Here is a 72,089-nt window from a genome sequence, read left to right on the forward strand (position 1 = left end):
TATATTTTTCTATCCATTTATCATTTTACTAGGGAATGTGGTCGCGCTTTGTGCGAGTGTTAAATATGTGTTAGAATTAAAAAATAATTGATTGATTATATATTCATTAGATTATCCAAGCATATCATTATATTCGGAGTTAATTGTATTATAAAAATTATTGTGAAATGATGATACATAATAATGCTTATCAAATTTAGCACTTTTTAATGATGCATAAATGAAAAAGTCGAAATATATTCTCTAATAAAGAATTATTTCATTTTTATTACATTGAATGGATATTTGATAGTATGATTTAATGGTCCTGCATACTTTTTGTTGTGATACCAATGAGATTAAAATTAAAATTTAGTTTCTCCATTTTAGCTTTATATATATATATATATATATCTAAAGTTAAAAATTATGAAAATTGAAGGTGAAAAAATATCTAAACACACACACACACACACACACACACATATATATATATATATATATATTATTTTTTTAAAATAATTAAAAATTATGAAGATTGGAGGTGAAAGAATATCTAAATGTACATTATATCTAATATAGTCTATCATATTATATTAGATATAATGTATATTTAGATATTCTTTCACCTCCAATCTTCATAATTTTTAATGAAGATTGGAAACAACCTCTAGCAGAAATGCAAGGTAAGGCTGCGTACAATAGACCCTTGTGGTCGGGCCCTTCCCCGGACCCTGCACATAGCGGGAGCTTTAGTACACCGGGCTGCCCTTTTATAGTCTATCATATTATAGTTGGAGGTAAAAAGTTGAGTAATTGAATGTAAAACCTTTTTGAGTTACTAAAAATAAAATAAATAATTAAATGATGAAAAAGTCTTCTTATCTCCCAATTTTTAGCACATTATTACTACACATTAATATAATTGATTAAGAATTATGAAGGTGGAAGAATAAATGAATGCACATTAAGATATCTAATAAAAATATCTCATTATAGTGGGAGGTGAAAAGTTGATGAATTGATAAGTAATTTTTGAGCTATTAAAAATAAAATAAATAGAAAAATGAAGGGGGAAATGGTCAAAAAAGGGATAAAAAAGAAAATAATATATATATATATATATATATATATATATATATATACATATATATATATAAAAAAATTATGGAGATTGGAACTGAAAGAATATCTAAATGTACATTATTTTTAATAAAGAAGATATATTATAGTGGGGGTTAAAGTTGAGTAATTGAATGTAAAGACTTTTTGTGATATTAAAAATAAAACAAATAATTAAATGAAGGGAAAAAATGGTCAAAAAAAGAGAAAAAAACAAATATGTACGGAGGTCATAGAGAGGTATCACATCACTTTGTCTATGTTCCTCTTTTATAATATGATAGACCATATCATATATTTTTAGGGGCAATAATATCCAATAGATATGAAAATGTACCATAGGTAATATATCTTTCGACTGTGGCAAAATTTTAAAATACTAATTAGAATTTGGCAAACAGATATACACATAAAAAAACGTGCATCTTTTCATCTTAATTTCTCTTCATAGGGTACTGTAGTTGTACAACCATAGTATCAAAGGGATGGTGAGATTCATGAGAGCCATTCACATGATAATAAGATGAAGAAGAGCAAAGTTACTTGAGTAAAATTTGCTAATTGAGCTTTCTAATATGTTGATTTGTAGAGTTTCATAATTTATTTTTTGCTGAAATAAAGGGAATCATATATTTGATTAAATATGTTTGTTCAAAATAAAGTAATAAAATAAAAAAGAAATAGAATAATATTAATCGAAATCAAAACAATACACTAATGAATCTTCAAAATATTTGAAAATCATTCAAACTTTTATACTACTATGACCATCTCTCATGATAAATCTTCCAAAATAATCAAACTTTCTTCTTCTTCATTTTGATGAACTTGTACCAAATAAATGCGAACATCTCTCAATGGCAAATCTTTGAAAAATGTATCTATGATCTTCATCAAAGTGAAGGCCATATCGCGACATTATCTTTTTTTATGTCTTCTATTTTGATTATTAAGCACACAATTGATGAAAAGAGATGAAGAAAACAACTTTTAAAAGGAAAAAAAAACTATACTACTAAAAAAATGAGAAAATTGAAATGAACGTTCAATATCTCCATAGATGATTCTTATTTATAGATTGGGTAATTCATAAGAATAGTGTTAGAAATAAATTGAAGAGACATGTTATTTAAGTAGAGAATGTAAATAGATGGACATTTTTTTTTGTAACTCATTAGATATAATTAGAATAGTAAATTTGATTTGATTTGTTTAATTAATAAACAAATTGTTTCACGAAAAGAATGAAAGGAAAAAGGCAAAAAAAAGGAGAAAAAAGATAAATAGGATTGGATGCCATAAAGAGGTACCACATCACTTTGTCTTTATTCTCCTTTTATATATATATATATAGAGAGAGATAGATAGGTAGATATATAGATTTTTAATTGTAATTTATCGTAATTTCTGGTATATACACCAACTTTGCCTTCCAAGTTTGTTTTTCCTTTACATTTATTAACTAAATTTTACTCTCAAGAATGCATATACGTTACCTTTGATTTTGGAACTCTTAACAACTCAAAGCTGAATTAACAACATTTGAATCCAACTGTTCCATTCATTTATTTCACTAGATTATTGCCCTTTATAAGCTCACTTGATACCATGATTATTTATTTAAACTCTAAATTACAAGTTAAATTCATTTCCAGACAAACAGTACCATTTTACCAATTTCTGCACCTTTAAAGAGAGAGAAAAATAGGTATAAAAAAGACAAAAAAAAAACACCTAAAAGAAGAAAACAAGTTAGTAGTAGTGAATAGTGATTACTAGCACGATAAAGAGGATTCTCTCGACTTCCTTAGTGAGAAAGAAAAGTTTTTAGGTACCACAAAAGTTGATGATTTTGTCCATGTCTTTCGTCATGCTAATCTTGCAGGCAGTAGGCGTTTTCTTTTTCAATTTCTACCTCCTCTTTTCTTTTACCCCAGAGATCATCTATAAGTATAGTTGTACACCCTAAGTATAGAAACAGTGACCTCTTTCCTTTACTATTTGACTAAATGGGTCATCCATGTCACTCTCTTCAAGCTGCTCTGTTTCTCACTTGTTCTTTCTTCTTAACACTCATTGTTGCTGGAGATAAACAATCCTATATTATTAGAGTACAAAATGACTTGAAACCTTCTGTGTTTTCTGATGTTGAACAATGGTATAATTCCTCCCTCAGAAGCCTAAGGAATAATAATCTTCTTAAAACTGATGATGATCAGGATGAGGAGTTCCTTCATGTGTATAAAACTGTTTTCCATGGCTTCTCCGCAAGACTCACTGCAAAAGAGGCCCAAGATCTGGCTAGTTTTCATGGTGTTCTCTCAGTTTTACCTGACCGGCTTCGCCAACTTCACACCACTCGTTCACATCACTTTCTGGGATTGGATTCTGCTTCTCCGATGTCGTCTAATCTTGTAACTGAATTTGATTCCGGTTCTAATGTTGTTATCGGTGTGCTCGATACGGGTATATGGCCAGAACGACCAAGTTTTCATGATCAAGGCATGGGACCCATTCCATCCTTTTGGAAAGGGGAGTGTACAGTGGGTGAAAATTTTACAAAGGCTAATTGCAATAAAAAGATTATTGGAGCCAGATACTTTACATCTGGCTATGTGGCAAAAATGGGGAGAATGAATTCCTCTACTGATATAAAGTCAGCAAGAGACACCGAGGGGCATGGAACACACACAGCATCTACTGCAGCTGGCAGAGCCGTCGGGGATGCTTCTTTCATGGGATTCGCTAAAGGAGTTGCAGTCGGTGTAGCACCCAAGGCACGGATTGCTGCCTATAAGGTTTGTTGGAAAAGGGGTTGCATGGATTCTGACATCTTAGCGGGATTTGATAAAGCTGTGGATGATGGTGTCAACATTATTTCAATCTCCATAGGTGGTAGTGCCGTTCCTTACAATCTCGATCCTATAGCAATAGGATCCTTTGGAGCAATGGATAAAGGCATTTTTATCTCCGCTTCAGCAGGCAACGAAGGTCCAAGATCAATGACTGTAACGAATGTAGCTCCATGGATTACAACTGTGGGAGCTAGCACAATTGATAGAAAATTTCCTGCTCATCTTGTTCTAGGAAATGGAAAGAGAATCACTGGCGCATCAGTATATAGAGGTGATCCTTTACATGACAATAATTTTCATCATTTACCCTTAATATATGGTGGTAATGCTTCAGTGGATTTAAGAAATGGTGCTAGGCATTCTAGTAGCTTCTCTGCAGCAACATGCATGCCTGATTCTCTAGATAAAGAACGTGTACGTGGGAAGATTGTGGTCTGCGATCGGGGTGGCACTCCAAGGGTGTCAAAAGGAGAGATTGTTAAGGAAGCCGGTGGTGTTGGAGTCGTTGTAACAAATGTAGCCCCCATGGGAGAAGGCCTAATTGCAGATGCACACTTGATCCCTGGTCTTGGGGTCACTGAGTCAGCCGGTAACCTCATTCGTGATTACATTAACTCCAATGACAATCCAAAAGCCGCAATGACTTTCTATGAAACTCAAGTTGGAGTAAAACCGGCACCTGTAGTTGCATCTTTCTCTTCAAGAGGACCAAGCGCCGAGTCTAATTTTGTTCTCAAGCCAGATGTGATTGCGCCTGGAGTTGATATCTTAGCGGCTTGGCCGGATGGTGTGGCACCTACTGAGCTATCATCTGACCCACGTCGCACCCAATTCAATATTGCTTCGGGAACATCTATGTCGTGTCCACATGTATCCGGTTTAGCAGCTTTACTCAAAGGATCTCACCCATACTGGTCACCAGCAATGATTCGTTCAGCTCTCATGACAACTGCATACACACAAGATCAACAAGGCAATCCATTACTAGATGAAAAATCCTATAACATTTCAACGACATTGGACATGGGTGCAGGCCATGTGGATCCCAAGAAGGCTGTTGATCCTGGATTGGTTTATGACATAACAGTAGATGACTATTTGAACTTTTTATGTGCGTCTAATTATAGTGGGAGGGATATTAAACAGATTGCTAAGATACCAGGGAGGTGCGTAGGGAAGCATGATCATAAGCCTTGGAATTTAAATTATCCGGCAATCTCAGTAGTTATTGATTCGATGCAATTGCAGGATGCACCAATAGTACAAGTGACAAGGACTGTGACATATGTTGGTGAGGCACAATCGACCTACACCGTATCAGTGACGAATCCTAGAAGTGCGACTGTGACGGTAACTCCAACGATTATGAATTTTAGCGTGAAGGGTCAGAAACAAAGTTATGTTGTTCGAATTAAAGCTGAGAAATTGGTTGTGACAAGTTTAAACTCATTGGTGGAAGTGGGAAAGTTAACTTGGTCAAACGGGAAACACCATGTGGTTTCCCCTCTTCTTGTTGTTAGGAAATAAGGGTTACGAAATCATGATATAAATGGCTTCCATTATCGATAAAAATACATATTATACTAAGTTGTCTACAATCGCAATTACCCGAGTTCCTTTTTAGTGTTTTCGCCAAAGTTGTGAACCTCTTGATTTATTCTTCAACTGAATGGATAAAATTATTTTTAAATCTCAACCTTTCTTTCTCAAATTAAAATGGAACATAATTATGACAATTAACTAGAACCCACCATTAATTGACCAAATTCAAAGAAAGATTAGACTACAACAAATATCAGTTGCACTTGATAGAGCTATGCATCAAATAAATGCTTAAACAATATTATGATTTAAAGGGTCATATAAAGAAGGTTATTGTCACATTAAGATTTTGTTGGTTTTTTTTCGGGGCAACAAAAAGAGATTGAAAATGTCTCTTAATGAATTGAAATAATTTTTAAATTGCTTTCAATAATTTTATTAAGGATTTGTTTGGAAAGTCATCTAATAATTGAAATTGCTGTAATTACTAGCCTAGTAATTACACAGTCTAATAATTATGATGACCTATTTGTTTGCCACAGTGTAATTACACTGTAACTATCATTGTACTGTTTGGTTGCACACGTGTAATTATAAGATTATATTAAATTTTAGAAAGAAAAGTTAATTATCTAAAATTAAAAAAAATTATATTAGACAAATAAGGACCTTTATAAATGATATTAAATTAAATGTTAATTAATAAACATATGATCTTAACTAATATTCTAAAAATAATTTATTTATATTTTTTAAATTAGTATATTTTAATTAATTTAATCAAAAAAATTAAAGGTATAAGATTTTTATGAAAATCATAAAATGTATGTTTGACAAAACTGTTAATATCATAAATATATTGTCATAAAATTATTAAAATATTTGACAAAAAATTAATCTATCAAGTTTAACTAAAAAATAAATGATTTGCAATGTGAAATATCAAGTCAATACTACTAAACCAAATGAAATAAAAAATATCACATAAATTCTAAATTCAAAACAAAAAATTTAACATAATACACTTATGTTAAATTTCAACACAATGTACATAAATATGATTTTAAAAATTAAAATACTAACAAAATTATGCAAATAAAAAAATTGAATAATAAATAAATAAATAATATGAAATATTGCATGAAATTACATGAAAAAGTAAAGGTTGATAATGAGATATAAATAATAAAAAATATATTTTTAGAAACTATTAGAATAATAAAAATATTTTTTAAAAAATAAATTAAAATGAAAAAATACAAATATAAATAAAAGAAGAATTTTAAAAAGTTTCATGTAATTACATGTGTAATTACACCAATTCCTTACTCTCCCTTGAAAATTAAAGAATGTAATTACTCTCCTTCAATTATACCAATTCCTCTCTTACCAAGTAATTACTTTGTCTACCAAACATATCAAAGAGTGTAATTACACCAAATTACATCAAATCTCAATTACATTGTGGCTTTTCAAACATGCTCTAAGTGTTGGGTGACTTTAAATAGCCAAAATAAAACATATATCTGCATAATCTGAAATTTAAAACAACTTAAAATATCTCAACAACTCAAACAACCTAACAAAAATTTAAAATTCAAATTGATCTTAAACTAAACAACTTATTTTGCCAAAAAGAACCACAGTAACTAAAAATAAATTTCAACACTTATCCTTTGCTTTAATTGCTGCAATTTTAAAAACTGATCCTCCACAATTTTACTCTAGCAATTGATGCTGAATTTTTTCTTGGTTATTTTTGAACTTGCACATTTTTGGATATTGATCATTCTTGTTTTCTTTCTTTTTCTTCTTTTGGTTTTGTGCTTCAAAAATACCTTTCATGACTTTGTCTTATGTAGAGGTTCATTCAAAAGTGCTTCTATTTGGATAATTGTAGGATTTGTAAAGTGTTGTTATAGATATTTTTCTTTCATCACAACATCACATATGACATAGGTTATAAAAAATAATTACTTTTCACTGACTAAATCTGATAGTTTTTGTTAGTGAAACTTGTTTTGGCAATCAAGGAGAACTGTTGCTTGACATCGATATTTGTTGAAAATAGCCCTATACTTTGAAAATAAGTAAGGATTGAAAATGGTAGCCCTGGAGGGTTAAAATAGGTAGCCTTATGGGTTAAAAATGGTATAGTAGTTCTTTGGAAGAACTCACAGATCCCGTAAGATCAATGAAGCTCTTGGTACTATTGTTGGTTTTTTAAAAGATGGGGCAGCAAAATGGGGGGTTGAAAATGTCTCTCAATAGATTGAAATGACATTTAATTGCTTTCAATAATTTTATTAAACAATGACGGACTTTAAATAGCCAAAATAAAATGTATAATCTGGATAGTTTGAAATTTAAACCAACCTAAAATATCTCAACAACTCAAACAACTTAACTAATTTCAAAATTCAAAATCATCTTAAACTAAATAATTTATTTTGTTAAATATAATTGCCGTAACTACAAGCAATTTTCATAACTCTTCCTTTGCTTTAGTTACTGCAATTTTAAAAACTGCTCCTCCTCAATTTTGCTCTAGCTACTGATACTGAATTTTTTTTGGTTATTTTTGAACTTGCACATTTTTTATATTGACCTTTCCTTTTTCCTTTCTTTTTCTTCTTTTGATTTTGTGCTGTAAAACACCTTCCGTGACTTTGTCTTGTGTAGAGTTTCTTTGGAAAGTGCTTTTATTTGGATAATTGTAAGATTTGCAAAGTATTGTTGTAAGCATTTTTCTTCCATCACAACAGTACATATGACATAGGTTATATAATATGATTTCATTTTCACTGACTAAATCTGATAGTTTTTGTGAGTGAAGCTTTTTGGTATTCAAAGAGAGACTCATGCATAACATCGATATTTGTTAAAAATAACCTATACTTTGAAAATAAGCAAGGATTGAAAATGATAGCCCTAACGGGTTAAAATGAATAGCCCCGACAGGTTAAAAGAGTAGCCTTATGGGTTAAAAATGGTAAGGTAGTTCTTCGGAAGAACTCACAGATCTCGTAAGATCAATGAAGCGCTTGATACCACTATTGGTTATTTAAAAGATGGGACAGTAAAAAGAGGGTTGAAAATGTCTCTCGATAGATTGAAATGACTTTTACTTGGTTTCAATAGTTTTACTAAACATTAAGGGGCTTTAAATAACAACAATAAAATATATAATCTGCATAATTTTAAAATTTAAAACAACCTAAAATATCTCAACAATTCAAACAACCTAACTAAAATTCAAAATTCAAAATCATCTTAAACTAAACAACTTATTTTGCTAAAAATGAATAGCAGTAACTAAAAACAAATTTCAACACTCCTCCATTTCTTTAGTTACTGCAATTTCAAAAACTGATCCCCTCAATTTTGCTCGAGCAGTTTATATTTATTTTATTTTTTGGTTATTTTTGAACTTGCACATTTTTTGGATATTGATCTTTCTTCTTTCCTTTGTTTTTCTTATTTTGATTTTGTGATTCAAAAACACCTTTCAAAATTTTGTCTTGTGTAGATGTTCTATTGAAAGTGCTTTATTTGGATGATTGTTGGATTTACAAAGTGTTATCGTAAATATTTTTTTTCATCTCAACAACACATATGGCATAGGCTATACAATATGATTTCATTTTCACTGACTAAATTTGATAGTTTTTTGAGTGAAACTTTTTTTAGCATTCAAAGAGAGATTGTTGTTTGACATCGATATTTGTTGAAAATAGCCCTATGTTTTAAAAATAAGCAAGGGTTGAAAATGGTAGTCCAATGGGTAGCCTTAACGGGGTTAAAAAGGTAGCCTTACGAGTTAAAAATGATATGGTAGTTCTTTGAAAAAACTCACAAATTCCGTAAGATCAATAAAGCTCTTGATACCATTGTTGGTATTTTTAATGATGGGGTAGCATAAAGGGGGTTGAAAATGCCCCTCAATGGATTAAAATGACTTTTAATTGCTTTCAATAATTTTACTAAAACACTGAGGGAATTTAAATAGCCAAAATAAAACATAAAATTTAAATAATTTGAAATTTTAAAAAAACTAAAATATCTCAACAACTCAAAAATTCTAACTAAAATTCAAAATTCAAATTTATCTTAAACTAAAACACTTTTTTTTTCTAAAAACAACTACACTAAGTAAAAAGACATTTCAATACTCCCCCTTTGCTTAAATTACTGTGATTTTAAAAATTGCTCCTCCTAAATTTTGCTCTTGCAGTTGATGCTGAATTTTTATTTTTTTATTTTTGAACTTGCACATTTTTGGATATTTTCCTTTCTTTTTTCTTCTTTTGATTTTGTGCTTCAAAAACCCCTTCCACGACTTTGTATTTTTCTTCAAGAACGCATCCCTAGCTCTTTCTTCCTTCCATTTATCGAACCAAATTTGGGTCACCCCCTTCAATTGATAAGCGGCCAAATCCGCCTTTTCAACTGGACTAACTACCATGATTCAACGATCTTGTGAATCCCTTCAATGAACTTTTGTGGATCCTCATCCAACTGGGACCCATGGAACTCCGAAGGGTTCATCCTTGTGAAATCATGAACTATAGTAGCTGTCGTACTCACATTTGGGTTCACAGGAGCTACCACCTCAAGATTGGCTTGGGCTGCCATAGCTTGGGCAAACACTTGAAAATCCGCCCTAAATTTGTCATGGGTCACTTGTTCGGCCAAAGGGTTAACCGGAGCTTGTTGCTCCTCATGCACATTCGCATTCGCATTCCTTTTCACGTAGGCTCTTCTTGGAAGCACGATTTTGTAATGCAAAGAACAATAGTTAGAATAAAAACCTTATGAAGTTCAACTCTATCGTACGAATTAAGAATAATGAAAGAAGTAAAATTTCATAAACTCCTCATAGCCTCTTATTTATATAGCACTTCACACCCATATACAAGACTCTACTCTATGTGGCATATCAAATACCCTAGGATACTTTAACCTTACATATTAATATCAAGTTTGTCACGTCCCGAGCTAGGCCTTAGATGTGACACTGCAATTAGAATCCTGAGGGGCCTTAATCGAGTCTTTTAGAGCAGCATAGCATGAAAATTAATAGTAAAACTTAAGTGTGGGAAGTAAGTCATGAACATAGAAATCTCGATAAAGTGGAGTTCAAACATAACATCCAAAAAGGGAAATACATGCTAAGTCTGAAAAGCCTCTACTACATAGATGGGGGCATAGGACAAACTCTAGCTCACCCAAAACATATAAAATAACATGAATTTGAAATGAAAGACAACATAAGCGGCCGTTCCCTCTAAACATGACAACTCGCCAAAGCAAGGTAGCGTCAATAGCAATCCATACTATCCACGAAGGTGATTAGAAGCATCGTATCCTACAAGACAATGTAGGCACAAGTATGCATTAGTACATGAAATGTACTAAGTATGTGAGAAATATAAATAACATAAAAGGTGATATCATGATATGTGTAAACATGAAATGCATGACCAAGAATCCTCTATATGCTTGAAAACAAGTCATAACTTATATGATAAGTCTAATGCATTACTTGAAAGATATAGTGAAAAGCTTTAAGGAAAAGCATAATCATTTTGTGGGATATTAACCATAATCAACAATAAGACCATGTGAGCTATATTACATGGAATCAGGTATAACTCCTAAACCAAAAAAGAAGAGGCTACTTGCTAAGTTAGACTTCATATTATGAATGTTTTTAGTGGATCCACTTTCTAAGTCATTTAAGACAACCTACAGGGGCACATAGTTTGGGGCTAGAGCTTACTACTAGAGACTCCCTTACCAAGCCTTTGCCTCCACCTCTCGGTGCTTGATACGCCCAAACATACACTCCAATTAAGAAGTATAAAGCAGTCACTGTCAAGTATAGAACTCAACTAGGTTGGGGTTGAACCCACAGGGAATGTAGAATAAATAAGTCTAGTAGAACTTATGTTCAATTGTAGTCACTATTTCCCGAGAGTAAAAATTGTATAAAGTAAATTGGGTTTTGCTTGTTTAGTTCAGGAACGAGTAACAATGATCTCAATAACAAAGTAAAATAAACTTAAATGTTAAACAATATGAGAAGGTAGCTAGGATTGTGTTCCTCATGACATGTAACTCAGTAGATGTCTCGTATTGGTGATACCATTTCAATGTGTCGCATGCAAAATCTAGCAATTTATGGACATATAAATGCCTTCTCTCTATTAGATGAATTTCATTCTTTACCTTCTGGTCTTCAAATGTATATCTATCTAACCCTTGTTTTTTTACCTCAAAAAAACTATCTCTTCCTGGGCTCAAGTTCTTAGATGAAGGTTTATAGCTTCGAATATCTGTTGTAGTTATCTTTTCCTAATCACTACTCCTCTTCCAAACAAGTAATAAATACAAATGAGTTTTAACATGTGCACTCATTAAAAGGAAAACAAGATGAATATAATGATAAACTGTAACACTTCGGGGACCATCCCTAGCTAGCTATATTAGTGCCCTAAAGGTCTGACCCTGCCGAGTTTGTCACATGTGATGCGTGACTGCAGGACACTCACTAGCCAGATGCCCCAAATCACAGCACATTTAGCACTTCCCACCAAAAGCAACCCACTGAGATAAACTAGTTGAAGTATTATGAGCTCCAAAACCTGAAAGCCTAAATAGCAAACCCTGAGATGTCTTTCATGAGCTCTGTACATGGTGGGTACCATAACCTTCCAAGAACTGTCTAGAACCTGAAGTACTCCCTTCATGGGTCTAGTAGGTCAAGAATGAGGCTGACCCTCACTAAGATAATGCCTACCTCAAGGTGAGATACTATCACTATTGTATTGGCGGCGGGGCCTCTTACTGTTACCTCCGTAAGTCTTAATACATGCATGCTCCATGGCCCTCACAAAACTTACCACCTGGGGAAAATAGATGTAAGTACTATCACGTGCTCCAATGCTAAATGGAGGGGTAACATCAATCTACTAATAAACCTCTAAATTAACTCTAGTTAGGTAGAAAACAAGGTGGGAGTCTGCCTGGCCCACTCAAGAAACCCAACCACATACTCAAAAACCGACGAAGAACCCTCCTGAAGAGCTACATATCCAACTATAGGCAGAGAACCACAAGATGAATCCAAAACCACACTTTTCTGCAGTGTATCCTTGAATAGACTTAGAGTCCCCAACACAGGAATCTTAAGGAGTCGCAGTGACCACTAACTCTGTTGGAGCCTGGGCTACCCCCAGATCCTTATGCTGTAACTGAATGTCATTGATGTCCTGACTAAGCATCGAAGCCATGGTGATCTAAGTAGGCGTCCCATCTATGTCTATCAAAAACTTTGTGTTATGCATTTAAGCGAAAGTGGGTACAAAGAAGCATTTTAGAGGTTATATGAAACAAAGGCACATGATAAGGAGTCAACAATGGAATTTTCTAAGAATGCCCTATAGCCTCTTGAAGATAGAATATGGACTTCTTTGCACCGATCCGTAGGACTCTACTAGGCATTAGCTCCCGTACCAACGATACCTGGTGAACCTAGAGCTCTAAACCAATCTGTCAAGATCTGATTTCTCAAATCATAATGACGCCTACTATACCCTACCAGTAGGTAAGCCTAATCCATAATCTAGAGCCAGAGACAATGGGCTATCATAGAAGAAAAGAATGCAAAAGATAACAATAACAATAAATTTTAGAAAGAGAGAGAATCAAATCAATACAGAAATAAATCTCCAAGATCTGGTATCAGTCGGTAGTCGAGCTTCTAGTCAAAATAAGAGTACAAACTTATACAACACAAGATATAAGTACAGACTATCTTTTAAAAAAAAATAAAGACTAGTCCTATCTAGTATAGAAGGAGGTAGGAAAATCCAAACGCCAGGAGCTCACCCCAGCCTCCAAATTCCAAGAACTGCTCCACACGAGATCCAAATCAGCAATGAGAACCTGTACTATGATCTGCATGGGGCAAATGTGTATTATGAGTACCAACAAGTGGCACAAAATAGGCATGCCGAGTGAGCTTCAAAGATAACATAAGCATAAAAGGCATGTAATACAGGAGCATATATCATAAGTAACAAATAAACCACAGGAAACCCATAATAAGGACCAAGGTAGGAGAACCGAAAGAGAGTAAATGAAGAAAGCAAAGGAAGTAAAGAACAAACCTGGATGTGCTAGACCATCAACCTATACATGACAAGCTCTACTATGGGAGACAACCACCAAGAAACATACCACTAGAAATAGTCACAACAGCAAGTAAATGCTAATAAGGCCACTCTAAAACATACCCTACATAAAAGAGTTAAATAGGAGAAAACAAGGGCAGTACCTGCCTTCAAACAAAAGAACCATCCTTCGCATTACCACAAGTATACAAATAGCCATCCAAAACCTTATCGAGCCCCATATACCCACCAGGTACATAATCACAAACTAAAATCTGTACGACCTCCATAAGACCAACAAGTCCACATCTAATTATACTAGTGATAGGAAATGCATATGAATGAGTGTAATGCAATTAAAATCAATAGTACCATAGTACCAAGATATATGTAGCTCTCTCTTCCTATTTAGTGGGTCACAAGGACAGAAAAATCCACGGGGAACTCGGAAGTGTCTATATATACCTGCCTAGTCCCAATTGAGGACTTTCCACTCCGTCAGTGTGACTGGAGATCATCAATATGAACCATTATCAATATAAATAAATAATATGGAAAAGGTCGGCTTTCTCATCGATTGGTCAAGTAAAAAAGAGAGTGCATCACAAATGTCTCTAATAGTTCCAAGTAAAAAAGGAGCAGTTCTCGATGCCTCATAAATATCCATAATTAATTTATCAAAAAGATCCAAGCGGTACGACTCCCGTTAAAAGATAAGTTAGTAGTAAAAAGGCGACAACCCTGTTTCCTCAAAAAGATGATCAAACCAATGCATGCCCGGGATCATACCACAAAATACGTGTAAATGAGAAACTAATGCAATGGATACCATCACCAACATCCACACAATTCAAGAAATAGCAATACAATATACACAACAAGTATCTCGCTCCTACAGTATATAAACTAACCTGGAATCTAGCTAATCCTCAATTAAGGTCTTGGGCCCAAAATACTCCAACCATCTTACAAAAATAGCATAAAAACGTACATCTCTATTCAGGAAATGAAAGGAATTGTAATGAGACAACAGACGAACGAGTAACATAAGAACCTCAACATCTACCTAAAGATAACATTCAAGGGACCAAACTACCACTAACTCTATCCAACAACAATAATATGCATCAAAGGACCCCAGTTCTAATCATAATATACAATTTTCATCTTAATTATTGGCCTAAGCAGGGACGAACCTCACAACCTCACGGTCCCCTCTCTAGCTAAGGGCACCAAATCCAAAAAGGTACTCATGGAAACAACTATACTAAATAGAATCACCAAAACTCGCCCGAAGGAGCTAACCATACCGGATGCTATAAAGCATCAACTATCAACCCAAGAGAGCATAACAACCCTAGACTAAGGCAAAAGCTAGGAATTTTCAACTAAAACAAGACCCTCACAATACTAAACCACTACTAAAAAATTATTGCATTTAGCTACGAACGTCGTCGTTTATCTGTTGCTATTTTTCTCGTAGCTAAAAAAATCTGTCGTTAATTCATCTCTAAGTAATATTAGCAACGGATTTTTCTGTTTAGCTACAAAATCAGTCCATTGCTAAATCTAATTTTTTTTAGTAGTGAACTAACCTAAGACTCAAGCGAGAATCAAAAAATAAGAATAAGAAAAGAAAATCCTAAACCCGCCACATACAATCCTAACTCACATGAAAAATATGCTACATAATATCTTATGAAGCATAATATAGAACAAATAGACCGTAGCCTACCTCGAAGCCGAGCAAGCGCTCTCCAAAATCCACGAATTCAAAGCTTTTCTTCCTGAACCACCTCTAATTTGCCTCCACGCTATTAAAATATTGGTCACCTCATCAATACGAATATTTTGACACTAAAATTGCATTTTTTGAAGACGATCCCAAAATTGGATCTAAAATGGGATTGTGGAACCCGCATCAGAAATCCCAAAATCGACTCCTTAAAAAGGTTTTGAATAACTTATTGAGCTTGTATCTCAAAATGGGATACGATTTGATGCTCAAAAAATAAGGGAAAATAGCTTATGCAATAAAATGGAAAGCTTTAAAAGGAATAAAGTACAACAGCTAAACTCACAAAATTACCTCAAACGTAGAGAATCCAGCAGTCCCCAAGTACTCTAATATGTAGCCATGGACTTTTCGAACAAGCTATACTTTGAATCACCTAAAATGACGGTCTAGAGCTCAAGATATGAGATTTTAAAGTTGGATAAGAAGGCCAAACACGGGTTTGGTCTATTTAAAGACCCACCCAGACTGCTCATCACGATCATAAAGCACTAGGCTCGCAATCGCGAGCCACAGGGAGAATACACATTGTGATCAAAATAGTGACCTCGCGATCATGAAGTCCTATTAGGGAAAGGATCGCGATCGCGACCAGGAGGCATCATGATCGCGAAGGCCATTGGTGGCCTGAACCATCAAGGTGCTGCAACACATGTTTGGCGAAGTCCAAAATCTCTAATGGGTACTCAGGATTCGTTTGGAATTCCATGCGCGTAAATGAACTATGCTACCCCATTAAATTTAATGTTCTAGACTCAATGACGCAGTCGAAATTCCTATCCAAGGTCTTCTCAACAAAAATTAGATCTCATACTCAAGCGCCATTTTCGCCAATTCTACAAAGAGGCTTGAAATAAAATTGAAAGCCTCAAAAACTGTATAAAAAGTCATTCTAGACCAAACTCAATAATACTGAGCTTACCACACTGACAAAATGTCAATTCGATCATATTTTCCAAGAATATTGATCAAAGTCAAACTTAGGCTAAAGCTTAAAGGCTAAAATTCCAAATGGTTCAAACTCGCATTGAAAGGCTTAAAACTAAAACCGAACATGCTACTGGCCTAATTTGGCCATTTTGGAACTGTTGAAACCGTTAGAATTCCATTCTGAGGTTATTTTGCTAGAGTCTTGACCAAAGTCAACTGTTCGAACCCTAAAATCTCTAAAATAGAAAAACGAGCATAAAACCCAAACGAATGATAAGGCGATTGAACTATCAGTGAAACAAGTCATAAATGACTTGGGGTTACTACAAAAATCTCTAAATATTGAAAAGATAAAAAATAACAAAAATAACCTGGAAGATCATTACAATGAAAATTGTGTTGAAAGTAATAAATGGCTGATGAAGAAGAAGAAGAGAAAATATTATAAGTGGAAGCTAATCCGTCTTCATGGCCGTGGTATTTTTTTTCTATTTTTAATCCTTACCAAGAATTTGAAGGATGGAAGATGTAGTTGTTACAATCAAAATAGCCATATTTGTTCTACTCTACATCTTTAGTTTGGTTCTTATTTTTTTTTCTTTATGTTTGTCAGAATAGTTATGATTTTAACAAGTTGCAAGTGTATTTGGTTGTGTATGGCTTTATAAAATAAAATTTGTATCACTTCCAAATAGGTCAATCCTTCTACGTTTTTTATCTATCTTACTAGGGTATCGATTTGAGAAAATTTAAAAATATGTTCATAGAACTAAATGTAACAAAACTATTATACCAATTAGACAAAATGAAGAATTCATTCCAACAAAAGCAATGTTTCAATTCGAACTACACCCAATAACTTCATCTTGTTTTTTTGGTACCTTACAAAAACAGAGTTTGATACCTAAAGGTATCTAACAAAGCAGTTTGATTGGTACCTAACAAAAATATATTCAAACAAAACAACAACATCAAAATATACACAATTAAAATTTGTTTGTCAATATCAACAACACAACATCAAAATGCTCTACTTCCATGGAACATAGGTCTTTCTACTTGAACTAGTTTGGCTTTGATTAGTAGTAGCAATTGCAAACCTAGTTTGGATAACTTTTTCAACCATCGTTCTTTCAAGATTGCTACTGGTAATAGTTGTCTTCTCCTTCCATTTGAATCCACGTCTTGGTGTGTAGCCAATATCATCAATAACAAGATAAACTATCTTTGTCATCATGTACCAGTATTGATTACTCTTTTACTTGGCACACCAGGCCGCATAGTCAAATAAGAAATATTTAAATCAAATGACATGAAAACTACATATAAAATCTAAATTATGCATATATAAAGTCACTACTTGCATTAAGATTTGTAAAGCCATCTTCAGCTTGGTATATTCCAACCCCTACCATCCTTGGTCTTTTAAAAGGTCTTGTTTTTCCTCCACTGGTGTCCTCATGTTCTACTGGTCTCTTCCCCCTCTCTAGGCCTCTTCCATTGCCTATTGCTTCAAAACTATTTTAACTATGTTGAGGCATTTCTCTTCCTCTACCTATGTGTTCATTCACATTTCATTCTTGACCTATTCCTCTTCCTCTACCTATTACTCTTTCTCTGCCACTTACACGCTATTTATTGAAATTCGAATATTAGAGTATGTGAGTGTATGTGTATATATATATATATATGTGTGTGTGTGTGTGTGTGTGTATATATGATAGAATAATTCTATGGAATATCTTTGTGTGTATAGCAGTTCCATGTGATTGAGTTCAAACACCTAAAGGACTTGAAACACTGCCTCTTCCTCCACAACTTTCATTGTTTGTGGTGGCTTGATTTTACATATATAAATGCATTTAATTATAACTATTTCTTTTAAAAATCAATACATATACCTGTGAAGAAGCTCGAGGTGGCTTAGGTGAAACAACCTCCTGCTCTACCTCTTGCTCTACCAGTAGCCTATATATATAGGAGTAGATATGCATATAGCTTAGATTTGAAAGTAACAAATAGAGACAAATAAAAATATTTGTGCCTAAGAAGATGTTTCAGCTAGTTGGCTTGGACCACTGCCTTTTGATCTGTCTCTTGCTCTTCTAGTAGCATGTATATTCATATATTAATGAGATACATGTACATATTATAGCTTACATTTGAACCACTCAAATAAAAGTACTTATGCATAAGAAGATGTTTCAGCTGATTGACTTGGACCATGTTGGTCTCTTGTAGGACAACTTATTTTATTGTGTCTTTGTGTATCACATTTGGTACAAGTCATAACATCACCATAGTTGCTATGCTTTCCAGTTTCTCTGCTTTTATTTGCCTCATTTCTTCTAACTTACTTGATCTTCGAGGCAGCTTCTTGGTCTTTGGTGGCTTTACACTTGAATTATTTGATGTTGGCCACATTTTCATATTATTCATTGGCTGAATAAAATCGGCACATGTGTTGAGGTAGGTCTCCTTTCTATAACAACAATCCATATAATTGATTGGTTTCGACTCCTTGTAACGAGGAAGCAACACCATGAGGACAAGGAATTCCCCTAAGTTTCCAAGATCTGCAACTACAACGCTTACTAACAATATCCACAGTATGTGTAAAGCCAAAATGCTTAATCTCAAAACCTCTTTCTCCATTCCAAGAAAGGTTGCATTGCATAGATTTGTCAATATTGTTTTTGCAAAATCTTCAGAGGCATAGGAGATATATCAGTGATTCAAGTATTTTAGAACTATCTTAAGTCACCAATTCTTTTTATCATCTTCACTCTAATCTCCTCAAGCATTGTGATGATTATTTTATATCTTGCAGACAGTATCCATGCATTAAAACTTTCTTCCATATTGTTGTCCACAACATCATATTTACTATGGTCTTGAAAATATCGCTTGCACCATGTATCTAGTAATACCATAAAAGATAATCCAGACATAACTTTCCCAACTTCTTCATTCTCTATATATTAATCTTCAACTTAGCTTCAAATGTAGATTTAACAATCCTCCAAAACACTCTTTTTCTTTCTACTCCTTTTCAGACTTTACACCAATTTGCAAGAACATGTCTTGCATATTTTTTGTGTTCAACCATTGGCAATACCTCTTGAACAAAAAATTTTAGTTCCTAACATAACAACATAACAGACAAATAATAACTAAAATACTAAACTAAAAAAATAAAAAAGACAATAAAATAGTAAAAGATCAAATAGTAAATAAGGTAATAACTTTTGCATATCAGTAATGATGGTAAGTGGATGCCATTCTCTAAGAACAAGATCATTCCTCACTATTTCAAGAAAATAATGTCCGAGTATACTGATTCTCAACCTCAAAAGTTGCCCAAGCAATAGGCAACATTTGGTTATTTCCATCTCTGCAAACTACAACTAACAACTCGCCTTTGCACACACCTTTGAGGAAACACGCATCCAAACAAATCAACCTCCAAGCACCTCCAAAGAATGCTTTTTTAAAGCATGAAACCAAACATAAAATTATTAAAAGATTTTCTGTCCAGTTTCATCTCTTCTCCAACCTTCACAATATAAGTGCTACCTCGATTACTACTCAAAATCTCATCTCTATTATAAAAAAATTACCATACTCCACAATGTGATCACCCATGATTTCTTGTGAGACTATGGCCCTAGATCTTCTCATTGTTGTCCTACAAACATGGATATCCAACTCCTTTCTAATAATATCTTGCAACATCACAATGCTAATGTTTGGCTATTGAGTTATTCTCTTTATGTATTTAGTGGTAACAAATTTTGAGTTGCAAAGATAGTTAAAAGTTGATGTTAAACATCTATAGATAGGGTTGTATCTTTTAATTATGAAATCTCCACTAGTTTTATCCCTATTTGCACACAACAACCAAGGACAAGTCACCCTACTAAAAAGAGTCCAAAAAGCGACAGGTAGTGTCGCAAATAAACTGTGACGGATAAAACGACGTTGTCCGTTATTATTTTTTTTACTAAGAGCGATGGACAGGGACGCCTAGTCCATCGCTTATTTTGGCAGTTTTTTGTGCTAAAAATAAATATTATTTTTATATAAATATTTTATATATTTTATTAAAAAATAATTATTTATAAATTACATATTACGACGCCTTCCGTTGCAAGTATTTATTTTTTATTTAGTAATATTTTTTTTAACATAGTGATGGACAGGGTCGCTAAGTCCATCGCTATTGGTCAAAAGATTTGGTCAATAAATTTAAAATAGCAACAGATTGGGTCACTTTTTGGTCAAAATGGTGGTCGAATATTTTTTAAAAAGCGATGGACTTAGAGACGTTGTCCGTCATTTTTATTAAAATATGTGGGAGACAGAACACATTTTTTCTATTTTGTCTCTCTCTAAACTCCCTCTCTTCTCTCTCCCTTCTCTCTACAAATCCACCACCTCCGTCGCCGCCCCGCCTCCCACCGATGTCCCCCCACCCCCGTCGTTGTCCCTCGTCAATCCCCCGTCGTCGTCCTGTGGTGCTTTAGGAGTATTATTCATCTTTAAGAGGTTAGGGCTTAAACCTTATAAAAAATTTCAATTTTTTTATTTATAATTTGTTAGTTAGTTAATTAGTTGATTACATTTAGTTTGTTGTAGTTCATTTGTATATTGGATTGTGAAATTAGTTAATGTAGTTATAATTATGAATTTAGGGCTTAAGTTAGATTTGGGTTGTTAAATTAGATTGTAAATTTTTTAGTAATTTGTGATGTTAGTTAGTTAATTAGTTTATGTCATTTAGTTTGTTGAAGTTTATTTGTATATTGGATTGTAAAATTAGTGAATCTAGTTATAGTTTTGATTTTAAGCTTTAAGTTAGATTTGAAATTTTTGAATTCGATTGTAAATTGGATAGTAACTTGTGATTTAGTAGTTACTTAATTAGTTTATTCCATTTAGTTTGTTGTAGTTTGTTTGTATATTGGATTGTAACTTAAGTTTGAAACTTAGAGAAAAATATTGGTACTTAATTAGAGGCTTGAGTTTTAGGACTTATGAACTTATAATTAGAATAATTTAGATACTTGAATTTTAGGATACTTAAATTTAAAAGTTGAACTTAATTAGAACTTTGAAGTTGAATTTTTTGTTAACTTTAGAAATCTTGTTGAAGTTAAGCTTCCTTTTGAACTAATTAACCTAATGTTGAACTTTAGAATAACTTAGATACTTGAATATAGGAAATTTTAAAGTTTGAAACTTAGAAAAATATTGGAAATTGGATACTTGAATTATAGGACTTTAATTTAGAACTTATAATTAGAATAACTTAGATACTAATTTTGAACTTTAGGTTTGTATAATTTTTGAAATTTTTAGACTTTAGAACTAATTAATCTAAGTAGAGTGAGATATTTAAAGTCATGAAGTTGAACTTTAAGACTTTTGAAGTTAAACTTAAAATTTTTTTAGGTTTGTATAAATTTTGAACTCTTTAGACTTTATAACTAATTTGAATAACTTAGATACTTGAATTTTAGGATATTTTCGTTTAGAACTTCAGCTTGAATGTCATGAGCTTTGAACTTAATTTTTACTTGAATTAATTAGAATATGAAATTAATTATAAGTTGAATTAATTAGAAATTGAAATTAATTATAACTTGAATTAATTAGAACATGAAATTAATTATAACTTGAATTAATTAGAATATGAACCTAATTATAACTTGAATTAATTAGAACTTGAACTTAATTATAACTTGAATTAATTAAGACTTGAACTTAATTATAACTTGAATTAATTAGAACTTAAACTTAATTATAACTTAAATTAATTATTATATGAATTAATTAATTATAACTTGAATTAATTATAACTTGAATTAATTATAATTTGAATTAAGTAAAACTTGAACTTAATTATTATATGAATTAGTTAATTATAACTTAAATTAATTATAACTTAAACTTAATTATTATATGAATTAATTAATTCTAACTTGAATTAATTACAGTTGTAGTCTCGATGAATTGTAGTTTTTATGACCTAATTAAGCTTAAATATATATAATTTTGTAGATGGATCATCGTTTGTGGATGTATAACATACATTATGAAGTTGGTGGTGGTTTGAAACCTGAATTTATTGACGGTGTAAGAAGTTTTATCGATCATGCAATGACACTTGATATTTTTAAGAGAAATAGATTGGTTAGGTGTCCTTGTCGTGAATGTAGGTGCTTGAAATTTTTTAATCCAGATATAGTTATGTTTCATTTGTATGATAATGGATTTAAGCCTAGATATTTTGTATGGGTTGATCATGGAAAAATAGATGGATTGAATAATATATTTTATAATTTATTGCCCGTAGATGAATATAATATGCTAGCACCAGATGGTCAAATTAGGGTTGAACATGATAGGGTTCTATATGATAGAGTTCAACATGATACATTTCAATATGATAGAGTTCATAAAATGGTCAATGATGCTTTCAGGGTTCAAGGTGGGATGGAACCGGAATAATATTTTGATAAAACTCCTAATGAAGAAGCAAGACGCTTCTATCAACAATTAGAAGAGACTAGTCGTCCACTGTGTGAAGGCAGTCCGCATTCTGCTTTGTCAGTTGCAGTTAGGTTAATGAATATTAAATCAGATTGGAGTGTTCCTCATGCGGCTATGGACACAATGGTTGATCTTTTGGGTGAACTGGATAATCCTGAGTTTAACATACCTAAGAAATTCTATTAGGCAAAGAGATTGATTTCCAAGTTAGGATTGTCGTATGATAGAATTCATTATTGTGTTAATGGCTGCATGTTATTCTACAAGACTAATAGTGAATTAGAAAATTGTAAGTTTTGTGAACAAGCTCATTATAAGAGGACTCCTACTGGAAAGATGGTCCCAATTAAGGAGATACATTTTTACCTCTTATTCCTAGATTAAAGAGATTGTATACATCTATGAGGCCTGCGCCACATATGAGATGGAATCGTGAATATAGAAGGTCGTCGGGTGTCTTGTCTCGTACTTTTGATGGAGAAGCATGGAAACATTTGAAAGAAAAGCAAGCGCCAGACTGTCTAGCTAGCTAAAGAAATCTAGGGATGATCGGACACCTTCGAATTGGATGTTGCCTCATATATTTGAAAAATTATTGTCTGTATTGGGATACTAAGAATTCAAGGCTTTGTCCGATCAAGGAAAAAAAACTAGATCCAGCCTAAAGGGTGGCTCGTTGCACATCGGAGGTGCAAAGAGTGTTGGTACTATTTAGAGGGAGATGGTAAGGTTTCTAAATTTTAAGTTTAAATTTATTTTCTTAAATAAATTATTTGACAAAATATTATTTCATCAGTTATATTTTTATTTATAGAAAAAAGAACTAGGACGCACTCTCTATCTTAATGAAGTCTTTAAAAAGACTCATGCAAAGAAAAAACTAATATGTCGAATTCGGATGAGTGAGTGGAGGAAAGGGCCGAATGAGTCTATGTAAGCTATTTAACATAATATATAATATATTTTGATTCTAAATTTTATTTTTAATACATATATATATATATATATATATATTGATTATAACTTTTATTTTTTAATAAGCAGCAAGATTATGAGCGGCACATACGTGATATGAGAGATTCGATCCAACTAACGCCTGAACAATCCACTCAAATTTAGAGAGAAAAAGTGGTTGGAGGCAGCCACAAGGGCCGAATATATGGAATGGGCTCTAGGAATGATATATGACGACTCCAATCAGGTTTAGAAGGTATTGGATCATCGCGTTAAGCCGAGGCCATTGACGAGGTTCAGATAACTGCTATATTTCAGGAAATTGCAGAACTTACATGCACATTGACAGAATTTGAGGCAAGAAGGGTTGAGGAACAAAAAAGTATGAATAAATAAGTTGAACAAATTAAAGAACAAGTGTTCAACCTCGCTGTTAGCCTCCGCCCCTTTATTTAAGATAGTCTACTCCGGATGAATCCGACGATAGAGATGAATACATAGCAAATAGTCCTTAGGTTTCTATGTTAATTTATGAACATTTTGAATTTTTTTGTTAACTTTGAAACACTTTAAATCATTCTAAATAATGACTTTATCCATTTTAAGTGTTTAATTATGTTTGTTATTATGTATTTTGCATATTTTATTTATTGTTAGTTGTGTTTGAACGGGCTGAATTATTATGAAGTGAATTAAATTTTGATTACAGGTGGGCAGCAGAAACTGCATGTTTGTACTGTCAAAAATATTGAAAAAAAGCGACGGACAGTGTCCTTTAGTCCGTCGCTTTTCTGGAATTTTATTAAAATTTTTTTCCAGAAAAGGGACGGACAGGGACTCTACGTCCGTCGCTTTTATGGAAATTTTTAAGAACACCAAGATCATAAAGCGATGGACGGAGACCAATATTCCATCGCTTTTCTGAAAATAAAATTAAAATGAAAACAACATAGTCTGTCTCTCTATGTTAAATAATTAATTTTTTTAAAAATAAAACGACGGAGTCCTTCATTTTTTAATATTTTTTTAATTAAAAAAATTAAGGGACGACGCAGTCCGTTGCTTTTTGTGACCCTGTCCGTCGCTTTTTGCGTCGTTTTTTCACATTTATTTAGTAGTGTCACTTTGCAACATCTCACTCTAACTCTCCTAGACTCATTCATATATTTTTTAATTTGAATCTTTTCTTGGACTGCATATCTTGTCACTATTAGTCTAATTCCCAAACAATCTTTTCACAAGTTTCATCAAACACAACTCTATTTGGGGTTTTCTTTCTTCTAATAGGTTTATTCACTACTTGATCTACTTGTTCACCATCTCCCCAATAAGTTTTCTCATCTATTTCAAAGCAAGAAATTTCATCACTTAGATAGTAAGGTTCATCACCTCCTAGTTTACCAACTAAGCTTTTCCTAAAACCAATATTTGTCTCATCATACTCTATATCTAGATCCTTTTCGCTAACACGAATCTGTTCTGAAGCAGTAACTCTACTTCTCCTTTATGACCTTTGAAAATGCTTCTTGCTTGCCCTTATATCAATATACTCTTGATGGACATCACTGTCAACCTCACTATCTTCATAAGTATCCCCTTCAGATCCTGAATCATCTTCCAATTCATCATCTATTGGTTCATGATCTATTATAGAATCAGATGAAAGAGGCACAGTAGAAGGAAGAGGCATAGTAGAAAGATGAGATTTAGTAGAAGGAGGAGCTTTAGAAAAAAATATTGAAAGTTTCAGAAGGACCAAATGAGGTCTCAATAGTAGGGTTGAAAGTAAATGTAGAAGAATGATGTTGCTTATTAGAGTTACAAGCCTCAACCTCTTTTAAATATTCCTCGCCTACCTCACTGTCCCTCACATTGTGGACAAACTCCAATTCAAGTGGGGCCTTATAAGGTTCATTCACCCATGAGAAACATACACCTCAACTTCATCTCCATTTTTTATCTTGTTGAAAATGTCAAATATAACCTTATCACAATTAATAAGATCGAGTAACCCATCCCACTTAATGAAAAAGTCACATTCTGTTGTATATCCTAGATCCTTTATGTAGTCCTTCACTTCAAAGTAAGACATTCTATCAACATATACTTCTAGAAATTCTTTCACATTTCCCCCAATATATTCAGGTGGGGGACCAAATTCAATTTTTTCCCCATGATACCATCTAAAGTTATCAAAACAAAAGACATTTCCTAAAAAAACATGTAAACAAGAGAAGCACAATTCAACCACACACTCAGAAACAAACACTAACAAACTAACATATTCTAATATAACACAGTCCTAACATATGTAAATTACAAACTAATATTACACTACAAATGTACAAATGTATAGTCTATTACCCTACAAAATAGAATCACTAACAGTAGCACTAAGTTGATAACACAAAATCCTAACAGTAGCAATAAGTCGATAAGACAAAATCACTAACAGTAGCACTAAATCGATAACACAAAACTCTAACAATAGCAACTATAATAAGTCAATTCTAACACTTTTTACACTAAAATAATTCATAAACATGTGTTTTCCCCCAATTATAATAGTAAAAATACGATCTTTATCAATACGAGTCTCAGTAAGAAAATTCAACCTTTTATGCTTGTTTGCTTAGCTAGAACTTCAATAATTTTGACCATGAAACGTTGTAATTGTAGCAGATGATCTTCAACAAACTAAGAAATGAAAATGAAAAAAAATGATTGAAGAATCAAAGAGACAAACTAAGAACTAAGAAATGAAAATGAAAAGAAAAGAAAGACTTTTGTCATTTTGAAACGATTCGGGCCAGGATGGGTTAATTTTATTTAAATTTAATTAATTAATTAATTAAAAGGAGGGGTGGTGAGATGAGCATCACATACGTCTTCAGAGATGACAAAATGGGTCGAAATGGTCCATTTATAAAGATATTAAATAATTTTGTGGGGTAATAGAACACCCGCAAAGTTAATATCTTTTAAAAAAAAGGAGACAATTTCAGTGGTGAATTTATGTCCTTTTTGTCCATAATTTTTCAATGATAGAGGAGATTGTATATTATAATCAAGACATCCTAATCTTAATAGTGCTTTAACTAGCTTATCTTTCTCCACTGTAAACTCAGATTAACAAAATTTCCCCGTCTCTCTCTTTTGAACAACTATGGTCCATTCACACTGCCTAGAAATACGTCTCCAATTACTTTCTTATGAGATCAATATATTTTTAAATGCTCTTTTTGGTGTCACCAATCTTGCTTCTCTTCTTCTTCTTCACTGCTAGTGGATTTAATTAGGGAGATGTTATCTGATTTATCATCTTGTGATTGTGCCGCCGCTGCAAATTCGGTTTTGTTGCTTCGCCGCGTCGGGACGGTGGCCCTCTTATTTGTTGCCGCTTCTTTCTCTTGTTTTGTCCTTTACAGAGCGGGTGAAATTATTGGATTCAAGATCCCTGACTCTCTCAGCTCACATGCACCTCGTGTTTTCTTCTTTATCCCTCCCTCGCCCCATCCCTTGGTGAGGACTACTTTTCCTCATTTCTCATTAAATATAAAATTTGTCTCTTAAATTTCTGGATTCATTTTTTTTCTTCAACAATGTGGCAAGTCTAAACTGACGTAGGCTATGACATTTAGGAAATCAGCTCAAGGTTTAGCTTCTAGTTGGATTTGAATCTGGAATCATTTCCTAGAATTGTACTCCCGCTAAATTATGTTTACTATTGGCTCGACTCTTAATAGGAATTCAATTTTGTTAATGAGAATATAGAAAAAATCAACTGCTTTGGTTAAAAAATACTAATCTAACTTTTCTTCAGTTAATAAAATATATTTATTTAATGAATAAGACCATATTGTTTGGTAACACATAGGTGAGATGAGACATTAACAGAAAGAAAAATGTATTGGAAGAATGATAACGGACGTTTCATTTGGAGAGAAAGCATGACATATTGTTTATCTCATGTAAAATTCAGGATACTCAGGAGTATAAGCTTGAAAAGGTTTTGAAAGATGCTGCTATGGCGGATAAAACCGTAATTTTAACGACCTTAAATGAAGCATGGGCTGCCCCAGATTCTGTTATTGATCTCTTTCTTGAAAGCTTTAGAATTGGCAATCACACCCGTGAGCTTTTGAATCATTTAGTAATTATTGCCTTAGATGAGAAGGCATTCTCCCGGTGCTTGGCTCTACATACATATTGCTATGCACTAGTAAGTGAAGGAGTTGACTTTTCAAAGGAAGCTTATTTCATGACCCATGACTACTTAAAGATGATGTGGACAAGGATCGACTTCTTAAAGGGTGTTCTTGAAATGGGATACAACTTTGTCTTCACGGTATTCATTCTAATACTCCTAATATAAACATTTCAATTCACCTACTTAATTATATTTGTTTTGTCTATTCGTAGATTTGAAGAAATCTTACAATAGGTTAATATATTCTAGTACTAAAGGGTCGTTTGGTGTGAAAGATAACACCAAATAATTCCGGGATTAAATTATAGTGACACTTAAGTTGGTGTTTGGTCGGTAAGTTCGGAATAACTTATTCCAGGATAAAATAGGTAAATGACAAATATATCTCTTTAAATATTTTTTATACCTCACTTTTTACATTCATATATATATTTACATTATTTTTAATACATTATATAACAACATTCACTCCTTATTTTTATGATAATTCTTCATATTTTTTCTATTAAAAAAATACACTATATAATATAATTTTTATTTATAAATTTATTTGACTAATTCTTATGTTTATTTATATTTTGATTTCTCATAAATCTTTTTTTACTTTAACAAACTTAATATAAAAATTTTATTTTTAAATTAAATAAGAAGAAAATTTTATTTTTAAATACATACATCATGGAAATGAATACATAAAAATATTTAAGGTAAAGAAGATGAAAGTTTTATTTTAAGAATAGATATTGAATAAGTAAAGTTTTCAAAGAAAATATAAAAAGCTAAATAAAATGAAGGGTATTTTTATAAACAAATAACATATTTTTAAAATTTATGCAATTCATATTATTTTGAATACAACAAACCAAACACTCAATAAAAAATAATCTCAGCATAACTTATTCCATCATAATTAATCTCAATATAGTTTATGCTATTATAACTAATCACATCATACTTTTATTCAAATCAAGCGGCCCCTAAAAGTTATGCTTTATAGCATGCATGATTTTTGTTGTCTCCTTACGTACCAAGTTATTCCACTTAGCATCGGTAGCACTGCTTTGTCAGAGTACAATGGCATGCATAGTTTGTTTATAATGGTTTTCTGAAATATACAACCTGGAGTTACTTCTTGACCACCATTTAGGTACTTGAATAACTGTCAATTTTCACAAGTTACTGTCAATTTTCACAAGTTAGATGAGATTGAAATATGTTACATTTATCAATAACTTTGTTCTCGCGTTGTACATTTATCCCAAAGTAATTTAAATAAATTTTGAATTGCAAATAACATATTTTATTTCCTTCAAATCTATTGATACTTACTAAATCCATCACTTTTACGACAAAAATATAGATATCTTCTTAATAAAAAGAATATATCTTTAATTATAAAATTAATTAAAAGTGCATAAAATAAAAATAACTAACTTGTACAAATATAAAATTGGAATACGGAAACTAAACTACTAAATGCTAAGCTAATTTAATGTATAATATATGTATACTTCATAAACTTCTATTTGCGGTATTATATATAAATTTTTATATTTGTCTTCTTAAATTGTAGTGAGAAGAATAAAAAATTTGTCATGTGCTTCTTCTGAGCTAATACAACTTATGATCTTAGAATATTTGATAAGCTGAAGAAAACTTTAGTAGAACCTAAAAAGATGAGAGAGCAAGACTTGAGGAAAATGAATCTTTTTTTTATATAGTTTTTTCCTTGGATGTTTCTTTTTAGCTTCCCTTAATATATTCATTATTTGGAAATGTTGTAATATAATAACTTAAATTCTATCAATAAGGAGGTTGACAAATGTTAATATAATACCTTAAATTCTAGCAATGATACACAACAGTATCTATACAAGCACCCACTTTTTAGAGATTTATTAGCTTGTCATTATTTTAGCAATTTATGAACAACTATTTTAGCTAAGAAAAAACATATTTTAATAGCATTAACATAATGTAGTTAAAATCTTAATGTGCAATTACTAAAAAAAAGAAAGTGAAATCCTTTTGTGTTTTATTAAATAGCACACAAATGAGATTTTTTAAAACCAAAAAAACAAAAAAGGAGTTACAAGAAGACAAAAGGACCTAAGTTTATGATTACTCAATTTCCTAAACATCTTCCTCATAATTAATTTTTTTAGTGACAGTAGCATATTTCTGAAAATTAAAAGAGTTAAAAAGTGATATCAAGCAATTTTGATATTTTACCGTCTCCAGACCCCATGATGTGGAATTTCACTGGGTTGTTGTTGTTGTAAGCAATTTTGATATAGACTAATATATATAATAAATAATACTAATAAAGAATATACTATGAGATTCAGTATAATACTATTTGGTTATTATTAATTAGATATTTTATAATAGTTTAACTTAACATAGGGATAAATTGGTAATCTAATTTTTGCCTATCATTCTTTTCACTTTTAGTATAATTAGTTTTTGAGTGACTGTTGCACTTGTATCCTATATATTATATACCTAAAAATATGTAGAACTTACACATACATTTTCGATCCTTATTCGGGTGTTCTGGTGATGTCCTCGTCTGGTCTACTATCGTCTTTTCACCGCCGATAAGAGTAGATTGAAGGGCTTATCGCTTCTCCTACTGCTGCTCCCGGCCCCGTCCCGCAACCGACCGATCTGCTGCCTCGACTTTTTTAGAATAGATCCAAATCAAATAGTTTAAGAGTGAAAAGGCATAGTGAAAGAATGTCTGATAATATTTTATTGTACTTTGTGTTAGTAATTTAATTACACAAAAAGTTAAGGTACAACTTATGAATAAAAAGTATCACTTTATGTTATATTTCAAACGTGACGATACAATAGCTTTCCTAAGTAGAAATATGATGAAACAAAAGAATCGAAGAAGATTGGCAGACTAAAGACAATTGGATTTGATGTTAGGGAAGTTCAATTTTTGAAATGTAAGAACAACTTCTCAATATAATTATTTTAAATATAATTCCCCATAAGTATAGTGTACAATGCTTATAATAAAATTTATCATTGACAATAACATCTGAATACAAAGCAACAAACCAGTATAATTTCTCAATAATAATAACAAAACATTCGAATACTATACAATACAAGAAACAAGGAACATAAACATTAAACAAAACAAATAAAAAGAGATAAGAGAAGAGAACATAGAGATTTTTCTCATTATTTTCAGGTGGAACCCATCAGTGACCCTCTAAAATTGGCACCAACTTTCACTTAGATATCTTAACTAAGCTTTGTTCATTTTAGACACCTCAAGTAAGATCTCGATGTGTCATTTTGACACTTTTTTTACAATCGCCCAAATATCTAAAGTGTGTGTAATGAACTCGCCGATAACGTGTCAAAGTGACGAATTAAATGAAGACATGTGACATATATATCAAAAATAATTCTAAAGTGATAAATTTTGAGTAGAAAAATAAGGGTCAATGACTCAACAACATGTGTCATCTTTTTTAATCCAAATAATTAAAAAAAGGAATTGAGAAGCACAACCCCACCCTAAATCGTCTTCTACACTACCCCACCCCCACCCACCCACCCCAAATCATCTTCTACACTACCCCACCCCCACCTCCACCCCCACCCCGAACCCTAACCCCTCCCCACCCCAGATCGTCTTCTCTATCATCCCCACCCACCCTCACACCCCGACCCCCCCCCTCCGAAAATCAATGCTTTAATACATATATAATTTAGTATTATAAAAAAAAAAGTGAGCTCGTAGTAGCAATGAGGTTGGGGACGATGATGAGGGTAGAACAAAATTCTATTTAACACAATTCATTTTATATTTGGTATCATCAAATCTATTTCACCATTGAAGAAAAATGGTAGCCAGAAAATGGAGAAGAAGAAGAACAAGAAAAAAATATATATATATATTTTTTTTTTAAAAAAGCTCTACACGTGTTCAAAATGAGTGCAGAACACGCAATGTGCCAAGTTAGCACAAAGTGTTAAAATGACACATCGGGCCTTACTTGAGGTGTCTAAAATGAACAAAGTCTAATTGAGGTGTCTAAGTGAAAGTTGGTGCCAATTTTAGGGGGTCACCAATGAATTCAAATCTCACTATTTATAGGATAGGATTGAGGAGCACAAAGAGTTATCATAAATATGACATTAACCCATTTGAGATCATGGATGAGAGGTGAGTAAAAATAATAATGAACAAAATTAGTGGAAGTTATTATGTTTACATAATGGAGTCTCAGTGAAAATAAAATTTATATGATGCGTGAATATAAGGGGGGTGGATACACCAAAGTCTGTGTTAGCCCACTCCTCAACTGGAAGTCCATTCATTATCCCTTTGACAATGCTTGTTTCTCCCTTCTTCATACTAAAGAGAGCTGAAACAAAAATGGGAAGTATTACCTCGATATTGTAGCAGATTGCATCAATATAATGTTCTTTGATCTAGATCTCTGCTACTTCTTTTCTTTGCTAATTTGTTTGCTCGGTAATAGGTACAAAGCTGGCAAAAATCATTACTTTAGGAGGTCTTTATTGAAGTTCAAGGCCTTAAATCAGCCCAACTGAAACCTTGTGCATTGACATTGCTTTGATGGCAATTCAAATTTCTTTTCGATGATAGTCCATAGGATTCCCTAGCATCATGTAGTGCATGGATGCTTTTTTATTTCTGATGTGCTTTGCCGCTCGTTGATGTCTCCTGTGAGAAATTTGTTTGAAAGCATTGGTGCTAGTTTTAAAAGGATGATGAATAGGCTCACAAGGTGGAGCTCGCCAGCTCAATTTACCAAAAATGAAACATTATCAATGAGGATTGGTTTGTCCTCAAAAAACTATTACTGAATTCGTGCACTCTACTATCCTTCTCAAGAATGATCAGTGAGGGTTGCTGAGATGAAAGATCATCTTTGTCTATCTTTACAGATTGTTCTTAAGGCTCATTTAGTACTAACTACTCCTTTAACCCCGCTTCAGTTATTTTATTCTTTAATTTCATTCGTAAATACTTCTACGGAGTGTTCAATTCATACAATAGTTACACAGTGATTCTACTGCATGTATTGTTTATGCAGTGATTATTATCAAGTCACTGTTATGCGGCGATTCATGATGAAGAATTTGTTATACATGAATTACTTACTTTGAAATCACATTTTTTTGTCTTTTAATAATTAATGACCGCGTTGCTAATACACATATTCTTGTTCCACATTCTTTTAGGTATAAAATAATATATAGACTCTCACATATATGATCGTATAATTTAATACGACCAAATAACACTGTGTTCGTGCGCGTCTATTTTATTTTTCTTATGGAGCCTACTAAATATTGTATTATCGTATGCGAATTTTTTTGTTGGGAATAATTATTCCAAACCCATCAACCAAATGACAAGTAAGTGTACAAGCTTGAAAGAGCAGTAGTATAGCTCCTATTTATCTATAATATCACGTGCACTATTTATGATGCCTAATCTTTGGCATTATTCATTTATTTGTGATTTGTCATTTAAGGTATTAAATAGACCTTGGGTCGAACTCAATGCCAAAGATAGTTAATGAGGAGAGGATTCTCATACACATGTAAAGGTAATTCCCATCTTTATGTGAGCTAATGTGACAATCAATACCTTTACTCATTTAAGACTGGACATCTGAAGTGTGGACAATATAAGATGGAGCCCAACACAAAGTGAATAATGATTGAGATTGGCATGGTTCCAATACCATGTTAATGAACCTTGAGTTCTAACTCAATTCCAAAATCTAGTTATGAGGGAGAATTGTACGAGACCATATAAGAGACCTCCTATCCTAAGTGAGCCGATGTTGGACGCAAAAGAAGGATCATTATTAATTGCTTGAATAAATGTTTTCATTAATGTGCATGTATTGTGCAATTGTTGAAGCAGCGTTGTTTATAGTAACAAAGCTATTGTCTTCCATTGTCCCGTGCATGCAACACTTAAACACTTCATTGGTTCTGTTTTCCTAGGATGCTGATGTTATGTGGTTCAGAGATCCATTTCCTCACTTCTACAAAGATGCGGACTTTCAGATAGCGTGTGATCATTTCTTAGGAAACCCTGAAGACGTGGAGAATAGACCTAATGGTGGCTTCTTGTTTGTGAGGTCAAATAATAGATCTATTGAGTTCTACAAGTTTTGGTACACCTCACGAGAAACATATCCGAATTTGCATGATCAAGATGTTCTTAACAATATAAAGTATGATTCGTTCATTATTGATATTGATCTCAAAATGAGATTCTTGGATACAACATATTTTGGTGGATTTTGTGAACCGAGCAAAGATTTGAACATAGTATGTACAATGCATGCTAATTGCTGTTTTGGGCTGGAAAGTAAACTTCATGACCTTAGAGTCGTGCTTCAAGATTGGAAAAACTTCTTGTCTTTGCCACCAACGCTGAAGAGATCATTAGCATTGTCATGGCGAGTTCCTCAAAACTGCAGGTTTGTCATAGTTTTAAAGATTTTTTTACTATTGATTTTATGAACTCAACTGAGTTTAATTACACAAGACACAACATTATAATTTATCAAAACAAGTAGGCCTGGTGCAATCCAACTCAACATGTTGTATTACTCGATAAGGTAATACAGTAATCAAACTCAACAGTACATCAAAAGCTAAACATATCCGATCCTTAGAAGTAGCACATCTGACCTTTATTATTTGGTTTAATATTCTACTCTCTGACCCGACCCTCCAATCCACTATTTCCCCTTTGGTTTTTTTTTGAAAACTTACATAAATATACAATATTAAGAAAATATTTACCATTTATAGCAATAAAAAAATAATTTCACTGAACACTTATAATACATTTATAATACAGTTTTAATACATATTGCAGAGAACTATTTATAAAACATATATAATACAAATTTTATAGATGGATAATACATTTATCACATATTTTAATAGACTTATAATACATTATTTTAGTTTCTTACTACACAAACACAATATATATTTTAAAACACTTATAATGCATTTATATTGTATGCATAATTCACTTTTAATACAAGTGTAGATTTATCATAATATTGCTATATATTGCTATAAATGGTAATAAATAAAAAATATCGCTAAAATCAGTAATTAATTTTTAAAAAGCACTCAATCAAGTAATTTTTCCTTTTTTCTTCACGTTTGTTTTGGACCACGTTCCACGTCTTTTACCTTTTCTTCTATTTGTCCCCACCCTTTACCCTCTTATCCTCTTTCTCCTCTTTGGGGTTTAACTGGTAATACCCACACTACCTTGCAACTAGGGCGGTATAGGGTAAATCGATAAATCGCACCAAATCGACAAACCGAACCAAACCGGAAAAAAAACCTGACTAGTGGTTTGGTTTGACTTGGTTTGGTGTTTGGAAAAAAAACCCGACCATTATAGGATTGGTTTGGTTTTAACTAAAAAAAGTCAAACCGAACCCAAACCGACCCGATTATAGATATACTACTTTTAATTTATGTTATACATAAAAATATTTATTAAAATATAATTTATAAATATATTTTTAAAATTGTTCATAATTTTTATTTTCTTTCTTACATTTAAATTTGGACTTGAGAAACCCATCTAAATATTATACAAAAAAAACCCATCTTATAAAGTTATATTATAAAGTTAAAACTTCAAACAGTGTTCTGCCTCCATCTTATACGTTGATATTTTGTACTAGAACTCTTTTTAAGAAGCACTGCTCTGTGCTTTTTATTAGATACTATGAAAAACCCGAGAAACCCAAAAAACCTGAAAAAACCCGAGAAAAATTGATATCGAAAAACTCGACTTTATTGGTTTGGTTTGGTTTATATACTTAATAACCAGAGACAAATGGTTTGGTTTGATTTGTAAAAAATCCGAACCAATCCAGTCCATGTACACCCCTACTTCCAACGTTATAAGATTGCTCATAATTGTTAAAGGGGATGTTGTTTTCTTGATATGCTAATCATGGTGCCAAATATAAGTTCCTTTTTTTTCTTCTGACATGCTTTCCTGGTTATTCTGCAGTCTTGATTCTCTTCACTTGTATGCCCCACCATTGGAGAGCGTAAAACAAGAGAATTTAGAATAATAGAACAAAAGTAGATGATTGACTCACCATAAATTTGTAGCTGTTGTAGAAATTGAAGTTGCTTTCTGTGTCGGGTATGTGGTAACCACAAAGTCAAAAGTTAATATAGGTTTAATTTGAAACCTGACTTGTTCTCAGTCTGTTTTCGCAAAATCTTGTTAATATTAATCGAAGAATATTAACAAAATTCCTCTTGTTATATTTGTGTTGTTATATTTGTGTTGAAGTGTTTCTGCCACAAATTATCAATTTCTTATAATTGCATACTAATCCACACTTCGATTGAACTGGAGTTTGAACCATTTGGTAAGGCCATACTGAATAGCTCTGAGTTGAGGATCAAATTAACCAACATCGAGTAAATTTTAACCTAAATATCTCAAGAATACAATTATAAAAGTGGGCAATTATTAATTCATATATTCTAAATACTATTACCGTATAAAAGTGTATAATAATATATAAAAGTATATAGCACATTGTCATATGTCAACTACTATTTGTTTTAGCGAATTTCAGTTGTAATTCTTGTTCAAAAGTAATAAAGTTTACCGGATGACTTCAAATTTTGTAGACAACCACCTTAGAATATTTTCAAATTTCTCACAAGAATCATGTTCGAAAATTCAAACTCACTTTTTCAAGTATGTTCATTTACCTTTCAAAATGTGTTTTATCACTCAAGTCTTACAAAATTAGTACTTTGATCACGTTTTGAGCTTCAAACACAACAGATCAAGTATATATGTCAACTAAACATTCAAGAGGCGGATGATTTGAAGAATAAAAATAGGAGAAGAGATGTAGATTTATAATTATTTATACGGGCTAACTTGTGTAAGGGTTAAAAAATCACTCATTAGAATTATAAGTCTGAGGTCAGTAACTACAAGGATAAAAGTATCAAAAAATGATTTACGTTTATAACACTTTTCGCTACTTTTTTTTTTAAAAAAAGTGGACAGAGACCGTGTAGAAAATATGATGGTGTGTTTTTCTCCTTTTTCTTTTTTATTTATACATATTGGGCTTATCTTTATTTAAAATTAGAATTTATCGATGGTGTTATATATATATATATATATATATATGAATGTCACGACTCAAAAGTCGGGGTCATGTTAGCACACATCTTAAACTCCATCCTGATGTATAAGCCAAAAAGTAACATCAAACGAGACTCCCAAAAAAAAGTCAGGCCAGAAATAATATAATAAAAGGACAACAACAACGAAATTATTCTTAAAACCTGGTGTCATAAGTGTAAAGAGCATGTAGTACAAAGATTGAGTCTGATATACATCATAAGTCTTCGAATAATAGTAAAGACTGAAAATAAAAGCTAGAACTAATGACGGTCTGAATTCCAAGACCTCACCACTAATCTGAATGCTAAAATAGCTGTGAAAGAAGAGGATCAACTACCACGCGGGGTACCTTGACTAGGATCTTCATCAAAAAGGGACACAGAAGTAGGGGTGAGTACAATCCACATGTACTCAGTAGGTTTAACCGACTGAGTATAAGGAATTAATCAAAACTATGAAATAAACTAAGGAACGCTTCCACCTGCACACAGAAAAATCCTACTCCGGCTACGTTGCCGCCAATTTATATAGAACGATGTGAATATGGTAAACACATAAATATAGTTCAATATCTCAATTAACAAGTAGAATAGATATCACAGGTATCAATGCAATGCAATGCATTATGATGATGCAATGATATGATGGTACGATGGGATCAAGGCTGTCGTACCTGTCGTATACACCTGCCGAGATATGCTACCAAGAAAGACCCATAGGGGTCTCACAAACCATATACCTCATCACAATTTCAATGTATCAACTACCTCACCACCCATTTTGCGACCAAGGACTCATGATACTAATGTCTCATTCGCTTGCCACCCATCTCGTGGTCAAGGATACAAAAGATGTCACATTTTCTTTCTCAAATGGATTTTCAAGGTTCTCAACTTCCCAATGATCAATGATAATATGAATGCAATCACAATATATAAGGCATGGAGATAATATTCAACTCTACGTGTACTACAAGGTTCAAAGTTCTCAAAACTTAACTTAAGCATGATATTCACTCTCAATAGACAATAATGGAAAGGAAATACACCAAATTAAGTGTTTACCCCCCGCCTCCCCTTTGTCAAAAATATCTCAATACTCAGGCATGCTCAAAACCCTCAACTCAATCCCTCAAGCGGGCATTACAAGTCAACTAACCTTTTCACATCTCTACTCAGTTAATTCATAGGTTACACAGTCGCAATCACAGATAGAATATCACATAAGGCCCCCATACGGGCTACACAACACATATAAGCCTCCACACTGGCATCACAATATTAATTATCAGTCCCAAACTATACTACAGCCCCATCCCAAAGTCTATAATATAGAATTTGACTAATCAACCTAACTCATCCCCAAGAAGGATAGCCAAACCTACCTCAATTGCCGAAACTGCACTTGAATGCTCTACCAGACGATTAACCTTTGAATTCAACGCCCAAAATGATAACCCACTATCAAGAATAAAATATAGCTTCATAAGGAGTCTAATGACACCCATATTGATAGGTTTCGGAATAGGGGGTAAAACAGTCCAACAATTGGTTAATTTTGAAAAGGATCAAATCTAAAATTTTATTGAAAATTCACGTTTACTAGAAATAAGGAACTCATGGTTGAAAAATCCATAAAAATATAGCACAAAATGAGTTAGAAATCACCAATTTCCTTAAATTCGAATTAGAAAATAAACAAGGAGTTTTGGGGTTTGAAACTAACATTTAGGAGTTGAAATCATAATATAGATAATGGAATATGAAAGATTTTAGTGAAATTACACTTACCCTACAAATTTACTCGAAGAATTCTTTTCAAAATCGCCCAAAGAAACTCAAGAAACTCAAAAATGGTGGAAATGGGGGTTTTCTTGATTAAACACTGTTCAGGTCAAAAATGACTTTCGCGATCTCGATCCATTAAAGCTCGCGATCGCAAACCACCCTTTGCGATCGCGAAGACCATTTTCCTGACTCATCGCGATCGCGTGACCTAAGTTCGCAATCGCTATGAACAAAAATGCCTACACCAGAAACCAAATCACAGCTGAATGCTAAGTTCAAAAATGCTCTCGGTTGGATCCTCGAAAATCATTTGGGGTCCAATAAAAATAAATCGGATATGCTACTACACTGAATTCGATATTGTGGACTTAATGGAATCGTCATATTTATGAAAAAAATCATTTTGACCAAAATACCATCCCAGACTCCTTATTGGCCTAAAACTCAACTTTTGGTCTAAAAACTCAAAACAATGATTAAGGTCTCGGGGCTCTAAGTCAATGTTCAACTAGACCAAACTCGACGTCCCTAACACAACGAAACTGACAGAATTCTCATTCGATACTCGGATCTCAAAACATTGACCGAAGTCAAACCAACTCATTTAAAATCTCACTTTTCAACTTAAGACCTCAAATTCACATATCAACCCCAAATCTGTTTTCGATGACTTTTCTAGATCAATTTTCATATTTTGGAGCTGATAAAACTAACGGAATTCCGATCCGAGATCCGTAGCTCTGTTTGGTACTAAAAATCACCTTTTCTCATCTTAACTCTTTAAAACTCAAGAATTTTCCAATTCACTAACTATTAAGGCTTTAACACGTTCAACCACACAAACTGAACAAATAATACTTGGGGGCACTAATGGTAGGGGTAAATGGTAATTTCATACAAATTTCTTAAAATGACCCTCAAGATCATCACAATGAAATAATCTAATAATTTTTTTAAATTTTTAGTAAAATTCATTTAGACATCAAACTATGGCATGTTTCATTTAAATATTTGGATACACAAAAAAAGTTCTCTACACGACACATCCCTAATGACCCAAACCCTAACTAAGAAAGTGACCACCGATTGCCAATATGGTTGGTGGGCAACCTCCGCCAGAGTTTGATCAGCCACCTATGACTCCTATGCAATAGACCCTACCAAACTCACATCCAGTACCTTCTTAGTAGCTATCCATGTAGATTTTTTTAATAAAAAAATCATGTATGAACAACAACTCCATGCAACCAATCCCTTTGAAGCATGTGGCATATGTCAATGGCGAGTCCCAAGTTATGTGGAAATCTTCAGAAGTAAAGTAAATGATCATTCAACAAACAATTCATTATGTAGTGCTTGGTAAGTTCTCGTATGGAAAACCAAACGTTAAGGAATTACATGAAGTTTTGCTTAGTTAGTGTGAGTTCAAAGGAGAATGCAATATATGTTTGACCGAGAATAAGAATCTATAAATTTGTTGGAAGATTATGTTCATGTGTTATCAAAAGTAACATCCTATTTGAATGTGCAGCAACAATATTGGCTGATGAATTCATTGAAGTGGGAGCTCTGGTTCACACGTGAGGCAGAAATATCAATTATTGTGCCTAGATTAGCTTTTCGAATCTCCGTCTTGTTTACTTTTTTTGCAAAGAAATCAGTTTTATGTGAAACTATTTTTCATCAGCGTCAAAAGAATAGATGAAAGATTTTCTAAATGAATATGAATTTCATAAAATCAACTAAATGGGCACCACTAGACAATAAAGATCATGCATCAACAAAAGTGGTAAGAATATGCATGAAACAAGTATATGACCCAAAGTTCATCATTTAACGATTTCAATACCTCTATTTCAACATGGTATAATCAGTTTCTCAAGTCATCAATCAATAATATGCTAAAAAATATATATCAAGGAAACAAATTTATATGAAGAAGAACACTAAGATGAAAGTTTGAAAATATGAACAAAGAAAACAAAATGGAAGGCTTGAAACACGTGCAAAATGCTTTTCTAAAAATGATATTTGCTCCCTCTCCTCCGTGAGATTTCTATGAGGTTGTATGTAAATATTTTTAGTGGATATGACAAGCCTATGAATTTCTGCACTAAACAAATAGTGAGGAAATCAGAAAGCAAGAACTTGAAGATTTGATCTTATAGAAAAGAAAATATTTCTTTGGAGAATGTTGTAAGCAAATGTATTCTGTAAAAGTTATTTTCTGAATCTGCAGTAGTTGAATTTAAATATAATTGGTGGTAACCAAAGAATGAAAAGACACAACCTTTCATTTATAAGACACCAACTAAATAATGGAAATATACACTCTTTCATTTAAAATACACCAACTTAAGAATGAAAAGATACACTCTTTCATTTAAAAGACATCAACTAAGAATGAAAAGATACACTCTTTTATTTAAAAAACAATATATTAATAATTTAATTTAAACAAAATTTCAACAATCCCCCACTTATTTAAATATAAATTAGGACACAAAGATCAAGTTATGTTCATGCATAGAGTAATGTATCTTTCGATTTGAGCATTACCTTAGTATAATTTCACAAGATAAAATCGAAATCTCATGTAACATTATAACTTTGAACATGTTATTACTTGTGATAACATCAGTGATATTACACACATAAATATTTTATTTCTTCTTTTCACTCAAACACGCTTAGTACTTTTATGACCATGTGCTATCCAAAATTCATGAACATTTATGAAAATAACTCCAATTCTTAATTGAAGCGGGACCACTTTTATATTCATATAACTAAAGTTCTTTCAGTATCTTTGTCATATTTGAGACACTTGTTCCTAGAACTGAACCTTATTAAGATTATTAGAACCCAACCAGTACTAATATATCTCATAACTTAGTACTGAAACATCCACATATCAGTTATTTGTTATTACCCTTTGAACCCAAAACTATTAATTTTATAGTGTTTGGTAGGGTTGCCGTTATTGATGGACTTAATTTAGGAGTTTTAACCCAATTGAACTCAAAGTTGTTCTCACCAACTCCCTTGTAAGAGCTTTAGTGTAAGACCTCAAAAGTCGGAAAGTTGAAACCAAGGAGAAAATTCTCAAAATATTGAACTGACCCACATGAATGAGTAACTCTATGGCTCGCTGAGTTGAATTCGTAGAGTAACCCCTCGAGCAAAATGAGATGTTGCCCTCAGAAAAGATTCTACATCTCAAGAGGAAGATTCGTCATCATTTTGATGGGTCGTAGGAACCTCTCGTAAACCAGGCCTCAAAGGCCGTGTTCAAAGACTCCGTAAGACCAAGTCTACGCCTTGTCAATACGGGTTGTAGAGGTTGTTATGGGCCATAACAACAACTCGTGACAAAAATTTAGAGACCCTCCAATTTGCAACTTTTTGGTACCTACAAGACGAGCCCAAAGAACGACTCATTTCCTTTATGATGGGTCGTAAACTAGAGTCAATCCAAAACTTCAGAGAGACTTGATTTTTTTGTACTTTTCTCAGACTTACAGGATGAGTTGTCTAAAAGACTCGTCAACACTTCGACGACCCATAGGAATGGATCCATTGGGCTAAATTTTCAGATTTAATGAGGGGCAATTGTGTCTTTTTCAAAGTTTGGTTCAATGAATTTAGAAATTTTTATAGCTAATTAGTTCAAACTCTATAAATATTTTATTCTTCAAATTCCCTTCCTATTCAATTTATTCTCTCAAAATTTCTAAGGCAAGAACAAAATCTCTCAAGATTTCTCCTTCAAGCTAAAGCTAGTGTTTCCAGATTTCTTCAAGGTTCCTCTTCAATTCTTAGTGGATTCAAGAAAGGTATGTGAGAATTGATTAATGGGACCTTTCCACCCATGAAGTCCCAAATATTCCTCAAGTTTTCATTAAATTTATAATTGATTATGAATCCTAGTTTTGATGAATTGCATTAGGCTGATTTGATTTCATTTTTAAATGTTATCACTGATCCTTATATGAATGTTCTCATATGAATTACATGATTTAAAGTTGAATTATAGATGTTCATGCATAAAGCTATATTTTCAAGCTATGATTATGAAGTTAAGATTAGTTTATGAGTTGATCATGAGTTAAATGATATTAGATGAAAGGTTTATATGAGTTAAAGTTGAGATTTATGATTCTAAAGTTAAAGTTATGATGATGGTCATAGTTAAGATCAAAAGATATTTAAATATGGTGATAAGGACAATTCTCACCGAAGTTATGGATTCTTATGAATCACCAAGTAGATGAGCTATTCCTAATATGTTTTATAGATGGATTGATAGGAAGTTACTATCTTTCCCTACTCTATTATGATTATGTTTTAATGAGTTTCCGTTGGGATATTGAATAAGCACCGAGATGACTTCTAGGTGGGGTTCGGTCAGATAACATAGTTGGTTATTCAAGGGAATCCTAATAGAAACCTAAAGTCCCAAACTACGTTGCCCATGTAGGTTGCCTTCTAGTGGATCCACATATAACATAGTTGAGTTGAGTTATTATTGGAGTATGTTCTGACAAGGTAGCCTCCCCTATTTCGATGCCAGAGTCATCATATTCCATGTAATAGCTCGCATGGTCTTAGTTGTTGGTTAGAGGTCTTATCCCACACAAGTTCAAGTTAAAGCTATGAGTTGGAAGTTGAAGTTCTTTTGATATGCATTGACCATGAGTTCCATATATTTTAAATTGGTTTTAACCTTTACTCATGTTCATTATGATTGGTCATGCATCTTATGGCATATTGATTACATTCTTTTACTTGTTCATGCATACCTCACATACTTAGTATATTCAAATGTACTAATGCATATTTTACCTACATTGTTTCATAATGTAGGGATGGACGACACTCACGATCATCCTACTCGTGGCTAGAGATTTCTTTAGATTTCAAAGAAGTTTGTGAGTATTCATTCTATCGAGGACAAGAATTTTATTCATGTTAATATTGTTTACATTTTCTTCTATTGTTAGGGTGAGCTAAGAGCTTTTCCTAAGCCCCCGTCAAAGATTAGACTGGAGGCATGTTTAGATGATACTCATTAGTGTAGTCCAAATTGGATGTTATAGAGTTGATTTCCCTTAGTTCATTCCCTAATTAATGATTACTTCTGCTCATTTTTATTTTTTTCTTTACCTTATGTATGAGATGTATGGTAAGATGGCTTATGGTCGAGGTCCCTCCCATCCAGATCATTGTGTTATGGCTAGGCCCTAGATCGGATCGTGAAAAACTTGGTATTAGAGCACAAGGTTTAGAAGAGTCCTAGGGAGTCTAACATGCTGCGTTAAGTAAAGTCTTATTCATTTATGTAAAGTGCACCATATCCATAAGTATGAGGATACGAAACGTCTTAGGAAAAAGTCTCTCTTCTTTCATAATCTATGTCGTGCGGTAAGTGGTTAAGTCTTTTCCCTCTAACACTTGTTCTTTGAAATTTTCAAAATATGCCTCCACGAAGATACCCCATTAGAAGGAACGTAGTTGAAGAGGAGCAAAAAGATCCGAATGACTCTATGAATGACCAAGTTTCCAATGACGAGTTTTGAGAGGCCTTTCAAGTGCTTACTTAAACTATTATGGCTCAAGTAAATCATCAGGTAGTTGCTCTCATGAATTCAAATTCTAGTACGGCGGCAACAAGAGTTTGAGATTTTATGAGGATCAATCCTCTGGAGTTTTGGGATTCTAAAGTGATGAGGATCTCCAAGAGTTTGTCGATAACATCCATACAATTGTTGAAATCATGGAATTAGCCTGGTAGAAAGGGAAGAGTTGGCTACGTACCAATTAAGAGGTATTGCTCAAATTTAGTTTGATCAATGAAAATATGAGAGGCCTAGAGAGGAAGACCCTGTGACTTTAGTTGCCGGGTCTGTTCAAACAGACCCCGCCAAGAGAATCATTTGAGTTGAGGGAGGCTAAAGTGCAAGAGTTTATCAACCTTAAGCAAGGTGGTATGAGTGTGAGGGAGTATACCCTCAAGTTTTCTCAATTGTCAAAACATGACCCATTCATGGTTGCGACTCAAGAGCTCGTATGAGCAAGTTTGTCTCGGGTATATCAGAATGGTTGCAACAGAATTCAAAATAATGATGTTGATTCGGGATATAGATATATCTAGACTCATGACCTATGTGTAGCAAGTAGAAAGTGAGAAGCTAAAGGTGAAGAATAGGGAGTCTAACAGGCCAAGGACCGGTGATAGTGAATTCTCTCATGCTAAATCCAAAAATGGTGGACGTCCTTATTTTCTCCAAAAGTACTCTGGGAAAGGGTCTTCTAATGCTACTACTCCAAGGTTTGACAAAGATAGGATGCTCAACCCTAAAACTCAAGGAGGTTCTCTTATAGTCCAAGTTACTCCCGCATGCAAGAAGTGTGGTAGAAACCACAAGGGTGTCTAGCCGTGTTGAATGTGTGCTACCGGTGTGGTAAGCCGGGTCATCATGCTAAGGAATGCAAGGTCAAAGATGATCATCCTCAAGGATAAGTTGCTCAAGGTGGCCAAGGTCAACCAAAGGGTGGTCAACACAATAATAGGTTGTATTTCCTCTATGGTACGCAAGAGGTGGAGAAGACACCCGATGTTATTACCGGTATGTTATGGGTTTTTCACAATGATTTTATGCTTTGCTTGATCTGGGTGCAAATTTATCTTTTTTTTCCTTTATGTGGCCATGAGGTTTGATGTTAGTCCCGAGACACTGTTAGAGCCTTTCTTTATTTATACTCACGTAGGTGAGTCATGTGTAGCTAAAAGAGTCTATAGAATTTACTCAGTTATGATCTTCCATAAAGTTACTTTATGTGATCTAGTTGAGCTTGAGATGATCAATTTTGATGTTATCCTTGGAATATATTAGCTATATGCATGTTATGCTTCTATTGATTATAGAATCTGAGTGGTTAAATTTCAATTCTCGAATGAGACGGTCTTAAAATGGAAAGGTAGTAACTCCGTGTTGAAATGTCAATTCATGTCATGCTTTAAAGACTGAAATATGATATCCAAGGATTGTATTTATCATCTTGTGAGGGTTAGGGATGAGAATTCCAAAGCCTCTATCTTGTCGTCGGTCCCCATTGTAAATGAGTTTCCGAATGTATTTCCCAATGATTTACCCGGTGTTTCTCCCGAAAGGGAGATTGATTTTAGTATAGACCTTCTTTCAGACACTCAACCTATTTTTATCCTTCCTTACAGGATGGCTCTGGTGGAGTTAAACGAGTTGAAGGATCAATTGAAGGACTTGTTAGACAAGGGGTTCATTAGGCCAAGTATTTTTTCATGGAGTACTCCCGTATTGTTTGTTATAAAGAAGTATGGTTGGATACATATATGCATTGATTATCGATAATTGAATAAGGTAACCATCAAGAAAAAGTATCCAATTCCAAGAATAGATGACTTGTTTGATCAATTGCAAGGGCCAAGTTACTTCTTAAAGATAGACCTTCATTCTGGTATCACCAATTAAGGGTGAGGGAGTGTGACATTCCCAAAATGGCATTTTAGAAAAGGTATAGCCATTATGAGTTGCTAGACATGTCGTTTGGTTTGACCAATGCTCCTTCAGCTTTCATGAACTTAATGGGTAGGGTGGTCAAGCAGTACCTAGATATATTTGTGATTGTATTCATTGATTAAATTTTGGTTTACTCTCAGAATTAGGAGGGAAAGAAAGTCACTTAAGGATGTGTTACAAGTTCTAAGAGACAAACAACTATTTGCAAAGTTCAACAAATATGAGTTTTGGTTAAGTAAGGTGGCCTTTCTTGGTCACATTGTGTTCGGTGAAGGGACTATGGTTGATCCTAAGAAAACCAAAGTGGTTACAATTTAGGTTAGACCATTATCTCCTTTGGATATTAGGAGTTTCTTGGGCCTAATCGAATACTATAGGATATTTGTGGAAGGATTTTCATCTATCTCATCACCGTTGACCAAGTTGACTCAAAAGAAGGTAAATTTTCAATAGTCGGAAGTATGTGAAAAGAGTTTCCAATAATTAAAGGATCATCTCACTACCTCTTCTATCTTGACCTTGCTGGAAGGGACCAATCATCTCGTGGTGTATTGTGATGCTTAAAGGGTTGGTATTGGTTGTGTATTGATGCAACATGGTAAGGTAATAACTTATGCTTCTAGGCAACTTAAGGTGCGTGAATAAAACTATCCAACCTATGATCTTGAACTAGCAACAGTTGTATTTACTTTGAGAATTTGGAGGCACTATCTTTATGGTATCCATGTGGATGTATTCACCGACCACAAGAGTTTACAATATGTGTTTAAGTAAAAAGATTTGAACCTTTGGAAAAGGAGATGGCTTGAATTGTTGAAGGATTATGATATGAGTATGTCGTATCATCCGGGTAAAGCTGATGTGGTTGCCGATGCACTAAGTATATTGTCCATGAGTAGTATGGCACATGCTGAAGAAGATAAGAGAGAATTGATTAAAGATGTTCATAGGTTGGCACCTTTAGGTATGAGTTTGGTTGATTCCAATAATGGAGATGTTCTTGTTCATAATGATTCAGAATTGTCTCTTATAGTGGATGTCAAGACCAAGCAAGACCAAGATCCAATTATGGTCGAGTTAAAGACGTTGGTGGCTAAAAAAACTATTAAGGCTTTCTCCCAATGGAAGAAGGTGTGCTACGTTACCAAGGCCATTTGTGTGTATGTAACATTGATGGGTTGAGAGAGTTAATATTAAATGAGGCCCATAGTTCCCAATAGTCTATTCATTCGGGTTCTACCAAGATGTATCGTGATTTGAGAGAAGTGCATTAGTGGAAAGGCATGAAGAAGGACTTAGCGGAGTTTGTAGCTACGTGTCCAAATTGCCAACAAGTTAAAGTTGAGCATCAAAGACTAGGAGGTCTAGCCCAAGATATTGAAATTCCTTCTTGAAAATTGGAAGATGTAAACATGGATTTTGTAATGGGTTTTCCCGTACTAAGAAGCAATATGATTCCATTTGGGTTGTTGTAGATCAAATGACCAAGTCAACTCATTTTCTACCGGTTAAGACTTCCTATGGTGCTGAAGATTATATTAAGTTGTATGTTCGCGAGTTGGTAGGACTTCATGGTGTTCCTTTGTCCATCATATTGGATCAAGGTACACAATTTACTTAACATTTTTAGAAGTCATTTTAAAAGGGTCTCGGTACAAAGATTAAGTTAAGCACCCCTTTTCACCTTCAAACCGATGGTCAAGGAGAAAGAACAATCCAAAATTTAGAGAATATGCTAAGGGTGTGTGTTATTGATTTTAAAGAAAGTTAGGATGAACATTTTCCATTGATTGATTTTTCTTATAATAACAGTTATCGCTCTAGCATCCAAATGACTCGTTGCAAAGCATTGTATGGGAAGAGATGTAGATCTCCGGTGGGATGGTTAGCCTTGATTGGTCCAGATTTGGTTATTGATGCTATGGAAAAGGTAAGACTCATAAGGTAGAGGTTGAAGATGGCTCAAAGTCGTCAAAAGTCATGTTTCGATGTTAGGAAAAAAGAGCTTGAATTTGAAGTGGATGATCGGGTCTATTTAAAGGTTTCACCCATGAAGGGTGTAATGCAATTTGGAAAGAAAGGGAAATTGAGTACTAGATACATTGGACCTTACAAGATATTGAGATGTGTTGGAAAAGTGGCTTATGAGTTATATTTGCCATTTGAGTTAGCTATGGTTGACCCGGTGTTTCATGTGTCTTTGTTGAAGAAGTTTGTGGGTAATCCAAACTCCATTTTTCCATTGAAAGATTTAAGTTTTGAGGAAAATATGACTTATGAAGAAGTTCCAGTGGAAATCTTAGACCGGCAGTTAAGAAGTTAAGAAACAAAGGAGTTGTGTCCGTCAAAGTGTTATGGAGGAATCAACAAGGAGAAAGTTCTACTTGGGAGGCAGAAGAGGATATGATTAAATGATACCCGTACCTCTTTTCCTCTACTCAAGCCTAAAGTAGTAAGTTGTTCCTATTCAAGCTAATTGAACTCTTACATATTCAATTCATCCTATGTCATTCATATGCATGCATGTTCATGAAAGAGTTGATTTTAAAGTCATGATTTTATGTTAAGTTGAAGTTTTCATGTTCCATGCATTTTAAGATGTCATCATGTTCATGTTGGGTTGCTAGTCCCCTTTTTTGTTTACTCCCTATGATAAGTTAATCTCATTCGAGCACAAATATTTCCAAGGGGGAGATATTGTAAGACCCCGAAAGTCAAAAAGTTGAAACCAAGGAGAAAATTCTCAAAATGTTGAACTGACCCACGTGAATGAGTCACTCTACGGCTTGTAGAGCTTTCTATGGCTCGTAAAGTTGCCCTCAGAAAAGGTTCTACATATCAAGAGGACGAGTCGTCATTATTTTGATGGGTCATAAGAACCTTTCGTAAGCCAGACCTCAGAGGCCTTGTTCAAAGATCCCTTAAGACCAAGTCTATGGATTATCAGGATGGGTCGTATAAGTTGTTATGGGTCATAACAACGACTCACGACAAAACTTCAGAGACCCTCTAATTTGTAGGTTTTTGGGACCTGCAGGACGAGCCCAAAGAATGGTTCATTTCCTTTATAACAAGTTGTAAACTAGAGTCACTCCAAAACTTTAGAGACTTGATTTTTTTATACTTTTCTTAGACTTGCAGGACGAAATGACTCATCAACACTTCAACGACCCATAGGAATAGATTCGTCAGGCCAAATTTCTAGATTTAATGAGGGACAATTATGTCTTTTCCAAAGTTTGGTTCAATGAATCCAAACACTTTTATGGTAAAGTTCAAAGTCTATAATTATTTTATTCTTCAAATTCCCCTCCTATTCAATTAATTCTCTCAAAATTCCTAAGGCAAGAACAAAGTCTCTCAAGGTTTCTCCTTCAAGATAAAGCTAGTATTTCCAGATTTCTTCAAGGTTCCTCTTCAATCCTTAGTGGATTCAATAAAGGTATGTGGGGATTGATTCAAGGGCCTATTCTACCCATGAATTACCAAATATTCCTCAAGTTTTCATTAAATTTACAATTGATTATGAATCCAAGTTTTGATGAATTGCATTAGGCTGATTTGATTTCATTTTTAAATGTTATCACTGATCCTTATATGAATGTTCTCATATTAATTACATAATTTCAAGTTGAATTATAGATGCCCATGCATAAAGCTATATTTTCAAGCTATGATTATAAAGTTAAGATTAGTTTATGAGTTGATCATGAGTTAAATGATATTAGATGAAAGGTTTATATGAGTTAAAGTTGAGATTTATGATTCTAAAGTTAAAGTTATGATGATTATCATAGTTAAGATCAAAAGATGTTTAAAGATTGTGATAAGGACAATTTTCACCGAAGTTATGGATTCTTATGAATCACCAAGTAGATGAGCTATTCCTAATATGTTTTATAGATGGATTGATAGGAAGTTACTATCTTTCCCTACTCTATTATGATTATGTTTTAATGAGTTTCTGTTGGGATATTAACTAAGCACCGAGAGGACTTTTAGGTGGGGTTTGGTCAGATAATGTAGTTGGTTATCCAAGGGAATCCTAATAGCAACCTAAAGTCCCAAACTACGTTTCCCACGTAGGTTGCCTTCTAATTGATCCACATATAACACAGTTGAGTTGAGTTGAGTTATTATTGGAGTATGTTCTGACAAGGTAGCCTCCCCTGTTTTGATGCCAGAGTCATCGAATTCCATGTGATAGCTCGCATGGTCTTAGTTGTTGGTTAGAGGTCTTATCCCACACAAGTTCAAGTTAAAGCTATGAGTTGGAAGTTGAAGTTCTTTTGATATGCATTGACCATGAGTTCCAGATGTTTTAAATTGCTTTTAACCTTTACTCACGTTCATTATGATTGGTCATGCATCTTATGGCATATTGATTACACTCTTTTGCTTGTTCATGCATCCTCACATTCCTAGTACATTCAAACATACTAATGCATATTTTACCTACATTGTCTCATAATGTAGGGACGGACCACACTCACGATCATCCTACTCGTGGCTGGAGATTTCTTTAGATTTTAAAAAAGTTGGTGAGTCCTCATTCTACTGTGGACAAGACTTTTATTTATGTTACTATTATTTATATTTTCTTCTATTATTAGGGTGAGCTAGGAGCTTGTCCTAAGCCCCCATCAAATATTAGACCAGAGGCATGTTTAGATGATACTCATTAGTGTAGTACGGATTAGACGTTATAGAGTTGATTTCCCTTAGTCCCATTTTCCACTTAATGATTACTTTCACTCATCTTTATATTGTTCTTTCCCTTATGTATGCGATGTATGCTAAGATGGCTTATGATTGGGGTTTCTCACATCTCGATCATCATATTATGACTAGGCCCTAGGTCGGATCATGACATTTAGTGAATGGATCAGCCAAATTACTTTTTGACTTCACAAATATGTGAAACATAATTCTATCTTTAATTAATTTTCTCATACAATCATGTCAAAGACTTATATTTCTCGACTTTCCATTATATATATTACTATATTCTTGAGCTTGAGTGGTTTGACAATCACAATAAATTGAAATTGAGCTCACACCTTTTGAGATCAATGGAATTTATAAAAGAAAATCCCTCAGCCACTCAACTTTTTTCCTGCTTCTGCTAATGCAACAAATTCTGATTCTATGGTTGAATGTGTTATACAAGTCTGTTTCTTGAATTTTCAAGAAATTGCACCTTCTCCTAATGTAAACCTAACCAGTGGTAGATTTATTGTATCCTAAACTTGATATCCAACTTGCATCGGTATATCCTTCTAAAATAGCAGGAAACTTTGAGTATTGAATACTCAAATCTTTAGTTTTCTTAAGAAATCCAAGAACTAGTTCGATGGCTTTCCAATGATCAATACTAGGATTACTTATAAATCTTCTTAATTTATTAACTGCAAATACTATGTCTGATCTTGTGCATTGTGTAGCATACATAAGACTTCTAATAGCAATTGCATATTCAAGTCGAGCCACAACTCTTCCTTCATTCTTAATTAACTTGATGCTTAGATCAAATGGGGTACTAACCTCTTTTATATTTAAGTGACAATTTGTTTATCACATTTTTCATTGTAAGGAGATTGAATCAATACATATCTCCACTATTTGTTTTAATATTGATACCCAAAATCATATGAACATGTCCAAGATCCTTCATCTCGAATGAGGAAGATAAAAACCTCTTCGTTTTTAAAATTTCATTCATATCATTACTTATAATTAGCATGTCATCAAATATAAATAAACTAGTACTAAATAATTACTGCAAAGTTTTAGTATATAACACATTTATAAGCTATATTATGTTTAAAGCCAGAAGATAAGATTACTTTATTAAATTTTTCATGCCATTGTTTAGAAGCCTATTTTAGTCCATACACTGACTTAACAAGCTTACAAACTTTATTTCCATTTCCTGGTAAAATAAATCCTTTAGGTTGTTCCATATAAACCTCCTCATCGAGATCACCATTTAAGAATGTTGTTTTGACATCTATTTAATGAACATGTAAATTGTATATAGATGCTAAAGCAAATATAATCCTAATCAAAGTTATTCTTGCTACGGGTGCATATGCATCAAAATAATCAATTCCTTTTTTTTGTTGAAAGCCCTTAGCTACTAACCTAGCTTTGTAGATATGTAAAGTCCCATCAGTATAGTACTTTCTTCGAAATATCCACTTATAGCTGATAGGTTTAGAAGTTATAGGCAAGTCAACAAGTTCCCAAGTGTGATTTGACATCATTGAATCCATTTCATCTTTAATAGCATATTTCCAAAATGCTACATCTTTAGAAGTCATAGCTTCTTTATAAGTTTTAGGATCATCTTCCACTTGAAGAATAATTAAGAGTTTTCTCAAAACTATATCTCTATTACCTTCAACAAGATTAAAAGAAATACGTTGGGAGTCAATCTCATTTGATACAAGCGATTTAGCCTTTCGATTTCTAGTGCTTCTCCCTTTTTCACTCGGTTGATTATTAACCTCTTGTGAACTAGATTGCTCAACAATCTTTTGAGATGTTTCTTCTATATTTACATCACTTAATGAGGATTGAAATTTTTTACCCTAAGTTAAAAAATATTCAAAAAATTCCACATCTCTAGATTCAATAATTACATTCGACTCTAAATTAAGAAGTCAATAAGCTTTGCTATTTGAGGCATAACCAACAAATGCACACTTGATCCCTCTGGGACCCAACTTGGTTTGAGTCGGATCATTATTCTTGTAATATGCAAGACACCCCCACACTTTAAAATATTCTATATTAGGTTTCCTTCCCTTCCACAATTCATACGGAGTAATCTGATTTTTCTTCATAGGAATCCTTTAAATATATGACATGTAGCAAGAAGTGCTTCTCCCCACAAATTAAATGGAAATTCATCATGTAGAAACAAATCATGAACCATTTCTAAATAAGTTCTATTTTTTCTTTCTGCTAAACCATTCTTTTTAGGAGTACTAGGAGAAGAACATTCATGAATAATACTATTTTGTTCACAAAAAATATCAAATTCTTGAGAAAAATATTATCCTCCTCTGTCACTTCTTAGAACTTTAATTCTTTTTCCTTATTGATTTTTTTACTTCGGCCTTATCTATATCTGTATTACCTTAAAAGTATGAACTCTCTAATTTGAATGTTAAATTACTATAATACCCTCAACTAAAAATATTTCCTAACTTAAATGTTAAATTACTATAGTATCCCCGAACCAAAAAAGCCCCTAAATTTAAAAAGTTAAATTTCTTAAATATCCTTCAACTAAATATTTTAAATGAAATAATCCTTCAACAAAATATTCTAATTATTAAAATAATTTTAAAAAAAATCCTAATGTATAGCAACTATTTCAAACACACGCTAATAGGAAGGGATGCATTCTTTCGGATGACTTGCTGTTATCATCTGATGAAAGGTTGTGTTATTTCAAATATGCTTCTATCAACTGTTAAATGATTATATAAATCCGAGATAAATATGCCATAATTTGGTCAACATCTGAAAAGGCTGGAATTGTTGGATATTGAGATATATCCTAAGAAAGCAATAGTATGTTCTATGTTCCCAACTGTACTTGAAAATTAAAGGTTCTAATTATCCTTCAAGTATTCTTCTACTCTTCTTAATTTATTATAATGGGGTTCATTTTTCTTTTTGTATTTTATTATGGGGCTCATTTATCTCTTTCTGCTTGAAGTACCATGAACTTTATCATTTATACTTTTAAAAATATAAAATAACTGTTGTAAAGTATTTGTTGGCTGGAGTATTGCACGGACAACTAAGCTTTTTTTATTGGTGAACACGTAGAAATATAAAATTACCTAAAATCAAACTGCATAGTATGGGATTCAAATGAAAAATGTCTCATTCAAATCACTTCGCCTCTTTTGTTATTTTATGGAATAATATTTTTTGCTACTTATAAAATGTCGTCATTTGGATCAATGTTGATTGAAAATTACGCCTCCATTATCACGACCCGAAATCGGGTGTGATGAAACTAGCCTAAGCCATCAAGACGAGCCAACCTAAGGGTTTGAACAATTCTAATTAAGCAAAAATAAAAGCGAAAATATAAAGTCTAAAATGATATAAATAAGGATAAGCGAAAAATAGGTTCTAAACTACCCAAGACTTGGTGTCACATGTACAAGCCACTATTTCAGCAGAAATGGAAAAGATACAAGTATATATATTCTCAAGTTGAACAAAACATAAAGTAATGAATGTCGAGAGCTTGTCGAAAAGGACAAGCTGCTACCTCTCAAGCCTCTAGAAGGTTGGACCGGTCAAAGAGTACTATAAGCAAGAGGTGCTGGACTCGGATCCTACACAAATGTAAAAGCAAGGTGTGAGCACCAATAACATGGTACTCAGCAAAATGGAAACTAAACCCTAATTAAAGCAATGTGGAAAATGGGTACTCCTGACATCCCAACCACAATCCTCCATAACTACACACCTGCACTCAGACATCCCAATCTATACAGTTTATATCACAATGGTACTAAAAATACTAGACAATCCACAATAAATGGTACCAATACATTCTCACCACTATTCTCAAACAAACACATATAATGTCAGGTCATAATCAATTATAGAAATAAATGAATGCAAATGCAATGCCAAATATCGTGATGCATGTCTTTCCTATGATACACATCCGCTGATCGATTCATACTGAAACCCATGGGGGCCTCACATAGACCATGTATTCGCCGAAAATGACCTCGGCCAATATCCGCCGGAAGAGACCTCGGCCAAAATATCCGCCAGAATAGACCTCGACCGCCAGAATAAACCTTAGCAAATTACCTCGACCGGTAGAAACCTCAGTCTCTATACCCAGTACCTTACTCATATCATTTATCATCCATCAGAGATACAATATATGCACAATTAAAGAGTGAAGCAAGATAAATAATCACAACAATGTCATATAAACCACAATCACACAATAGATCACAGTCACAAATTCCACAACACTTAGACGATTAATCCCTATTCAAATCCATTGTCACCCTTCAACTCATATAATTTAATTCAATTTAATATCCCAACACACCCAAACACCTCAAATAGGAAAGACAAGGTTTAACATACTTAACAAATGTTAGATTTCCACTTGCCTTAGCCAAAAAGTCATGAACAATCCAAAATTGCCGCTTTTCCTCTTCGATGATACTCCAAATCACCACAATCTAATTAAATATAGAATCACAATCATATTTTGAATCTATTGACACTAAAGTCAAGAAATTCAGGTGAAAAGGATAAAATGGTGAAAAATCTCATATCAAAAAATCGAACTCGGAATCTTATTAATTTTAGATAAAAATGTTTCCCAAGCAACCGTGAATCTAATGGTGAACTACGTTTCAAAAACGAGTTCAAAATCCCCATTTCTCTTTCAAAAGTTCATGTTTAAGAAAATCCAAAATCTCCAATTTGAAATCCACAATTTGAAGTTAAAATATGAAATTATTCGGTGGAAATTAAGGAAAATTATTAGAAATACATTGCCCAACAGTTTTGTCATGAAAAATCTTGAAGAAATTACCTAAACCGAACTTGTGAATATTAAAAATGGTGAAAATACCTTAAACCTCGTCTAAATCCCTTCTGATGTTGCTTAAGAAGTAGAATCTTCGCTTTAGCAAACCTGGTTCATTTTTGCAAATCCCGCCTTAGTGAGTCCCTTCTCTTAAGTGATTGGTCTCTTTTAAGCAAAGATTCGCTTTAGTGAACCTGGTCAGCTTAAGCGGACCGTGCATCAGCATCAATAAAAAAATGGGCTAAGTCACAATTCAATTCTCCGATTGGACCCTCGGAATTCATTCGAAATCTCGTATACACAAACCATATACGCAACCCTAATAATTTGATGTTTCGGACTCAATGGAACTATCAAAATTTGAATTCGATGCCTCCTTGACCCAGAACCCGATAAGTCGCAACTAAACTAGTTTCGACACTTAAAATACCCAAAATACCATCGGGATCTCTAAAAATTATAACGAATCCATTTCTAGTGTTAGTTTAACCTCCCAAAACCATTGGAACCATAAGAAATCCAATTCGAGCACCTGAACTTCAAATGTTGACCAAGGTCAAACTTGACCCAACTTTAACTCAATTTCTAACTTTGGACCTAAATTCCACGTTTTAACTCCAAATCTGATTTCGACAACTCTGCTAGACCAATTTTTGTATTCAAGAGATGATAGAATCAACGAAATTTCATTCTGAGATTCGAAATTCAATATGACTTCGAAACTCAAATTTTGACAACTTAAGACTTTAGAACCCATTTCCCAAGCAAAACCTCAACTTTTCACAAGATTTCCAGAAACTAGCTTTCAAACCCAAAAAAAGTGACTCGGGGAAACTAAAGGGAGGGATAAAATGATAAATTTATCAAAAATGGCAAAAATGATCTTCAGGGTCATTACATCATCAACTACTAAAAACTATGTTCGTCCTCGAACATAAAGCAAGGGACATACCAGGAGTCTTAAAAAGATGGGGGTAATGGGATCGCATGCCTGACTCTATCTCCCAAGTAGCCTCCTCCACGGACCGATGCCGCCACTGTACCTTCACCGAAGCTATCTTTCTAGTCCTCAATTTCCTGACCTACCTATCCAAAATAGCCATAGGCTCATCCTCATATGTAAAATTTGGGCTCAACTCCACCGAATCATGGGAAATCACATGAAACTCATTCGGAATGTGGCACCGTAGATTTGAGACATGAAATACTGGATGTAACAAAGACAGAATAGGTGAAAAGGCAAGTCTTTAGGCCACCTCTCCCACTCGATCTAAGATATCAAAGGGCCAATAAACCTAAGGCTGAGCTTGTCCTTCTTCCCGAACCTTATGACACCCTTCAAGGGTGAGACCCTCAACCATACCTGATAACCAACCATGAATACAATGGGTCAAACCTGCTTGTCAACATAGCTTTTCTGGCGACTCTAAGTTGTCAACAACCTACCCTAAATCAGACGAACCCGCTCCATGGCATCTCTAAGCAAATCGGTGTCTAGGCTAACAACCGCCATAGAATCAAACTAGCTAATAGGCAATCTATATCTCTAGCCATACAAGGCCTCAAAAGGAGCCATCTAGATGTTCGAATGGTAACTATTGTTGTAAGCGATCTCCGACAGGGGAAAGTGCTAATCCCATCGAGCACCAAAATCAATCACACATGCCTGTAGCATATCCTTAAGTACCTAAATAGTCCTCTCAAACTGTTTGTCCATCTAAAACTGGAATGCAATACTCAGGTCCAATCGGGTACCTAGTCCACGCTGCACAGCCTCCAGAAGTAAGATGTGAAAAATGAGCCTCGATCTGATATGATGGAAATAGGAACTTCATGGAGTCTAACAATCTGATAAATATAGAGCTGGGACAACCTATTTGCCATGAAACTAGCCTTAACCGGAATGAAATGAGCCAATTTGGTCAATCGGTCGACCACAACCCAAATGGAATCAAAACCTTCCACGGTAATGGGCAAACCCACCATAAAATCCATCGTGATCCTTTCCCACTTCTAAGTGGGAATGGGCATCCTCTAAAACTTACCCTCGGGTCTCTGGTGCTCAAACTTAACCTACTGGTATGTCAAACACTTGGACACAAACTTGGCAATGTCCTTCTTCATACCACACCACCAGTAGTGCTGACTTAAGTTATGGTACATCTTTGCTTCTCCTGAATGAATAGAATATCAAGTGCAATGGGCCTCCTCAAGTATTAATCTGTCCAACTCACCCACCTTGGGCACACAAATGTGACTCCCAATCCTCAAAACACCTTCCGAATCAAACATCGCTTCCTTAGCTTCACCTTTTGTCACCTCATCTCAAATGAGGCATAACTTCTAATACTTAAACTGCCTCTCTCGAATCTGATCCATCAAAGAAAAATGAGCCTCTATAAAAGTAAGAACCCGACCATCATCAAAATACTGCAATCTCACCAATCCATTGGCCAATCTCTGAACATCTCTGGCCAAGGGTCGTTCTTGCTGCAAGACTTTCCATGGTAGAAGTCTTTCTACTCAATGCATCGTCCACCACATTGGCCTTTCCAGGATGATATAGGATAGTCAAATCATAATCCTTCAGAAGCTCAACCTACCTCCTTTGCCTTAAATTCAAGTCCCGCTGGCTAAAGATGTACTGTAGAGTCCGGTGATCAGTGAATATTTCACAATGAACTCCATACAAATAATGCTGCCATAACTTCAAAACAAAGATAAATTCTGCCAATTCTAAATCATGGGTGGGATAGTTCTTTTCATGAGCCATTAATTGTCTTGAAGCATAGGCAATCACATTCTTTTTTTGCATCAGTACTCCACCTAAGCCTACTCTTGATGCATCACAATACACAGTAAAGTCAACACCCTCCTCAAGCAAGGTCAACACAGGCGCAATAGTCAATAATACCTTGAGCTTTTGGAAGATCTCCTCACAGTCATCCGACCAATGAAGTACCATATTATTCTAAGTGAGCCTAGTAAATAGAGCAGCTGTCGTGGAGAAACCCTGCATAAAACAACGATAATACCCTACCAAACCTATAAAACTATGAATCTATATAGGTGAGATGGGTCTAGTCCATCCTCAGACTGCCTCGATCTTAGCCGGATCGACTCTAATGCCCTCCTTGGACACCACATGCCCTAGGAAAACCACTGAACTCAACCAAAACTCACATTTATAGAACTTGGCATAAAGTTTCTCATCCCTAAGCCTCTAGAGCACAATCCTCAAGTGTTGCACATGATCTACCTCAGTCTTGGAGTAAACCAAGATATCATCAATGAAGACAATCACAAATAAATTCAGATATGGATGAAAACCCTATTTATCAACTCCATAAATGTTGCTGGGGCGTTAGTCAGCCCAAAAGACATAACAAGGAACTCATAGTGGTCATATCTAGTTCGGAAGGCTGTCTTTGGAATATATGATGATCGAATCCTAAACTGATAATACTCGGATCTCAAATTGATCTTAGAGAATAAGGCCGCTCTTTGGAGCTGATCAAATAAATCATCGATATGAGAAAGAGGGTACTTGTTCTTGACACTCACCTTGTTCAACTATCTATAGTCGATACACATCCTCATACACCCATCTTTCTTCTTCACAAATAGTATCGGGGCACTCCAAGGAAAAACACTAGGGTAAATAAACCCTTTACTCAGTAGATCTTGAAGCTTCTCCTTTAGCTCCTTCAACTCAACTAGAGCCATACGATAAGGAGAAATAGAAATAGGCTTGGTGCCTGACTCAAGGTCAATAGAAAAGTCAATAGCTGTGTCAGGTGGAATCCCTGGAAGATTAGTAGGAAATACATCCATAAACTCTCAAACTACAAGAATAGACTCCATAGAAGACAGATCAACATCAGTATCAAGAATAAATGCTAAATACGCCAAATAACCCATATAGATCAACTGCTGGGCCTGAATACAAAAAATAACCCTACTAGGATAGGAACCACTCGAGCCCTTCCACTCTATCTGCGGTCTACCCAGCATAGCTAATGTCACCGTCTTAGCCAAACAATCAAGAATAGAATGATATGGAGATAGCCAATTTATACCCAAAATGACATTGAAATCTACCATATCAAGGATAATCATGTCCACCCATGTATTATAACTAACCAAAGACATAAGACAGGATCAGTACACCCGATCCACTACTAAGGGCTCTTCTACTGGGGTAGAAACATGTACGACCATGGGGATATGATAACATAGCAAGTCAAACCCAGAAGAGAAATATCCTGACACATATGACTAAATAGAGCCGGGATCAAGTAACATAGATGCAGGGCGATGACAAACTGAAATAATACCTATGATGACTGCATCAGAGGCCTCAGCCTCAGGTCTACCTAGAAAAGAATAACAATGAGCTCTCCATCTGAAACCTATCTAGGTAACTCCTCTACCACCCTGTTGTGCTATGGCATCACCCTCTCCCCTACCTTCAGTACAACCACTTTTATCATACTGACCCCTACCATGACCCCAATTCGATGGGGCTGAACCTCTGACTGGTGGCACCGAACATCTATTTAGCACTACGGTGCAAGTATGGTGTGGACCTGAATGAGTCTGCATGGGGCAGTGTCAAACCATATGGTCTGAAGATCCATACCTAAAACACGATCTCAAAATAGACTGCTAATATAGAGAAATATGAGGGACACTATAACCACCTCGACTCGCGGGTCTATGCCATAAACCGGATGAACCCTAACTCAAACTATATGAACCATGATAACCGTATCCTCTCTTAGATGCTGGCATAGAGGCATGAACTGACCCTCTGTGCTGAAAGAAACCACCTCCTATGTAAGAACCTTTACCTCTAGATGAGGTACCCAAAAATTATCTCGAAGTATGGTCCCTCTTGGAGTCCTCGAACTCCTCCATCTCTATCAAATCCGCCTCCTTGGAGGCACTAACCACAGATTAAAAGGAGGCTCTATATCTAGATACCCATAATACGGACTACCTAATAGGATAAGTCAAACCCATACAAAATGGGGAACCCTCTCAGTCTCATTGGAGATGATAGTGGTGGCATATCTGGCTAGCTGAAAAAAGTGAACCTCATACTCAGAAACAAACATCTTATCATGCCTTAGGCTCTCTAATCTGAAGCGACTCTCCTCCCTCACACTCTAAGGGATGAAACAATCATAAAAAACACTAGTGAACGACTCCCAAGTAACTGGAGGAGATCTAACTGGTAATGATCCAAAATATGTCCTCTACCACTCTCTAGCTAAAACACAAAGCTAAAGAGTAACATACCAAATACCATGGGATTCAGCCAACCCAACTGTCTCAAGAAACTCCCTGCAGTTGGTCAAAAACTCATATACATCCTTGGTCTTCTCACCATAGAACTGAGATCGGCCCATCTTCCTGAACTTCTCATAACGGTGTTACTTATCCTCAATTAATGCAGCTACTGGTGCATCTTGAACCTCGACTACTAGGGCTGGAGGAACCTAATCTATAGGGACTACTAGCGGCTGTCCCACCTGTCTATGAGCCTTAAGAGCCTGCTGCTAGTCTGAAACATGGACCCTCACTTAGGTCTGTGATGTACTGGGTGTGCCCACTACACTGCCAGCCTGTGCCATAGTCTCGATCACACCCAATACCTTTAATAAAGTGTCTTGTAGTAATGGTGTTGCTGCATACTCAGGAGGAACCTGCTCCTCTTTGGCCTTTGTCACCAGCTCAAGGGAAATGCCTCTCTCATGATCCCTGGCTTGTGCCGATCTTGGGCCCCAACCCCTTCCTTGGACTTTAGACCTTCCTCTACCTTTACCCCAAGCTGGGGTCTCAGTAGCAATCTCAAGAGTTGGCTCCCCTCATCCAGTAGACACTGATGCTCGAGTCTTAGGTATCTGCCAAAAGAACACGCAATAACTCAACACTTATACAAGAACTCACGCACGAAAGAATTGAAAGAAATAAAAGAGAAATTTCTAACAGTCTTCATTGCCCCTCGAAGATAAATAACGGACGTCTCCACACCGATCCTCAAGGCTCTACTAGACTGGGCTTGTACACATGTGAGACCTATGAACCTGGGCTCTGATATCAATTTTTCACGACCCAAAATTGGGTGTGATGGAACTCACCTAACCCACCAAGGCGAGTCAGCCTAAGAGTCTGAACAATTCTAAATAAGCAAAAATAAAAGCGGAAATATAAAGTCTAAAATGATATAAATAAGGATAACTGGAAAACATATTCTAAACTACCCAAGACTTGAAGTCATATGTATAAGACACTATTTTAATAGAAATGAAAGAGAGACAAGTATATATGTCTCAGTTCTCAAATAGAACAAAACATAAAGTAATGAACGTCGAGAGCTTGCCGAAGAGGACAAGCTGCTACCTCTCAAGCCTCCAGAAACTCGGACCGGTCAAAGAGTACTATAAGAAGGAGGTGCTGAGCTCAAATCCTACACAAATGTAGAATCAAGGGGTGATCACCAATAACATGGTACTCAGCAAAATGGAAACTAAACCCTAAGTAAAGCAATGCGGAACACGGGTACTCCTAACATCCCAACTAGAATCCTCCATAACTACACACCTGCACTCAAACATTCCAATCTATATAGTTTATATCACAATAGCACTAAAAATACTAGACAGTCCACAATAGAAGGCACCAATACATTCTCACCAATATGCTCATGAAAATACATATAATCTCAGGTGATAATCAATCATAGGAATAAATGAATGCAAATGCAATGTCAAATATCGTGATGCATGTCTTTCCTATGATACATATCCGCTGATCGATTCAGACTAAAACCCATGGGGGCCTCACATAGACCATGTATTTACTGAAAATGACCTCGGCCAATATCTACCGGAAGAGACCTTGTCTAGAATATCCACTGGAAGAGACCTCGACCGTCGAAAGAAACCTCAGCAAATCACCTCATTTGGTAGAAACCTCAGTCCCAATACCCAGTACATTACTCATATTAATTCTCAGCCATCACAGATACAATATATGCACAATTAAAGAGTGAAGCAAGATAAATAATCACAACGATGTCATATAAACAACAATCACACAATACATCACTGTCATGAAATCCACAACACTTAGAAGATTAATCCCTATTCAAATCCACTATCACCCTTCAAATCATATAATTCAATTCCATTTAATGGCCCAACACACCCTAATCTCCTCAGATAAGAAATACAAGGTTCAACATACTTAAGAAAGGTTAGATTTCCACTTGCCTTAGCTAAAAAGTCAAGAACAATCCAAAATTGCTGCTTTTCTTCACCGAAGATACTCCAAATCACCATAATCTAATAAAATATTAATTCACAATCACATTTCGAATCTATTGACACTAAAATTAAGAAATTCAGGTGAAAAAGGTAAAATGGTCAATAATCTCATATCGGAAACCAAACTCGGAATCTGATTATTTTTATATAAAAATGTTCCCAAAGTAACCAAGAATCTAATGGTGAAATCCTATTAAAAAACGAGGTCAAAATTAGTTCAAAAATCCTCATTTCTCTTTCAAAAGTTCATGTTCAAGAAAACCCAAAATTTCTAATTTGAAATCCACAATTTGAAGTTAAAATATGAAATTATTCAATGGAACTTAAGGAAAAGTGTTAGAAATACATTACCCAATACCTTAAGCCTCATCTAAATCTCTTCTGATGTTGCTTAAGCGGTAGAATCTTTTCTTAAGCGAAGGTTCAATTTTGCGAACCCCACCTTAGTGAGTCCCTTCACTTAAGTGATGGGTATCGCTGAAGCGAAGGTTCTCTTTAGCGAACCTGGTCTGCTTAAGCGGACCCTGCATCAACACTAGCAAAATAATAGGCTAAGTCATAATTCAATCCTGCGACCGAAACTTGGGGATTCGTTCGGAATCCCGTATACACAAACCATATATGCAACCCTCGATGTTTTGAAATCAATGGAACCATCAGAATTTGAATTCGAGGCCTCCTTGACCCAAACCCAATAAGTCGCAACTAAACTAGTTTCGGCACTTAAAATACCAAAAGTACCCTTGGGACCTCTAAAAATTATAAGAAGCCATTTCTAGCATTAGTTTTACCTCCAAAAACCATTGGAACCATCATAAATCCAATTTGAGCACCCGAACTTCAAATATTAACCAAAGTCAAACTTGAACCAACTTTAACTCAATTTCCAACTTCGGATCTAAATTTCACATTTTAACTCCAAATCTGATTCTGACAACTCTCCAAATAAATATTCGCATTCCAAAGCTGATGGAATTAATGAAATTTTATTCCGAGACTCGAAACTCCAAATGACTCTGAAACTCAATTTTTCAAAACTTAAGACTTTAGAATCCATTTCCCGAGCAAAACCTCAACTTTTCACAAGATTTCCAAAAATTAGCTTTCAAACCCCGACAAAAGTGGCTAGGGAAAACTAATAGAAGGGGTAAAATGGTAAATTTATCAAAAATTCCAAAAATGACCTTCAGGGTCATTACATCTACGTTATATTTTTTGTGGATATCAAGTAGGCACAATTTCTACTTTTTCTATTCAATTGCTTCTTGTTTTTTTCCTTCTTTGGTATGAAACAAAGTTGAAATTACTTTATTAAGACATATTTTGTGTTGTAGATGAATATGTTTAGATACTTAACCTCTAATTTTTGTACATAATTATAAATTTAAATTAATTTATATATTATGTGGTGGAGTTTATATCATTGGTTATTGGTTAGGAGATCGATTGAAAAATATTTTGGATGTAGTTATGAGACTTTTTATGATGAGGCAATCATAATGCACCCATTCATATTTAAATGGTATTTTTCTAAATTATCTAAAAATAAGAACATAGTCAAGTCTATTACGAATGTGTAGATCCTATACAATTGTATTCGTTGATACACTTGATAGAATTGTACTCTTTTATATCTTGATACAAAGTAAATACACATGAAATATATACACTTGATAGAATTTTATTCATTGATACAACCAAATATAACTTGATACGAACAACAATATAGCTTCTATCCAACAATAGAAAAGTTATTTTTGTTGCTTCTCAAAATTACTTTTAAAAATAAATTGCAAAAAAAAATAATTTAAGGAAACAAAAGGTTTTAGCCTTCAAAAAGTTTGACAAAGCAGGTTCTTAATGGATTGTGTAGAATTATAAATAATAACAGTGATCGAAGTAGAAAATAAAACTATTAAATAAAAGTCAATTTTTGATGTAGTCGTTAATGGATCTTAAATATACAATGCTTACTCGACTCGATAAACACGTGCAACACACGTGTAGATAAACTAGTAATTCTTAAAAGTATTAAAAGCGTCATCTTTGTGTCTCAATAAATACGCATAAGTGTATCTAGAATTATTATCAAGAAATGTTATAAAATATCTATTGTCTCCTCTTGTTAGCATGCCATTTAATTCACACATATGTCAGAATGTATTAAATTTAACAAGTTAGTATTTTTTTCAACATTTTAAAAATGTTTTCTAGTTAATTTATATTTAACACATAATTCACAATGTTTAAATTTATTAAGATCGCACGAAATTAATCTACTTTTAACCATTCATTTCATAGTACTTAGGCCAGCATGTGCTAATCTATAATGCCATAAAGAAAATGAATCCAGCATATAAACATAAGCCTTATTCTTATTCAGTTACAGACAACTTGACCATTTCATCAGTAGAATAGCCTTTTCCAACAAAGACACAATTTCAAGACAAAATTAATTCCCTAATTCAATTACAAATGTAATACTCAGTTTGCCCAAAAGTACCCCACTAACAAGATTTTTATTCATATCAGGAACATGAAAGACATTGCTAAGAGTAGTTATCTTGCTCGAAATAAATATAGGTTTAACATTTCCCTAGCCAAAAACTTTGCACTTTCCTTCATTTCCCATTTGAACCTCTTGCTCATCAATAACTTCTTTGTAAGTTTTGAAGAGGGACTTATCTTAGAAAACATGAACAATGGCACATCTATCATACCAACAATTCAAAAACTTTGCTTTTTATGGTATAGATCTCACTCACAGTAGCAATGATCTCTTCATTTTCTTTTGTTGAATTCACTTCTGGTTTCTGGATCTTTCTAAATTTGTATTCTCTAGCATAATAACCAAGGTTTCATCACACAAACAAACCATCTTGTTTCAACTTCTTGAATTTTTTTTCATCCTTGTTGGGACAAAGAGTGTAAGACCCCAGAAATGTGAAAGGTTCAAAACTAAGGAACAAATGATGGAATTTCAGAAAGTTGTAGAACCTAGCACCAGAGGCTGACCACGGAGGCCATCAAGGGCCGTGGTATTCATCAAGGACCATGGTGAGAAACTGTGGTAGAGATTCAGAGACTCAAACTACAGAGGATGAACCACAGAGGAGGACTATGAACCGTGGTGAGCACCACAAGCCGTGAAGCCTTTCGTGGTGACCCCTTCCCAAGACCCTCAGAAATTTTTCAAAGGAAAGGTCCACCGATGACCACCAAATATCATGGAACCCTCCATGGATTCACTCTGCAGGCTTTCTCTAGGACCTGCACCACGACTACCTTTAACGGCCCATCATATCCTTCACGAATCGTGAAGGTGTTCTGTGGTGAAACTTCATAGACTTTCCCGGCATGTTTTTAAAAACTTTTTCCAAGTCCCTTAGCACTGGACCTCACCATGCTTGTGGTGAGCACCATAGATCATGAAAACCTTTCCAGTCACAGATCGTGAAGACCTTTCTAGTCAGATTTTTAAAGGGGGTATTTTAGTCTTTTCTAGCTTTTTAAATTCTAAACGATATCCTTTTGGAGGCTGAGTTCTTCTATATAAAGTCCATAAAGCCTCTAAAACCCTTATTCTCCATACTTATACTTAATACACTAAATTTTTCCTCCTTTCAAACTCTCCAACGAACTTCAAGTCGACTAGGGTTTTCATCCCAAGGCATTTCAAGTCTCCTTTCTTCCTCAAGTTTTCATAGGGATCCTGTGTCCCTAAGGTATGTGAGTTTTTACATCCATCGGTCCTTCCACCCATGGAGCCCAAAAGTTCTTCTCAACTTGATACTTCAATTCTAATGATGAACCTTCATGGGCTTTTACACAATGACTCTAAATGCATAGATTATGATATATTTCAAGTTTATTTACATTTATTGATGTATATTAACTCTTAAATTCATCAAATGAATGATTTTCTAAAGTGCCTATATGAAGGTATGAAAAAGGTTTTAAGGCATATATGATGGGTTGTTTTAAGATGTGTATTTTGATGCATTTCCACCACTCTCATGCATACAAGAATTCTTTAAATGCATTTGAAGGTTTATGAAATGAACCCATCTAGTTTACTTATGTTAAAGTGAAGTTGAAATAAAAGCTTTCACTACAAAATGAAAGTTATGAAGTAAATCTTTTAATAAGGGAGTCTTATGATGAACAAATTGAATGATGAAAGGGATTTTTAACCAAAGAACAGTTTCAATGTGAAAGGACAATTGTCGCATTGAATCGAATGAAATATTTTAATGAGCTATTCCACTGAATGATGATTTGATGATTAATTTATACATTGATTATGTTATTATATTATCTAACTATAAATCATGGGATTGACCTAGCACCGAATGTAGCATATAGATAGGGGCTCAACCTAAGAGCACTTATGTAAAGTCTCATGTTGCATTAACTATGCACCAACATAGGGGCCCTTGTAGGCTATTTAGGCCAGTGGATCCACAATTAGCCATTAAATTTAAAGTTAAAGAAATGTTAAAGTTGATGGAGTTTTACCCAAAAAGTAGTCTCTCTGTGCCAATGTAGGGAGTTATGTTGGATTCCATGTAATAGTTTACATGGTCTTAAATGTCGGTTACGATCACTTTTCCATAAAATGAATGTTTTAAGGTTACATATGATGTTTCTCATACATGCATTCATTATTGCATATTTCTTATATATATGACTTGATGTTCTTCATTATAACATACTTTCATACTTAGTACATTTAAAATACTAACGCATAATTTTGCCTACATGGTATCACCATGTAGGAACCGGTGTTGTTCCACACTCTCCTCCCCGTGGTTAAGTTGATCATTGAAGTCCACTACCTTTAGTGAGTTCCTATGTTTCTGGAACAACACTCCTAACATATCTATCTTATGATATGTTTAGACATTTGAGTTACACTTTTGGTATCTTGACCTAATCTTTAGGGTGAGCTAGGGACAAGTCTTATCCCTTGCCAAGTACTAATGTAGAAGGTACTATTGGACATAATAAAATATGATATGTTAACTTTGACTCCTATTGAATGTGAAATCCCTTAGTCCCAGTTACTCTTTTTGTTTCTGCTTGTTATTGTTTTATCATTACCGATGAAATGCTCAATAAATGCTAAGAGGCTTAGGGAGGTACGTCCGGGTGATTCATTTGCCGTGTCGCGCCTAGGCCCCCGGCTTAGGTCATGGCAAACTTGGTATTAGATCATAAGGAAAGTCTAACTTATCGCATCAAATAGGGTCTTATTCATGGTTGTGAAGGATGCCACAACTATAAATAGGAGACTATGGGACGTTTAGGAAAGTTTTCACTTCTTTCAAATTCATGTCAATCCTTAGAGATTCCTAAGTCTTCCTCTAACTAATGACCTATTTTGTGTTCTTTAGATAATGCCTCGACGAAAAGCACCTCCAAGAGCAAGGGTTGATGATAAGGACCAAGATGCTCTGGTTCCTGATGTTCGACATCATGAGAAAGGGGTAACCTATGCTGAGTTTTGCAGTATTATTACATTATTTGCCAAGTTGTAGCCAACTAAGGGCATCAAGGTGTACCTCTTCCTCAAGTGCAAAATCCAGCCTCTAGGATTCAAAATTTCCAAAGGATGAATCTACCCGAGTTTAATAGTTCTAAACTAAATGAGGATCCTATAGAGTTTATCTATGTGGTGTACTGAATTGTCGACATCATGGGTGTGACACCAAATCAGAAGGTCGAGCTAGTGGCCTATCAACTCAAATATGTGGCTTGGGTGTGGTATGAGAAATGGATTGTTGAGAGGGATAAAGAAATAAGGTCGATAGAATAGAAAGAGTTCAAATGTACCTTCCTAGACCACTTTTTCTCATTGGACCTAAGAGAGGTGAAATCCAAGAGTTCATCAACCTTCGGAAAATGAATATAAGTGTGAGGAAGTATGCACTCAAATTTACAAAATTGTCCAAGTATGCTCCCTTTATGATCTTCACTCCCGAGCAAGGATGAGAAATTTTATTTTCGATGTCTCAAGCTTGGTATCCAAAGAGTGAAAAATAGCCATGTTGGTCAAGGAGATAGACATCTCTTAGTTAATGACTTATGCCATATAAATTGAAGAAGTAAAGTTAAGGGAGAGGTCTAGAGGTTTCAACCCTCAAAAATCTGGTTATGTTAGTAATGGCAAAGGCCAAGGTGGGCAACTGTATGTGGTACAAGGTTCCACTAATACTCCTCTTCTCAAATTCAACAAGGACAAGGGTCCTAATCCAATGGTCCCAAGAGATAATGTTGGTGCCTAAGCCTTTCCCCCGTGTAAGAAGTATAGGAGGACCCATAAAAAGGAGTGCTTGGCGGGCTCAAATGCGTGCTTCAAATATGACAAATAATGTCATCATGCTCCGGATTGTAGACATGGTGGTGGTGGTAGGTCTCAAGGCCAAGTTGCTCATGGTCAACAAGATCAAGGAGGTGGCCAATACACCAACCGTTTATATGTCTTGCATGGGAGGCAAGAGGTTGAGAAGGCACTAAATATTGTTACCGGTATGTTAAAGATCTTTACTTTTGATGTATATGCATTGTTGGACACAGGTGCAAACTTGTCATTTGTCACTCTATTCTTAGCTAATAGGGTTGATATATTTCCCAAAATGTTAGTAGATCCTTATTTGGTGTCTACCCCCGTGGCTGAGTCGATTGTGGATAGGAAAGTCTATAAGGGTTGCCTTATGTCCATCTTATGTAAAGTTATCCCTTGTGTTCTAATAGAGCTCAACATGGTAGATTTTGATGTTATACTTGGGATGGATTGGTTATATGCATCTTATTCTTCCATAGATTGTAGGACTCATCGAGTCAAGTTTCAATTTCTAAATGAGTCCATTCTTGAATGGGAGGGTCATGATTCGGTAGTGAAGGATAAGTTCATTTCTTGTCTTAAGGACCAAAAATTGATTGCTAAGGGTTGTTTTTACCACATTGTGCAGGTTAGGGATGTTGACTCCAAAAGTCCTCCTCTTGAGTTTGTTCCCATAGTCAATGAGTTTCTCGATGTCTTTCCCGATGACCTTCCTAGTTTCCCTCTCAAAAGAAAAGTTAATTTTGGAATCAATCTCCTCTCCGATACTCAACCTATCTCCCTCTCTCCTTACCGGATGGCCTCGACAGAATTGGAAGAGTTAAAGGAAAAATTAAAAGACTTGTTAGAGAAGGGATTCATAAGGTTGAGCATCTCTTCATAGAGGGGTTCTCCCATGTTATTTGTAAGGAAGAATGAAGGATTGCTTCGAATGTGCATAGACTACCGGCAATTGAATAAGGTAACTATTAAGAACAAGTACCCAATCCCTAGAATAGATGACTTGTTTGATCATTGCAAAGGGAAAGTCACTTCTCCAAGATCAACCTTTGGTTCAACTATCACCAACTAAGGGTGAGTGAGTGTGACATTCCCAAAACAGCCTTCTGGATAAGGTATGGTCACTTTGAGTTTGTAGTGATGAGTTTTGGGTTGACGAATGCATCGGCGGTCTTTGTGGACTAAATAAATAGAGTGTTCAAGCCCTACCTTGATTCTTTTGTTGTGGTCTTCATTGACGATAGTTTGATTTACTCTCGGGGTGAGAAAGAGCATAAGGATTACTTGAGGGTTGTGCTTCAAATATTAAGGGATAGGCAATTATTTGCAAAATTTTGTAAGTGTGAATTTTGGTTGAAGGAGGTGGCATTTTTAGGTCACATAGTATCCGGTGTTGGGATAAAGGTTGATCCTAAGAAAACAGAGGTGGTCAAGAATCTACATAGACCATTATTTCCTTTGGACATAAGGAGCTTATTGAATCTAGTCGGGTACTATAGAAGGTTCGTCGAAAGGTTTTCTTCTATCTTATCTCCTATGATAAAATTGACACAAAAGAAAGCAAAATTCATATGGACAGACGAGTGTGAAAAAAGTTTCCAAACTTTGAAAGATCGGCTTAACTCTGCTCCTATTCTGACTCTACCAAAAGGACTAGAAGGGTTTGTGGTTTATTATGATGCTTCAAAGATGGGTTTGGGTTATGTTGTGATTCAAAATGGTATGGTTATAGCCTATGCTTCTAGGCAATTGAAAGTGCATGAATGTAACTATCCTACCTATGATCTTGAGTTGGCGTCCATTATTTTTTCTTTAAAGATTTGATGGTATTGCCTCTATAAGGTCTATATGGATGTGTATACCGATCACAAAAGTCTTCAATATGTGTTCACCCAAAAAGACCTCAATCTAAGGCAAAAAAAGTGTCTAGAACTCCTCAAGGACTATGACATAAGTGTACACTATCATTCGGGCAAAGCCAATGTGGTTGTTGATGCACTTAATAGAGTATCTATGAGAAGTGTGGCTCATGTGGATGAAGGGAAGAGAGAGTTGGTGAAAGCTATCCACTGGTTGGCTAGATTAGGGGTGAAGTTGTGTGGTACCAATGATGGTGGTCTGGTTGT

General features: G+C 34.3%; 2 protein-coding genes and 1 pseudogene across 2 annotated transcripts; 2 read left to right on the forward strand and 1 right to left on the reverse strand.

The window, feature by feature from the left end:
- Positions 1-2,897: 2,897 nt before the first annotated feature.
- LOC129873498 (subtilisin-like protease SBT1.5) lies at positions 2,898-5,304 on the forward strand. Its single transcript, XM_055948606.1, has 2 exons — positions 2,898-5,122; positions 5,205-5,304. The coding sequence occupies exons 1-2, from the start codon at positions 3,111-3,113 to the stop codon at positions 5,215-5,217; spliced, it is 2,025 nt and encodes a 674-aa protein (XP_055804581.1). The 5' UTR covers positions 2,898-3,110; the 3' UTR covers positions 5,218-5,304.
- Positions 5,305-17,430: 12,126 nt separating this feature from the next.
- On the reverse strand, positions 17,431-19,055 carry LOC129872435 (uncharacterized; annotated as a pseudogene).
- An 8,157-nt stretch (positions 19,056-27,212) lies between these two features.
- On the forward strand, positions 27,213-36,441 carry LOC129874613 (uncharacterized protein At4g15970-like). Its single transcript, XM_055949924.1, has 4 exons — positions 27,213-27,431; positions 27,892-28,257; positions 34,135-34,616; positions 36,191-36,441. Exons 1-4 carry the CDS (start codon positions 27,213-27,215, stop codon positions 36,252-36,254), a joined length of 1,131 nt encoding a protein of 376 aa, XP_055805899.1. The 3' UTR covers positions 36,255-36,441.
- The last annotated feature ends 35,648 nt before the right edge of the window (positions 36,442-72,089 follow it).

Source organism: Solanum dulcamara, chromosome 11, assembly GCF_947179165.1.
Source record: "Solanum dulcamara chromosome 11, daSolDulc1.2, whole genome shotgun sequence".
Taxonomy (NCBI): Eukaryota; Viridiplantae; Streptophyta; class Magnoliopsida; order Solanales; family Solanaceae; genus Solanum; species Solanum dulcamara.

What these genes read in the sequence shown, in the direction of transcription:
- LOC129874613 (XM_055949924.1), top strand. Translation starts at nt 27,213, where the DNA reads ATGTTATCTGATTTATCATCTTGTGATTGTGCCGCCGCTGCAAATTCG. An exon ending in GATACAACTTTGTCTTCACG is followed by an intron (nt 28,258 to 34,134) that starts GTATTCATTCTA and finishes CTGTTTTCCTAG; the next exon opens with GATGCTGATGTTATGTGGTT. An exon ending in CGAGTTCCTCAAAACTGCAG is followed by an intron (nt 34,617 to 36,190) that starts GTTTGTCATAGT and finishes GTTATTCTGCAG; the next exon opens with TCTTGATTCTCTTCACTTGT.
- LOC129873498 (XM_055948606.1), top strand. Translation starts at nt 3,111, where the DNA reads ATGGGTCATCCATGTCACTCTCTTCAAGCTGCTCTGTTTCTCACTTGT.